Source organism: Anolis sagrei, chromosome 1 (assembly GCF_037176765.1).
Source record: "Anolis sagrei isolate rAnoSag1 chromosome 1, rAnoSag1.mat, whole genome shotgun sequence".
Taxonomy (NCBI): domain Eukaryota; kingdom Metazoa; phylum Chordata; class Lepidosauria; order Squamata; family Dactyloidae; genus Anolis; species Anolis sagrei.
Window position 1 is genome coordinate 123268696 of NC_090021.1, and position 72089 is coordinate 123340784.

Sequence of the window (72089 nt, forward strand, 5' to 3'; positions counted from 1 at the left end):
CTTCATTTTGTAAAGGGTCTAGGGACTTGGGGGAGGGGGGAGGTAGGATCTCCACATGTTCTCTCAGGCTAGTCTCAGAAGGGGTGGGTATGGACAGACCCCCCAAAAAATCTGAGTTATTTTAATATGGATGCTTCTGGGAAAAGGACCTGTCTGGATCTGGCCTCAGAAGAGACTCCCAGAACATCCTTTCACGACAGCTCTGAAATAGATGGTCTTAATATGACATTATATACATCCTTCTTCAAAATCATTACCCTAATTCTATCATATTTCCAAACTGGTATATTTCCTTATTTCCATCTGGTATCATAACTACAGAAGGGGCAATTGTTCACAGTGACTTCTGTCTACCTCCTATACCATTGTTCTTTTAATATGAGAATTTGCTTAGGTAGATGTTAGTCTAGCCATACCATTGTTTTCTGAAAAGCTAAAGCAGGAATTAAAGTATTTATTTCTTCTTTTTTTAAAGTAATTGCTCTAGTAGAATCCAGTCTACAACTTCCTACATTCTGTCTATAAATCAATAGAACTACTAAGGGCGCTTCCAGACAGGTCCTATATCCCAGGATGTGATCCCAGGTTTTCTGCTTTAAACTGGATTATATGACTCCGCACTGCCAGATAATCTGGGATAAACAGAAAAACTGGGATCAGGAACTCTTATATAGGGCCTGTTTGGATACACCCTAAATCTATAGGTTTTTAAAAAAAAAATTTTTTTTTTAAAAAAAAAGATTATTATTTTTCTGTTGTGTTCTACTACAGCTGTGTGTTGGCAGTTCTGAAATTTTCAATCATAGCTTTTACCGCCTCCTTTTTCTGTTTACGTTGCACTTCAGGACAGGAAAAGCCCTCTGACTATAAACACCACACCATTGATTGGAAAACAATCCTTTTATTGAAATAATTAAAAAGCAGCAAGTAAAAGGCACTTTAAAGAAATAGGTAAATCCAATTAGGTAAGAAGATAAGCAGGAGCAAAAATAATCCAGGGTAAAGTTCAGCAAAGTCCATAAAACAAAGTCCACACTTATCTAATATAATTCAGGAAAACAGGAAACATTAATCCAAGGCATGAGTAGCATTCATACATTCCAAGAATCCAAACCATGAAACTTAAACCAGAATCTTCCAAGCAAAGCTTCCATGAAACAAGGACGAGAACACTTGATTCCAACTATGCTTCATCTGACTATATTTCCCATACTTGGAGCTTTTATCCCCTCGTTAAGCTATTCCACACACTCAGGAATTGGTTTCGCTTTACTTGAGATCCCCTTATCCTTTTCTGTCGGAGCTCGGCATAATGCCGAAGGCACTGTTTGACCTATCTGTTTTGATTCATTTCCTCTCACCTATCTATTTGCTCATTAAGTCTCGCACCTGGGCCAGGTGCCCAGTTGTTTTCAAGCCCCAAATCCTGGGAACTTTCTGGTAGCAATTCAGAGAGTACATTATCATCCCCACACCCTTCAGGGACATTCTCATGGGAAACTACACTTTGCTCAGGGGTCTCCCGGTCCTTCTCTGCATCAGCATCATTGACCAAACAATTGCCATCTTAAAATTAATTGGCATCACTTCCCACATCCAAACCAAAGCACCCTGATCCTGAAACACAATCACAGGCTGAAGTCCAACAGTTTATTTATATGCTGCTTTCCCTCTTAATAGATACTCACAGATGCAAACAGCTCTCAAAACAATGCATTATACATGTTAAGCCTAAAGACTATAAACACTTTAATAAAATTCAAAGAAACACATTTTAAAAAAATAAACAGAACCATTACAATCATCGGGTTTATACCAGGAGATACAAATTGCCAAATAGCCTGGACCTGAGCTGTGTAGGTCTTTAAAGATCATAACCAGAAACAAACTGGCAGCCAGTGGAGCTGTTGCAACAGATGAGTTATGCAATCCCTATAAACAACCCCAGTTAGCAACCTGACCACAGCTCTTTGGGCCACCTGAAGTTTCTGAACACTTTTCACGGGCAGCCCCACATACAGGGCATTTCAGTAATCCAAACGAGATATAACAAAGGCATGTACCATCATGGCCAGATCTGGCAGGATCCATCTTAGAAATGTGAACAGTACATCTGAATGCAGACAATGTTTATAGCGTGCAAAACAATGTTTTGATGAATGATTGAGCCAAGGATTTGTTAATATTTACTCACTTTAATGAGCAATTATGTGATAAAGCAATCATGGACTTGTAGAATGTGTTAATAGATTAGGGAATTAGCTAATGTTTGTGAACAGATACACAGGCAATAACAAACTATTAACTACTCAACTGCTAATTAAAGCATAAATAATATGGTCTCTTATATGTTAATCAATAAAATCATTTAGACAAGAGGAGCAGGGATTTATTTACTCTTGTATAGCATAATTAAACGTAAACATAGAAACAGAAAGTTGAGCACACATGGCATATTTCTTTTTTAAAAAATGAGTAGAAGTTGGATGTTTTCAACAGCCAGTTTGAACCAACTTTCCTACTTCAACATTAATATTAAATTGAATGTTAAAAACTCCCATCTGATCACATTTACCTTGGGATGGGTAAGTGATTACCTCCACTGCTAATTGTCACCTCCCCTCTCTCTCTTTCTCTTGCTTGTTATGCTTACAGTGTTGGTGCATATATTGGCTACAGTGTTGGTGCATATATTGGCTACAGTGTTGGTGCATATATTGGCGGGGGATCTTCATTTTTTGGTGGTGGGTATTGCAGATTCCCAAGCTAGTTTGAGGCCACCTTCTGGAGTTAACATAATCATCTCCCTGGTCTCAAACGTGTTCTTGTCATGTCAATCTAATCATCCATTTAGCAAAACCAGCTTCTCCAAAACCAGTTCCAAATTAATCTATGTGGTCAGTATAGATGTGCCCAGAGGTAGAGTGGACATGTATCATAAAATAATGTCTTGCAACAAAGGATAAAATATCATAATTATTGATTTTTGTATAAAACAGATTGAAAGTATGCACAGATAAATAGAGAACTTCAGAAAACTAGAAAGATGCAGGAATCTTTTATTTGTGATTTAGACTGCAATCACATACACCAGCTCTAGGAATTATGTCACTTTTTATTTTAACATGTATTTTATAGAAATACATTTTAATATATATTTCTTATTGAAATTCATTTTAATATGTGTATTTGTGGTATTTTTTACAATGTTTATGTGTTTCATTATTCTGTAACCTGCCACAAGGAGAGTTGGGTAAGAAATATTAATATTATTATTATTATTATTGACACAAAAGCGCAGTACGTCACAGCAAACGAGATCTATATGCTGGATTTCGTATCACAAAATCACAAGTTGAACACTTCCCAAGAGTCTAGGACTGTGTGATGTATTTTTGAATGATGCGTGCAGATCCAAGTAAGGTGGCCTTCTGCAGTTGACAGATCATGATTTTGTCAATGTTTATTGTTTCCAAATGCCGACTGAGACCTTTTGGCATGGCACCTAGTGCCAATGACCACTGGGACCACCTGTACTGGTTTACGCCAGATGCTTTGCAGTTCAATTTTGAGGTCTTGATAGTGGCTGAGATTTTTCTGTTGTTTTTCCTCAATGCAGCTGTCACCTGGTATGGCAACATCAATAATCCAGACTTTTTTCTTTTCCACAATCGTGACGTCTGGTGTATTGTGTTCCAAAACTTTGTCAGTCTGGATTCGAAAGTTCCACAGGACTTTTGCATGTTCATTTTCCATGACCTTTATGGGTTTATGATCCCATAAATTCTTTATTGCTGGCAGGTGGTACTTGTGGTATAAGTTCCAGTGAATCGTCTGGGCCACAGAGTTGTGCCTCTGTTTGTAGTCAGTCTGTGTGATTTTCTTGCAACAACTGAGGATATGGTCCATGGTTTCATCAACTTCCTTGCACAGTTTGCATTTTGGGTCACCGGCTGATGACCCATAATAATAATAATAATAATAATAATAATAAGTTGTTGTTGTTGTTGTTGTTGTTGTTGTTGTTGTTGTTGTTGTTGGAGTGCAAGTCCCAGCAAACCTCTCCAACTTAACCAATGCTGAAACATGCTGAAAGTTGCAATACAACAGCCTTTAGAAGACAACATGATATCAGCTTTGACATATTGCCTTGCGTGGGTGTGCCATGTGTCATTTGTGGACTTATGGCAACCCATAAATTGTATAGAGTTTTCTTATGCAAGGAATACTCAAACATGGTTTTCCAGTTCTTTTTTCTGACACTTCCCATCCAAATTCATAGTTTCCAAGATCAGATGGGATTTGGTGATTTTAGGGTCACTAACGAAGTATAGAATTTAACTATTACATTTTTTTCAGGTGAGCTGGGGATCTGATTAATTTCTGCAAAATCAGAGATCATTTATTTAACCACCACTAAGAGAAAACATCCATTCAAATGCATGTACATTAGAAAGGGGTGGAGAAAATTAACTTACATTTATTTGAAGTCATTATGAACCCCTGCGATCACTCCTTTCTTTAGCTTACAAATTCCCATGTGGTTCCTAACAAAACTACCAGGTTTTAGTGCTTCAAAACTTAGTTTCCTGGAACAAATGGGGAACCTCTGGGTAATGTTCAATGCAGAAATTAGAAAGATCACATGAATAAGAGATTTTTATATTGTCGGCTAAACCTTGCAATACTTGCATTTTAAAGAGGTATGGGAACCCTGCAAAACTATAAAGATCAAGATGTGAAGAACCTTATGAAGAATAAAATTTGTTGCCTTTTAGTGCTGTTATTTTATATAATTAATAACTTCATCCTGGTATTAAGTTCATGCTGAAATGGCAACTTAAATCGATTACCTTATGTATATTCAATTAAATCATCACTGTTTTTCTAAAAATAGAATGTCCATCTTAACTGATAATGTTGTTTGCTTCATTTCTCTGCTCAGAACTACAAACCATGTTCCCCAGCGTATAGTGAGATGTCTCTAGCTTGTCTGCAAATGAATATCTTTTCATCAAAATGAAGAATTGGCAAAGCAGTAATGGGTGAATACACCCTACAGTCACGACAGTTATGTGGCAGGCAGTTTATGAGTCCAGGGGTCTCAGGAAAAAACTAACAATATCAATGTGCTGTCCCAGAGCAGAATCAAAAGAGCTGCCCCTGCAATGCAGCATATAAATCCGCTCTCTTTATCAATGTCATTTCCTACATTTAAGTCGTATTTTAGATATTTACAGTTTTTCAGTTCTATTACACATAATATTCCACCTGACCAAGAAAGGAAAGGACAAAAACAAAACTGCATCATTGAAATATGTTACCAGGAGTTCAAAAATGTAACTAGAATTACATGCCATGTTTGAATAAAACTGTGGCTATTTTTAAAAGTTCCAGATTAAAGTGTAAATGAGCAAAACAAGTTTTGACTGAAGTTATACCAGGTGGAGAGGGCATTTATTTTAGAGCTCAACTCTAAATTAATTGCAGTTCATATGTAATTCATGAAGCTTTTCTTTTTTTCAGTGCCAAGCATTCTAGCAAAAAGTCACATTTCAGTTGCAAAGATTTAGCAGTGTGGGTGGAGGGCACTTTCTACTGTGTGCGGAAATAATTGAGTCAATAGATTAAAGGACAAATCCATGAACAATAGTGTAGCTCTAGATATTAACCTCTTAATCTACTTTGACCTTGGAGTTGAGAAGTTAAAATAAGTTAAAATCAAGATAGAAGAGTGGGAATCTGACTCATGATAGTATTGCAAAAGTAAAAAAATTATTGGGTTTTATTTCTTCATCCCTATATATTGGTGTTTCTGTAACAGATTTGGTCTAATCTGTTAGGGTTTGGTCTAATTCCTTCCTTCCTTCCTTCCTTCCTTCCTTCCTTCCTTCCTTCCTTCCTTCCTTCCTTCCTTCCTTCCATGTTTCTCAGAATACAGTACACTTTAGAATTCTCAAAATATATTTCTGGGATTGCATTTCATTTCACAGATTAATGCCAGCACAAACATGTGCAGTTGGCATAGGTACACTTTAAAACTAATGACAAAATGTGCATATTTCTATGTGGTATGGTATACAAATATATTCAATGAGTGCAAACATCCAAAAATCTATGCACTGAAAATAATGCACACAAAGAATATGTGCATTAAGGAGGAGGGATGCAAACACCAAAGAGTAGAGATATATCTAAAAAGTCAAAAGTACTAGATAGAGTTGATGCAGAATGGAAATGGTGGAAGATTGTATTCTCTTGTGAGGCAACAGGCTATTCTAACATCAGACAATCTTAAACCCCTTTGCCGGCAGGACTGAAGACTGACAGGTTGCAGGTTCAAATCCAGGGAGAGCGCGGATGAGCTCCCTCTATCAGCTCCAGCTCCTCATGTGGAGACGTGAGAGAAGCCTCCCACAAGGATGTTAAAACATCACAATATCCGGGCGTCCCCTGTGCAACATCCTTCCAGATAGCCAATTCTCTCACACTAGAAGCGACTTGCAGTTTCTCAAGTTGCTCCTGACACAACCAAAAAATAATAATCTTCGCCAAAAGGACATTCAACTGTTTAGATCCTCAGAGGTGACAGGAAAGTCTGGAGCTGCACAACACATAATATAGAAACATGGAATGTGATACCAATGAATTTGGGAAACTAAACATTGTAAACCATGAAATTGAGTGTATCAACATTGCAGTACTTGTGGTCAGTGAGTACTTGTGGTCAGTGAGATAAAGTGGCCATGAACGAGGAGTTTTTGGTCAGATAATTACACAGTGTTTCACAGGTCATAAACATCTAAGAGTAACGTTTATAGTGTGGAGAGATGATGTAAAAGCATGTGAAATCAACTAAAAAAGTAATTTTACATAAATGGTCATTGTTTTGCCATATGTAATAAACTAAGAGGCTAGAGTAATAGAAACTCACATCTTGTCCAGATTTCCACATGCATGCACCTGGTTCATGCAAGTGCATGTAGTGGAAAATTGCAAGGATTTCCTTGCCATGGATTTACTCCTATATCTGTAAAAAGTGCCTTGCTAGTTAGTGAAAATCAGCTTTTGTATGCACACTCGCAGGTGTGCAGGCCATATCACATTTTCACAAGAGCTTTTGAAATCGGGTTCTCAAACCAGATCAATGCGGAGGAGAGAAAGCATTATTCATCTTACCACCCCCTGGGCTCAGTCATCTGTACTATCTCCCATGTTTCTGTGTTCATTACACCATGTTAAAAGAAATACACTCATAGATTTTCATTTCATAGATTTTCATTTCATTTCATGTTGGCTATGTATTCACTGAGTAGAGAGCAGCCATACAAATAATGGGATAACATCCCAATGCATTTACACATGGAGAGATGTACTTAAAAAAACCATTGCTGTTTCTTGTGATACACTACTTCTACATGAATAGATTAATCTGGTAAGGAGCAAACAGAACACCTTTTCTAGAAACCATGTGTAGTGCCCCAGATCCTGCCAAATCAGATGGCCTTCCTCAAAGTTAGCCATTGTAGGTGATTTGTCTTTCCTTGTGCTCTTTAATTCCAAATATGACTTCATCCCACTGAACAAGCCAAGTGATTGGGAGAGTGGTTTACCATTCAGCTTAGGCATACTCTGTTTTCAAATTAAATGGCTGATTTTCCTACTGTCATCACATACTTTTCAATCTGTCCATTTTACTCAGGAGTCTTCCGTTGATTTTCAATCACACAGTTGAGATTTGTCCCTAACCACTGTCCCTCCCTCATTTTCTTTGTGGGAAAAAAACCTGAAGAAAATTTCTTACAGCAAAGATAGGGTTATGGTTGGGGTTGGGGTTAGGGTAGATAGCTGCTATTATGGAAAGTTATGTGCCATTACAAATATTTTAAATCCATCAGTCTCTAGTATCAATATACTTACCCGCCCTGGTTCCCCAAACTAAATAAACAGCCAAGAGCTTAGCAACAGAAATCGGTTGTACTAGTGATCCTGTTAGTTAACCAGACAATCATTTGTAAGAAATGACTAGGACCCACAGGAATCAGAACCAGAATCACCAGCAGAACAGATCTCTTTCACCCAGTGCAGCTCCTGGCAGTTAAAGTGGACATGAAGAAGAAGGAAGCCTAAAGCTTTGAAACATTTACAAGAGTTTAATTAAAGTTCAGTTTACTCTCCAGAGTGCCCTTCTTGGGAAAGAGGGGTCTGCCTAGGAAAGGAGCCCACTCCCCAATTATCTCCAGTCTAGTGGCAGCTGTTCCCAGGAATTCTTTCTTTACCAAGGAACTCTGTCCTTACCAAGCTTTTGTTCGACCCACCTCTTACCTTCTCTCATTAGATGTACACTGGCTCCATTCCTGTTCTGAATTCAACTCCTGAAGCTCCTTTCAAACCTCAGCTCTTTCTCTGTATAGCAACCAAAGCTCACAGATGCAACACAATGACAATGGAAAGGCTTGAGAGAAGTAGTGTGTATATTTTTAAAAGAAAGCACAAGAGAATGCTTAGAAAGGCACTGTTGTGGCATCCAGTCAAGTAGAGGGTGTGAGAAGGAATAAAAAGATGAAAGAAGGGATGGAGGAGGGAAAGAAGGGGTAGAAGGAAGAAGGAAAGGTATCTCTCTCTTCTTGAGCAAAAGGTAATGGCAGAGCTTTTTCTCAGAAGAGCATTTCAGCTCCTCCCACAAATTATGTAACTGTTTCATTTTAAAGTGGAAAACGGGATATTCATCATATGACAGAATTGGCCATTTTGCCCATCTCTATGTAGATTTTTTTTTTAAAAAAGTCACTTGCCAACTAGCTTAGAAAGCATCTGAAAAGATAACCCTTTAAAAATGCCAGGGTATCTCTATCCTACATTTGAAGCCTATGCCATGTGATGAACACAGTAGGTTGCCATTTCTTAAGTAGGTGGCACAGTAGAATTCAATGAATGTGATGAAGTGGCTAGTCTCTCATTTACCAAGTACCATATTACAAATAGTACTTAGTGAAGAAGACAACAGCAAATCCCATCAGAACATATCCCATGATAGGTTTTCCTTAGGATCACCCTGTCAAAAACAATTTGACGGACCACAGCAGCAACAATATTTTGGTTAAAATCTGGCAGGGCTCTTGGAAACTTACTTTTCTCCTCTTAAAGGAAATATGAGAAAATATGAAATTTCAAATCACATATTCAAATATTATCTGTTCAAGAAGGATATACAATTAGGGTTGACCTCAGCCAAAATCAAGTATGCTACATTCGGATTGAATTTAATGGAAGCGAGTAATGCAGGTATTCCCCTGCTGAGATCAAATGGGGTTTATTAGTATGGATATTTGACACAATGTAATTTTTAAAGCAGTGAGACACACGCACACACACACTTTAAACTCAAGCATCTTCTGATTTTAGGGGAGAGGTGAAGAAAAGTCGTTAGATTCTGAATAAAGCATCTGAAAACTAACAAAGCAATCCTTGACCTGTTAGTTATACCATCAATGCCATATCTGTTGTGATTGATATTGTTGTTTAAAACCTTTTGACCCTCATGTTTATGTCCAGGATTCTTATTTTATTGTATATTTTATATTCAAACTACTTTATTGCTGCTGATTAATTTTTATGTTTCACTTAGTTCAAAAAAAGATGCATCACATCCTATAGGGACGGAACTTAGTTGCACTAAATAAATTATTAAAGCTGCAATATAAAAAGGAAGGTGACTTATTTTCAGCGTTATTGTCAGAGAAATCAATCACTGTGACATCTTATTTATAACAAAATACTTTAATTTTCATTTTATATGCAGTGTGAAATAGAACATTTATTATTGACAACAATAATAATAGCACAAGATTGGAAGATGGCATACAGAACATTGTCCAGCACAGAGGAGGAGGTAATCTTGTGCAACTCATTTTGTACTACAATTCCCACAGTTCCTGACCATTGGCCTTGTCTGACATTAACAGAAGTGGTCATCTAAAAGAACGAAAGGGCCCTACTTCTTTAGTGTATGAACTAAATGTAAGGAGAGATACGTTCAGATTCTAAATATTGTTCCACCTCTACTGCCTCTGTTCCAAAATGAAATAAACGAATAGTTGCATTAATTGGACAGCATAAAATATATCCCCGATCTACACAGATTTCTCTGGGTGATAGGTAATGTACACTGAGAGGATGATCCAGCTAAAGTAAGGTGTTTTTCAATCCTCTTGAATTTAATGGTGGGGTGGAGAGATGAAATCATCTGTGTTGCAGTGGATCAAACTGCTGAACTCCTCAGCTTGTTGACTGAAAGGTTGCAGGTTCAAATCCGAGGAATGGCGTGAGCTTCCTCTGTCAGCCCCAGCTTCTGCCAACCTAGCAGATTGAAAACATACAAATATGAGTAGATGAATAAGTACCGCTCTGGCAAGAAGGTAATGGCATTCCATGTAGTCATGCTGGCCACATGACCTTGGAGGTGTCCACTGACAATGCCAGTTCTTTGACTTAGAAATTGAGATGAGCACCAACGCCCAGAGTCAGACTGAACTTAATGTCAGGGGAAAACCTTTACCTTTACTATGCACTCATGACTTCCATAGCATTGAGCCACAACAATTAAAGTGATATCAGACTGCATTAATTCTATAGTGAAGATGTACCCCCTACGTCTACCTGTCATGCCAAAATAAGTATGTGGAAAAAATAAAATACCTGAGTAATAATAATAATAATAATAATAATAATAATAATAGTTTATTTATTACCTGCCTTTTATGTCGGCTTGAGGTGGGGGACAACTTATATTTAAGATATCATTTATTAAAGCATAGTTAAAGTGCAACCATAAAAGTATTTCCTGCAATTACTTGACTCTTTCAGTGCTTTTATGTTAACATTTAAATTTACCCAATTATCCACTGTCCACACATTTAACTGTAAGGATTGTCATTAGCAAGAGATGCCTTGATTTGTATTTTCTATGTATTAGAATTTCAGTATGTAGCTTGACTTATGGCTAGCATTTACTGCTCAACTGGAGGAGGTCTTAATAATGGCAAAAAAAGCAAGTCACCTAAGGGAAATATTAGGCAAAATGTGTGCATTTTCTGAAACACATCTCAGGAGGATATAAGCATTGTTTTTCTCCAGACCAAAAAATCCAGTGAAATTCCTTATTCCGACTTCTTTTACTATCCTTCTCATTCAACTACAAAAATAATGAACAGGCATGGTGACTTTTACAAACTACCTCATCAGACGAGCTACTTGGCCCATTGTGCACCACTTGCTCTCCCCTTTTAGGATGGAGCCCATTACATGATGCACATGTACTTCCGGCTGGGCTCCATCCAGAAAATGGAGCGCAAGTGGCGCATGCCGCCGCCATGACAGCATAGCAGCCTTCTCATGTTGCCTTACCAGCAATGGGGGGAAAGACAGGTGGTGATGCTTCCCTCCATGGAATGTGGGCAAAGGCAAGACACACAATGCAGAGCATGGAGCAACAGATTGTCCACACACCCTGCCAGGAGCCCATGGATTCACCATCATGCATGGTGAATCCATGGGCCCTTGTGGTGATGTCTGAAGTGTTATGTATGTACTTTCTGATTAATAATATTTTCTTGCTTAGAGATGGGTAATATTTTTTCCAATAGTTTCCTGATGGAAGTACTTATCAATAGATGCTTGCTTTTTCCTTCTTATGACAGCTGTGATTTTTAACATTCATGTTATTATGGAGCCTCAATTGCAAATAGGAGTAGCAATGGTATTGGCAGTATGGAAACAATTTTGGACTTTTCCTCATACCGTGAGCCTAGCTTCATTCCAGGGCATTTTGGAATGGTAAACATTATTAAAAAAAAGTGAGAATATTCAACACTGTGGCTTTCTTCTTTTTCTAGCATGCTGTGAAAAAAAATGAGAACTTCCCTTAAGTTTTTCTTTAATGCCTGTTTGGAAAAGTTAGCTCAGCTCTTATTTTTCTCTTTCCAAACAAGCTAAGCAATCATTATGAGGTCAAAAAGCTGTTTTTGTCAAAATGAGGAAAAGGCATTTTTGTAGCATAAAATAGTCAATTTTATTTGTCAACAAAGTGGCTGTGGAAAGCTTTCCGGAAATGAAACTAAAAATAATGCAGCACATTTATTGTTCTTTCAAGTCGGATGAATAATGGAGAGATAATCTTTCTTTAAGTATTTTCAAGATGAAGTGTAGCTTCAAGTTTTAGGTAATGTACTGGCCTTTCAGGAAGCTTTTGCTTAGAATTGCAACAAATGACAGAATTACCAATCTGTCTTGTTTTGATTTCACAATCTATAAAAGCATTGAAAAACAATAACTTTCATGAGTCTGAGAAGATTATATGAATCCATTGTGCATGCGAACCAAAATCCACATAAAATATAGTGGCCTAGAATCACTACTTGCGTAGACCACAAGATGTTATTAAATGAGGGCTCTGTTGTTAGGAAAAATGCAAAAAACACATTTAGTTATGCACTGCAATATTTAAATTGTGGGGAAATGTGCCATTAACGTTTCATAGAACAAATGTGGATAAAGCTGTCCTTGTTTTTACTGGACCGCTTCACATGCTTCTGTTGAAAGGGGTTATGAATGTATGGCTTTAATGCTGATTCTAAATGAAAATGTCATTTTAATACACTGTTAGCCAAAGTTCTTACTATGCCAGCGGGTTTCGTATCTGTATTGTCAAGGGACTGAAACAATAATGCAAGTGTCATGTGTACTAACAAATGCAGTAACAATTTCATAGCACGGATATTTGTAGTGAATACCTATAAGGCTTTTTTTTTAAAAAAAAAAAAGAAAGAATAACAACATTGTTGGGAACATATTAATGAGCAGGTTTTGCAATCTGGCTATAAACCTTCCATGGGTACAAAAAAGTGGAGACTTTGCTAAATAAATTATTTGTTATATATTATTTATTCCTTTAAAGTTCACTTGTTTTATTGGCCAGAAGGTTTGTTTTACAGTTATTATTTTATTGAGGCCTGAAACATATGGTATGAATAATTTTAATGGCTGCTGCTAACTCTCTGATTGCTCCTGTATATACACATAAAGGCTTTCACCGGAGGATTGGTATACTTGGCATACCATGCAGGCAGTATGCCCATTATGAATTGAGGTGCATGGTGTGCTAAACATGCTGTTAGAGGAACCACATTTATCATCACATGGAGTCAATGGATAGGGATGTAAACTTTCATTAATTTCAGTCTTTTACAAAAGAATGGATTATTTTTCCCAATATATTTTTGTAGTTTCGAAGGTACCTGGAACCACTACTGCTGCCTTGTAGCTTCAGTCTCAAAATCAACTGTGCTTCTTTACCTTCTCTCTTGATTGTGTTTCACCTCTTTGTTGCTTTTCTCCGGCCCATTCACCATTGTCAGACTGGCCTTTCTTCACCATCAATCCTTCCCCAATCCCCTTCTTGATGTTGGTTACATTCTTCTTTTCCTTGCTCACTCTGTCTTTCTTTCTGTTGCTTGTCTTTTCAAGTGAACCATTTTCGCTTTCCTGCTGATCTTTCTCCCTTGGTCTTTCTCAACTCACTTTCTTTGGATGATTGCTCCAGACTGTTCCCAGATTAAGCCACCAAACATTCTGATTCTCTCCAGATCTGTATTTTATAGTGTGTCTGAATAGCCATGCTATTGTTTGGGTTCAAACTATTCCTTCTACAATGTGTTGATGTATAGTAAAGGTAAAGGTTTTCCCTTGACATTGATCTAGTCGAGTCCGATTCTGGGGGGTAGTGCTCATCTCAATTTCTAAGCCGAAGAGCCAGTGTTGTCCATAGACACCTCCGTGGTCATGTAGCCAGCATGACTGCATGGAGCGCCATTATCTTCCTGCCAAAGCAGTAACTATTTATCTACTCACATTTGTATGTTTTCGAACTGCTGGGGCTAATGATGGGAGCTCACCCCGCTCCCCCAATTTGAACCGCCAACCTTCTGGTCAGCAAGTTCAGCAGCACAGTGCCTTAACCCACTGCACCACTGAAGGCCATGTTGTATAGGCACAATCCAATGACCACCTTAGTCATATGCCATTTTATTTTTAAAACAATCTGCTATGGTTTATTATTCCATCTTATGCATGTAGATTTTGTGATGAAAAGGATTCACATTTAATTCTGTCTATGCCCCTCACTGCTCATCATAGCATTTCCTTCTGTCATGATGGGATTGTGTACCCCTGTGAAACTAGTGGCTATACATACTGATGGCAGCAGTGCTGCTAGGGAGGGTCTCCCATGTCCGTTACCTCCTTCCCATCCCATCCCCATCTCTATTTTTGATTTATGACAGACTTTGATTTATGACGGACAGATCTTCTTTCCTTGCAAGATGAAAGTCATCAATTCCCACCCCCACCCCACCCCTGTGCATTTTTTATGCATTTTAAAATTGTATATACTGTTTGCATGAATTCTCTCCACTCACTAAAGCATAGTAGTACTGGAATACATTTGAAATGGTTTTTTTCCCTATGCACTTTGCAAATGTATGTTGTTTTCCCCCAGTGGGATTTGCAGCCCTCTGCAAATGTGTGATTCTTGAGTTTACAATGCATCTAGCTGGCAAGAAGGTAGGTGTGAAACTGTTACAGAGAAAAGAGGAAAACGGGGTGGGGGGGGGTCTTTGCAAATAAGCTTCCGAGTTGAGGTTGAATAGGTGGATATTAAGGAACACTGAAAAATAACAGAAAGTAGCCTTTCCAGAATACCAAATGTTATCACAGGAGAGAAGGACCTCTATGGGAGAGATTATAATTTTTTAATGGCTTTGGACATGGGGAGTCAGTTGGCAAAAGTCAATTGGGCATAGAGCTACAGTAGGGCAATGGGCTAAACCCTTGTGCTGGCTGAACTGCTGACCTGAATGTCGGCGGTTTGAATCTGCGAGATGGGGTGAGCTACCATGTGTCAACTCCAGCTTCCCATGTGGGGACATGAGAGAAGCCTCCCACAGGCATCCCCTGGGCAACGTCTCTGCAGACAGCCAATTGTCTCATGCCAGAAGCGACTTGCAGTTTCTCAAGTCTCTTCTGACATGATAAAAAAAAGTTGGGAGTGAATGGAGACTGGGTGATGTAGAGGGAATGAAGGAAAGTCAGATATTACTCAGCTTCTGTAATTTTGTTTGGAACTAGAAACTGGAACTTGTTAAAACTTTTGCAGTTCTGTCTAGTATAATAAATAGATAGTTTACCTTATTTATTTATTTATTTACAGTTCTTATATTCCGCCCTTCTCACCCCGCAGGGGACTCAGGGCGGATTACAGTCAACACATATATGGCAAACATTCAATGCCAGTTTGACAAACAACGTTTAACACACAAATACACCAAGGCTATTTAACTTTTTTCTGGCCGCCAGGGGAGCTGCTGCTTTTCATCGTCCATCAACGACACCGATGAAGTTCTTCCGCATTCCACATTCCCCGGAGTCTTTTTTCTTTATGGCCTCATAAATTAGTTAAATTTAGCCTCCCACACAGGGTGGTACCTTATTTTCCTACTTGACAGATGCAACTGTCTTTCGGGTTGCAAAGGTCGACAACGGGCTACACAATGGCTGGACACCCACTCCAGCCCGGGCTGGCTTCGAACTCATGACCTTTTGGTCAGAGTGATCTTAATGCAGCTGACACTCAGCCAGCTGTGCCACAATCCCGGTGCACCTTAGTAATCTAACAGTGCTCCATGCAGTCATGCCAGCCACATGACCTTGGAGGTGTATAAGGACAACACCGGCTCTACAGCTTAGAAATGGAGATGCACAACAGACACGACTGGACTTAATGTCAGGGGAAAATCTTTACCTTTCCTTAATCCTCTAAAACTAACAATCTTTCATAATCTTGAATCAAAGGATGGGCCACACTTAACATCAAGGAAACAAATTTTGAAAGCAAACTAATTCACACCTGAAGACCCAGGACCCCAATACAAGTGAACCATGGGGTCAAGGTGAGAGGGACAGGCTTCCACAGCTAGGAATTGGATTACAGGTTGGAAAATAGACCTGCCATAGATGGGACTATCATAAATACAGTATGGAAAATGAAAAGTTAATCAGAAACAACATGGCTAATGGTCAGATATCAGTTGGGAGTGTTTAGTGCAGGATACATAGCAATACATCCCACCATTATCTTAGTTAAAGCTATAGCCAAAATCTTCATAATCACATAATAGCTATTTTGTTGTAGAATATAGATATATTATCTCAGATACACAGTAGCCACAGGAGGCTCATGGGTGCAGCTCAGTCCCTTCAGTCCCTGATGAGCACATGCATGTTCTGGCTGTCCTTGTGTCTCTTGGGAAGAAAGAACACTTACTTTGGGAGAAGAGGCTGCAAAGAAAGCAGTAATGAACCCAAATCAGGTAGGATGGAAGTTAAAAAAGGAGTTCCTGTCCATTCAAAGGCGATGTAAACATTCTGGCTGCCTGAGGCTGGCACCCCACAAGCATATACAAGGGATTTGGGACTAGATTGTGTAGGCATTCTACTACACAGCAGGGCATGAAAGAGGATACATAAATAGCATACAAGTAGATACTGAAGAGAGCATGCCCATTAATGTAAATATTGAAGAGAATCGGTTAACCAACTTAATATACTGGAAAGGGCAAACTCCAAAGAAAATATGCATTCATAAGAAGCAGCAGCTCTAACTGATTCTTCACCACAGTGAAGTGAAATTCCTGTAATTCATCTGCACAGTGGTAGTGAAAGATTTTGAAGTTGATGGCATATGTGCACAATGTAATGGTTGGGGGGAGTCAATTTTGTCACAAACTGCCAAGGCGTTTCTCACCAGTTAAGTTGCAAAGAAGAAAGCACCACGGCTATCCCTAAGAAATAAATAGCCATTATCAGCATACATTTCTATCATCTTCAAAGGGATGTAAATCATAAAAAGTGAATGTGATCCGACACCTTGCTGCTAACACCTATTTTATCCCCTCCCACTGCTAGAGCTGCCGCTATTTCTGTCTGAGCACAAACCAAGAGACTGACTTTCCCAGTGGCACAATCAATATCATAGCAGGCTGTATTATCAGAGGTAAAAAAACAATGACACAGAGAAATAAGGCAAAGCTGTGTTCAGAAGTTTCTGAAAAGTAAGACTAAAAAGAAAAAAGAAACCAAGAGACAAAGGAACAGGGGAATCATAGAGAACTTGTGTAACATTGGTTAGAGGAAAATAAGACACATGGCAAGGTGAGGCTTTCTGATATTACACAGGCACCTAAAATGTTCAGCCAGCTATAGCCAACTATGCTTTATCATCGTAAAGAAGTGCAAAGAGGGGAAAATATTTTTATTATATCAAAGAAGCGTGAAGTGAAAACTTCAGTTAGCTTTTCTAAAGCAAACTTCAAAGCAGCTGTTGAGGTCCCTCTTTGGATGACAGCTCCAAGTCCTTTTCAAGAGGAAGAGGGGAGGGAAAGGGGTTCTGAGAAGACTTGGGAGCTTTCTACGGGTTTCTAAATCGGATGTGCAAAACAAAATAATTTATGCATAGGGCGGATGAACACCTGTTTTTCCCAGTAGCAAGCAATGTGAGACAGCTCAGAAACAAAACAAAACAAAACAATGGGTGCCATTGCTGAGCAGACGTGGAAGTTTCCATGCCAGTGACCTAGTGAATCTGATTTAGGTTTTATTTCAGACATAAAAGGAGCTGACCTCTGACTCCAAAACCATGTGTAATGAAGCCCAAGAGGAAATTAACTGTATCAGTAATATGGAAGCTTCTAGCCACTCTTTTGCTAGAAATCTTAGACTGTAGCCTTGTGGGTCTATGGACTAGAATCGCCTCTCTAAACATAGTGGACTTCCTTCTTTGGGAGCCTGCACAAAAGCATACTGAGAAGCATCTAACAGCAAATTACTGTGAAGAAACAGTATTTAATAAAATACATGTTTCTTCATAATGCCATGTACATCAATATTTTATGACACAAACAAAAGAACTGTTCTATTTTGAGTTGTTGTTAATTTGTGACAAGCTGACTTCTTCTCCTAAAGCACAGCTGCCTATGTGAAACAGTTTTGAAAAATGAATGTGCCAGCTAAGGTGTCTTATTCTACCATTTGGGGCAGGTGGTGGAGGTAGGGAGAAGTCCACTTTTAAAAATTATGTTGCTATTTTATTGACGATTGGCATTTCGCTTCAAATCATCTGTGATTCTCTAGAAACAGAGAAATGTCATTATTTTCCTGCTCTCTCAGAAAGACTACATCTTGGAGATATATATATATATCTGAAGCATGTTGTGGCCAAATTAGACTTTGACCTTCATATGACTTATCTTCATATGGCCGTGACACTGTTTACTTGAAGAAAAGCAGAATTTCAAAATGAAGAACCTACAAATGACAAGGATATATTCTCCAGCTTCAGATTATCCAGCTTCAGATTTCCAAGGTACCACCACATGGAATTAATAATGTCTCGACCAGTAGTGATTTGTATGAATGTAATGCATACGTGTCACATGTGAATATTATCTTGACTATGGTTGCCATCTTTGAGGCTTGGAAATATGTTACATAATGTAATGTAATTTCTAAAATATAGTACAGAGCTCACAAGACATAATATTTTGTATTTAAACGTGTATGTATTAGGGTTGTACAATCAGTGAAAATAATGATTCAAAACTCAAAATAATTTTTAAAAATCACTAACGATACTTTAGGAAACACTTTAGAACTGAAATGCCAGCACCCCTTAATTTTGTAATGAGTTTTGAACATCCCTAATAATAAGTATATAGTCTTCTCTTCTCTATTGGTACTGCTAATAATTATTGCATACCAAGATCATCTTTTATTGTGAAATTTAATATGTTGATATGAATATTTTAACTAGGTAGTTTGTCCTAATTACCTACTGTTAATACAAAGTGATAATGTCTGAAGAAAGAAAAGTCATTTTAATTTTTCTTTCTCTTTTTTCTCATCTATTCATTATAAGAAATAACCTTGTTCCCAATCAAAATCCATACTGCTAAATGCACCAAATCTTGTTCTCTACTGCATATTTATTTTCCCCACAAAATGTGCCCATCTGCATGTTAGAATGATATTCAACCTGAAGTTATTTATTTTTTCATTATGTAGGAAACATTTTCAGTTGGTGTGAACAAGAAATTAATTGTGCATTGTTGGGTAAGTTTCAAACTCAGCAGGTATGAAAAAAATTCTGCCTTAACAAAAGATAATACTGAAATTCATCTGACTGCATCTTCTTTAGAAGAAGAAGTTTGATTAAGTATGATCTTTTCACTGAGCACTCACTTGATTGAATTTGATGAGGTCATGAGAGACTTCTAGGTATGGGCTGTTTGATCACTCTATGTTATCTTGTTATTCTTTTCCACTCTTACTTTATGAAATGCCCTTCTTATGAATGCATGTCTAACTAATCTAGTTGCTGAGCACTACAGGTTTTGTTTTGCATCTTTGATTACTTGATGTTGTTGATCAAGAAAAGCCAAAGGAAAATCAAGGAAGGGTGAAATGGGTAAAAATACTTCAGAGATACAAGCACAATTATTCTGATTGTTGCATACATCTTGTACTAAACACATACATATATTCTCTCAAAAACTGCAAAGCAGTGCATCATTGATGCTATCTACGATTAAAATAATTGAAGAAAGACATTAATAATAAGCCCACCTAGCATACTGTCTCCAATAATGACCACACATATACTTCAGAGAAAAACACAAGCAGAGCACAACAGCAATTTTTGCTGCTGTTGTATCTAAAAGCTCCTACAATTCAGAGTTACATTGCTCTCAACAGGGAGGTTCTAATAGCTATTCCCATTCAGGTTTGTTTATATTTATATCCCGCCTTTCCTTCAGTGACCTCAAGACAGTCTACCTGGATCTTGTTTTCAACATTTTTATTTATAGTAACTGTGTGAGTTAGAGCAAGCTGAGAGAAAGGGTGATTGGCTCAAGCTCACAGAAGAGTCCATAACTTGAACCTGGATGAACCAGGTTCCAGTCCAGTTTACCACCACACCATGGCTCATTGCCATTGCTGAGATTTTTCTGAGTAACCATGGAACAACAAAGCCAAACACAGAGAAATGGACTGAATAAGAATAAAACTATTGTCTTTCCAGTTCTATTTTATGGCTGTGTAACATGGGCAATTTACAAATGCCACTCTCGACTTCTAGAAAGATTCCATCAGCATTGCCTTCAAAAAAAAAATCTCTTAGGAAGACAGTTACTTTATTCTCAGCTCAAGAATGAAAAATGCAATGTCAGATTTTAAAATGGGCTTAAATCTAACCTTATAAAATGTGGCACTGAGAACTGGGAACCCTAGCCTTGGAGTGTTCTGACTTAAGATCAACTCTTCTCAACAGTGCTGTGGATTTTGAAGAGGCATGAATAGAGGGTGAAAGGGAGAAACATGCCAAAAGTAAAGCATATCAAGCAAACCATTGTCATGACCGCCTTCCACCTGGAAATCTATGTCATCATTGTGAAAGACCTTGTGGGTCCAGATTAGGTTTCCACAGTCACTTACGGACCCACTGCCAAGACTCTATCCTAACCTGATAAATCTAACAAGTGGTCTACTGGACCTATCAGGCCTGTTATGAAGACTTAGGAAGTTCTACCCAGACAAAGGAGAAACATCATAATAGGGGTCAGAGTAAGTTGACCCTTCTTATGTCACAGAGGGGTCAGAGTACGTTGACAGAGAGGGAGGATCCTTCAGGTCACTCAAACTATCTAACACTATTTCTACTGTCCATTGTGAGATACACTTTTTTTTTGCTAAGCATTATTGCATAACCATCACAAGGGGTCTTCCAAGTACCAAATATAAGCCTTTCCATTCCCACCAAATACTTGCTGCAAGTGTCCCTCTGCCATAAATATGCTCAAATGCAGTGACTGCTTTCACTGCAGAAACACTACATTGCTGTTTCTGTCATCACTGTGTTGTTGCTCTCTGCCACTGCTCTGCCCCATTGTCTCCTACTGACCTGTTGTGTGATTCAATGTTATCCAGAGAAGGGATGGGAAGGACAGAAATTATAAAAATCTTTAGCTCTGCCCATGAATACCTGGTTTCATAGCACACTGCATTTGATGCCATCAGTACTGGTTTCTCTCCCAGTTGAGACCAGGAAAAATAGACACATACACTGCAGTATTTCAAGACCCACAATTCTTTTGAATTTATTAGTTTTTGAAAAAAAAGAATAAAAACAAATGCCATTCACTATGCTGGGAGAGTTCTGGTGATGTACGTTGCAAATCACTATGAGGAAAAATACACCTAGAAAAAGTAATTTCTCTGTGGGGGTGTGCACAATATTGGTGTATTGGATTCAGAGGATTTGGGTGATCCAACTCCTTAATCTCTGAAAACGGGTCTTGCGGGAGGCAGCTGAAGTTTTAGCTGATACAGATCACGGTGATCATTCAAGTAATGGGGATAATGGGGACTAATAGGCCTGAGCAGCACTCTACCTGAGGCGAAGATAGCATGTGGGTTGCCTTGCAAATCAGACAAGTGTGGGTACCTGGTGGCTGTGGCTCCTTCTTTTCTTTCTTCCCTGGCAGCTTCCTCCAACCTTTCCCAAAGCCCCCCCACAGGCAAATGTGAACCAGTTTTCCCAGCACTGTGTATGGCATGAACATTGAAGGAGCCTCTCCGCTGCCTCCTGAGTCATGATGGAAGTTGAGGTTTTTCTCTGTGTGTGTTTCTCACTTTCTTTCTCAGCCAATCAGAGGCCTGGTTGACTGTGTCCATTCCCCTCCTCTCTTGTGGCATGTGCTTGGAAATTCAATTCCCAGAAGTCCCTCTTGTGTGTTTTTTTCATTGTTGTAGTAAAAACTTTTTTAAAATTCTCAAAAATCAGTGGATTGGTTAAACATAATAAAACATGGCAGGTTTGCAGTTTTAAATGTGGCATACAAGTGAGGCAAGTTTCATGATGATAAGCCTAAACATGATGAAGAATCAAGCCTCAAAAGTTTCCCTATCGGCACCAATGAACTGAATCTTACCAGCACAAAAATTGAATGCCTCCTGGCTTTGAGAAATTTTTGGGTAAACAAGGGTGAGGGGGAACCAGAAATGGGACCAAAAACTGCATATTTTTGCAGAGTCACATACCCCTATTTCTCAGTTTACAGATAATGGTTTGTCATGGCCACACCATTATCACAAGATTTGCACCAGAAAAACTATACTGGAAGAGACGAAGCCTGTTCAGGTGCTGGGGAAATGCATATTTCTGTCAATCTGAATTTCATAGTAGATTTGTTGATTCACATCAAGGTCCTTTTCTTGATGCAGATGCCTACATAAGTGAGTATTGTATATGTGAGCAATTCATGGTGTTGTTTGACACATTATGGTATTTTCGTGTCATGAACAGATGACTGGGGGTGACATTATGATTTCTTCCTATTGAAATACTGTTCTTTTTCTCAGAGGGATATCAATCACATGGGAAAGAATAATTTAATTGTCCTTGCCTACATGATGGCTGTATTCACAAATATACTTCATAGGCATTCAATTGCATTACCATGAAGTGACTTCCATATGGCTGGCTTTCTGTGTGAAGAACTCCTTTTTGTCCCTTCTGACACAAACTTAATGTGTAGAACCAAGCTCCAAATTGCCTTTACTTGTACAATACTAATATGCTTACTCACTATCTGGACTTTGGTGACTCCACAGAGGATCAAGGTTTGTGGGGCTTGTCTCATTACAATAAAACAATTAATTCTGTGGACATTAAATCAAAGTTCTTGCCAAATATGCAAATATTTCTCAAGCAATTAGCAAAATCCACTGTAAAACAATGTACAGCGGACAACAAGCAGAGCAAGATTTTTCTCCCTTCAAGTTATATTTTGATTGCTTTTCTGTTTTTACATTGTATGCTATTTTCCTCCACCTTGTAGTTTTAGCAATAAATGAATCATGTAATGATTTTATGCAACAATGCAATTTTCTTCTATTATTCCTCATTTTGCCTCTACACTTCCCCCAATTTCTTGTAAAAAATATAAATTTTATAATGGGGAAATCTTGGGGGAGTTTTGTAGGAAGGTCTGTGTTTTGCTTCCATCTGAGCTTCAGTGAGCACTCGGTGATTTTATTATCAGCAGATGGGAAGAAGGATATGATACTTGATGTGCTCACAGTCATGGAAGGTAAAGTTTGTGGGTAGAGAAAACTGTGGAATACTGGTAAGCATCATCAGCAATGTTAGCAAAAAATCTTGCCAACACGGGGAAATTCCTCACTCCAAGTTCCCTGTAATAAGTGAGCTTATGGTCCAAGTCCTACTTCTTTTGTGATATAGCTTTTATAAGGTTATATCTACTCTGTAAGCAAATTGATACCATTTTTACTGCCATGACTCAATGCTATGGAATATAGGAGCTGTAGTCGGGTGAGGTACTTAGCATTCTTTAGCAGAGAAGGATAAATGCCATAAAACAACAACTCCCGTAATTCCATCACATTGTGTCATGGCAGGTCAATTGGTGTCAAACCACACTAATTCTACAGCGTAGATGCACCCAGTGAAGTCTGATAGAAAAGTATCAGAGGAACTATAAATAACTAATAATAATAACCACCTCCATCTCCCCGAAGGGACTTGGAGCAGCTTACATGGGGACAAGCCTGACCAGATATAGATTGAAAACACAACACAATCAAATTTATAAAAACAACATAATAATAACATAAAACAAGATCATAAAACAACCAGTAGCCTGAACAGTAATAAATACTGAACTCGGAGGGCAGGAGTTTGTGCAATAGAGTTTCAAGACAGGGGCTGCTGAAAAAAGTGCAAGAGCAGATAATAAATTAGGGCTGGAAGGGCAATGTCATTCAGAATGCCAGAACTGAAGGGCAGGGGACAGTGATAAAGTGGAGGAACTGATAGTAAATTATAGTTGATATCTTAAATTGCCCTGCACATTGAAGCCTCACATATCCAGGATCAGTTCCAAGAGTATTCTTCTCATAAAAAGAGAATAAATGTAAATCTATTGCTTTACTGTAATTGCAGAAAAGGCCCCAACTTGGGATTTAGATCTGTACCATCACTGTAGAGAGTTTACTCCCAAGCAGTCTCCATGGCCCACTTCTAGTTTTCCCAAAGCAGTTCTTCTGTCCTGCTCCATACCAGACAAAGCACTTCTTCCTAACAGTTCGTGCCTGACAGAAGCTGGCATTAACTGGAGCTGCTAAATGTCTAGTTGTGAGTTTTCCAAGGCACTGTGCGAGGGAATTGTTTGGGAAATCACTTGTGCGTTTTCAGCCTTTGTCAGAAAGTGTATACCCAATAGTCTTCTCTCCCACTAGCAGCAACATTTAAGTGTAGCAGGAAACCAACTTTAGTTCCTGGCAGTAATCAACATCACTGTTCTTCTGCATGCACAAGAAGGTCTTGGATACTTCCCTGCAGGAGTGGCAAACTTTAAAAACACTTGTCTGATGGCCCATTCCGTTACTGCTTTGATGCTATTTTTAATTCTTGGACAATACTTATTAACAGCCATCTTAGATAACAAATGTATCTCCATACTAAAGTAGAATGAAGCTTGCTCTTAAATAGTGAAAAGTATTGCAAATCAGATTTATGATGAAGTTATTGGGTCCATTTGTCATGTCATGTGACTCCTGGGAGAGGTTGTTTTGTTTCCTCAAATTGTATTTTGATTGCACTGCTCCTATCTACATCATTCTCTAAGTATCTGTATCTCATAATTTTAGCATTACATGACTCACACAGTGCTTTATTCCATCATTTTTCCTATGGTTCCTTTTTTTTTGTTTAAAAGTATAGATTTTATGACTTGTAATGTTGAATAAAGAGGAGCTGTAGCAGCATCTTCTTACTAAGAGAGAAATTAGAATCTTAGAAACATAGAGTTAGAAAACACACAAAGGGCCATCCAGTCCAACCTCCTGCCATGCAGAAAAATATAATAAAAACACTCCCAACAGATGGCCATCTAACCTCTGCTTAAAACCTCCAGAAAAGGAGCCTCCTCCACACTCCAATGCAGCTCCTGCTGTCAGGAAGTTCTTGATGTTTAGCTGGAATCTTTTCTTCATGTAATTTGAATCCATTGCTCCACATCCCAGTCTCCAGAGAAGCTAAAAAACAAACTTGCCACGTCCTCAATGTGATCCTTTCAAATATTTAAACATGACTGTCTCAGGCCCCCTCTCAGGCCCTCTCTCAGGCCCTTTCTATAATGCCAAAGAAAATTCAGATTATCTGCTTGGAACTGGATTATATGGCAGTGTAGACTCATATAATGCAGTTCAAAGCAGATTATGTGCAATGACTATCGGAATGACCTGAACTATGATTGCAGATTGCATGATTTATAATGATAATAGTGTTTTATAATGTTTTAATGTATTTAATGTTGATTTTTAATTTTAACTTGAATGTATTTTAATTGTATATTGTGGTTAAGGCATTGAATTTTTGCCTATCTGTAGGCTACCTTGAGTCCCCTTTGGGGTAGAGAAAGGCAGGATATAAATATCGTAAATAAATAAAAATAATAACGTGGATTATTTGATTAGATAATCTGGATTATATGAATCCAGTAGAAGGGGCCTCAGCCTTTCTCCAAGATAAACATACCCAGCTCCTTCATAGGGCTTGGTTTCCAAACTGTTAATCATTTTGCTTGCCTTTCTTTGGACACTATCTAGCTTGTCAGTATCCTTCTTGAATTGTGATGCCCACAATTGGTAACAGGGTGAAGTCTAACCAAAGCAGAAGAGAGGATGCTACTATTAGTTTCATCAATAATTGGTTTATTCAGCTGCTGCATCACACTGTTGACTCATGTTCAGTTTGTAGTCTACTAAGACTCCTAGATTCGTTTCACATGTTGCATCCTTCAAATACATCATACCTTAACACCTACTGAAATTGTAGTGGCACAAAGCATCTAGGGAGCCACACTGATGCATCACTGTCATAAGACTCCAAGGAGAGTAGAGTACTTCAGCATAAACATTAAATGTTTACTCAGGTCTTCTTTTAAAAAGAATTACACTTTCTTGCCATAACAACAAATGTATCAGTGGTTGCAACAACAGACAAGATCAGTTGGAGGCCTTAGATATGGGCAGGGGGCATGCACACCTTTCCCTATTATAAACATACTATAGATCTTAGTGATCTGTAAGTGAGTTTGTTCAGATGTCCTTGTGCTATAATCCAGCCAATGTAAAGTACCAACAGCAGTAATACAGTTGGTCAATTATGACAAATAGTTATTATGTTTCAAACCAGATTAGGTCCAACATATATCAATTTAGTTAAACTATATTGAAGTCACCATTCAGATTCACTAACTGATTTCCCTCCTGCAAGCAAAAATAATTTGATGATCATGCATACAATGGAAATAAGGTAACACCTTCCCAACATACTCTTCACAAAGCTCCCCAATTCTCACGTATATTCTACAGGAAACCAACTTCTGCTATGTGTGCAACTGAAAATATCCAGGAAAAATATTATTATTATGTGGTTTAATCCATTCCCGAAGCTATATATTTTTCTTTCAAAGGAAACCATCAAATTTCCTGGAATCTCTTGCATCTGCAGTGGCTGAAGTCCTTTCATATGTCTTCAAACATGTAATTCAAACATGATGAATACCCAAGCAAAATCCTTTTAACAACTGGGTAATTAGATAACTTACTTTGACATAGCTGTCAGTTCTTCTCACAGGGAGTAACGTCTTATGGTTTCTACAGTTCTTAAGAATACTTTTTATAAAATGACTGCTAATTAGGTCTCTACCAGAAACGCATACCTGTCCAACTTTTAAATTGGGTTTGCTGATAAAGAGCAGCCCAAGTTTTGACAGATGCCAACTGACTCACTGAATTCTTCTGCTGTCTTCAATCAACAATGGTGAGGAAATTGCATTATATGGAAATTTCTCAATGGAGAAGAAGAAGGATTTGTGATAAAGATTATATTTCTTAATGGAATTTCACATTTGGCATCTTGTCTATGTCTATATCTAGATTTTACTTGTTTAAATGTTGTAAGTAGATTTGAGTCAATTCTAAGAGAAAGGGTGAAATACAGCACAATAAGTGATAGATGATAGAGGTAGATAGAAAGATGATACATATATTGGGAAAATGGATCTAGTACTTGTTTATAAATATTTTATGTCCATCCATCTTGCATACCAGGACAAAGAAATGGATTTTGTCTAGCATATAGTCTTCATCTATAGGAGGCCTGCACAACAAGTGGCCCACGGGCCAGATGCAAAAGGCTCTTCTATGGTCTGCGAAAGGAGGCAGGGGAAGGGCTGATCAGCAAGGGGAGGCTCAGACCCTTTGTCAGCCTTGCACCATTCCCATGGGAACAGCTTGAGGCTATCGAAAGAGTGAAGGGGCTCAGCTTTCCCTATGCTGGTCAGTCCTTTTGCTGCCCGTCTAATCAGGCTGGCAGGAGAAAGGCCAACCAGCAAGAGGAAGCCCAGCCCCTTATACAAGCCTCAAGCCATTCCTAAGGCTGGCGAAAGGGTGAAGGAGAGAGGCTTCCCCTTATCTCTCATTCTTTACCTGAAAAGTGAGGTGCTAAAAACCTATCTGTGACCCAAAGAGGCTTTGCCTATTTCAATTTCAGCCCCTTACTACTAAGAACTTGTGCAAGCCCAATGAATCAATTTTTCTTATGTAAAAATATGTGTGTTTTTATGTACTACAAATGCAGGGCATCTTGAAATAAAATAAAAAACATTATTTTGAAGTATAATATGAAGCTATTGTATATATTAAATGCCACCTCCCACCATTACTATCATCAAAGAAAAGAAAGGAAGTAGTACAATTTAGGGCATATTTATCTTAGGCCATGTATACTGTAAGCAGGTTACTCAGATGTAATCTGACCTGGAGTATCCCTAGATCCAACACATACATGTTGAAACTAAGACTAGTGTCCAGATGAGCTGGGATGGCATCAAGCCCACTGGGTCGTCACTTTCTCCTCTGTGACACTACCCTTGCTCCTTGCTGATCATGAAACTCTCTCTGAGTAGCTGGCCATTGTCTGTTATATCTGCTGATGTCAGAATGGAGTGTCCCACTGTCCTCCTTCTTGCTGTCCACATAGTTGCCATGTTCTGATTACCAGCATACATGGCTATGGTGACCAGACACTTGGACGTGTCTCCGTGGTGTGAAAGTGTAGCAATGACACAGGGATGAGCCATCTCTTCCCCTGGGATGATCAGTGGTATCTGCCTGAACAGTAGATAAATCCAAAAGAGATCTTATCCAACTATTCAGACTTCCATGAAACCCCACGATCCTGCAGTTTCCCCAACCTTTACCTAAAGTGGGACAAAGTCAGATTAACTCCCTCCAAAAGAAATCTGAGTACTTACTAACCAGTGCTGTGCATCATAGAGAGAGACAGTGTAGCATTTATTGGAAATTTGGGGGGGGGGCGGGGGCAGTGTAGACAAGCCTAAAGTTCAGTTCTTGTGGGTTTTTTCGGGCTATATGGCCATGTTCTAGAGGCATTTCTCCTGACATTTCGCCTGCATCTATGGCAAGCTTCCTCAGGGGGTGAGGTCTGCTGGAGCTGGGAAAAAAGGGGGTTTATATATCTGTGGAATGACCAGGGTGAGACAAAAGGCTTTTGTAAGTTGGGCTAGGTTTGAATCTTTTCAACTGACCACCTTGATTAGCATACAATGGGCTGACTGTGCCTGGAGCAAACTCTTCTTGAAAGGTGATTAGATGTCCCTGCCTGTTTTTCTCTCTGCTGTTTTAATTTTAGAATTTTTTAATACTGGTAGCCAGACTTTGTTCATTTTCATGGTTTCTTCCTTTCTGTTGAAATTGTCCACATGTTTGTGGATTTCAATGGCTTCTCTGTGTAGTCTGACATGGTGGTCGTGAGAGTGGTCCAGCATTTTTGTGTTCTCAAATAAAATGCTGTGTCCAGGTTGGTTCATCAGGTGCTCTGCTATGGCTGATTTCTCTGGTTGGAGTAGTCTGCAGTGCCTTTCATGTTCCTGGATTCTTGTTTGGGCGCTGCGTTTGGTGGTCCCTATGTAGACTTGTCCACAGCTGCATGGTATACGGTAGACTCCTGCAGAAGTGAGAGGATCCCTCTTGTCCTTTGCTGAACGTAGCATTTGTTGGATTTTCTTGGTGGGTTTGTAGATTGTTTGTATGTTGTGTTTCCTCATCAGCTTCCCTATGCGATCAGTGGTTCCCTTGATGTATGGCAGGAACACTTTTCCTCTGGGTGGATCTTCATCTTTACTCTTGTGGCTTGTTCTTGGTCTTGCAGCTCTTCTGATGTCTGAGGTGGAGTATCCATTGGCCTGTAGAGCCCAGTTGAGGTGGTTCAGTTCATCTTGGAGGAGGTGGGGTTCACAGATTCTTTTTGCACGGTCTGCCAAGGCTTTAATGGTGCTTCTTTTTTGACTTGGGTGATGGTTGGAGTTTTTATGTAGATATCTATCTGTGTGTGTGGGTTTTCTGTAAACGGTGTGACCCAATTGTTGATCTGGTTTGCGGATGACTAGGACATCTAGAAAAGGTAGTCTTCCTTCCTTTTCTTTTTCCATAGTGAACTGGATGTTAGGGTGGATGCTGTTAAGATGTTCCAGGAACCTGTTGAGTTCTTCTTCTCCATGGCTCCAAATGGTGAAAGTGTCCAAATGGTGAAAGCCTAAAGTTTCTGTTTCTGAATATCATTGGGTTGGCCTTCACTGGAGAGAGAGAGAAAAAAAACAAGATTCATTGCAAATTCACTGCTGTCTGTCTCCATGATGCAGAGTGATCTCTAATATTGTGTTTTTCTGGGTTTAATCTGCTTTTGGCACATTTATGCAGAGTTATAAGATACTAAGAAGTTTGCTGGAAATTATACTGCGGATTTGTAGCAGCCTAGACATTGGGTCCATTTTGGCCTGATCCCCTGTCCAGATGAACACCACTGCCATCACCCTTTTCCTGCACTAATCCCTATCAGCTATGAACTATTGTTTTTTTGCACCTGCTGTTATTGGAGCTGGGTGTGAATGGATTCCCTCCTTTTTGTGATTATGCAGCAAAATGGAGGATAAGGTGATAGCACACCAATCCTTATGCAGCCTGTCTGGTACCAGCCCCTGGCATCCTGTTCTGGGGCAGATTTACACCAGAGTAACCTGTGGTGGCACAGAGGAGGAAGTGACTACCCAGTGGGCTTGATGCCATCCCAGCTCATCTGGCCACCAGGCTTGGTTTCAACATATATGTGTTGGATCTGGTGATGCTCCGGGCCAGATTACACCTGAATAACCTGCTTACGGTACACATGGCCTAAGATAAATGTTATGATTTGGACAAAGGGACTGCTTCCAATCCATGTGATACAACAGTATATATACACAGGTTCACTTTTACACTAAACTTATGAGAGAGTGCAATTCTTTGCATAGAGCTTCTATTTTTGCATGGAGAGAATTTGCCCTGTCTTGAGGATATTAGATTCTCACATGCCTTGAAATCACAATACATGCAGAAAATCACGGGGTTTTATGCTTTAAAGAAACATCACAGAAAAAGCAAGGTGCTGCTGTAGTATGCTGAGAAAGGTATTCTCAGTCATTTGAGAACTAAACACTGTTTCAGTGTGTTTATAGCTGAAACAGATTTTCTTCGTCTTTCCCCCATTGTACTTCTTCACTAAATTATATACATCCTTAATATTGAAATTTGTTTGATAACTATTCAAATAGAATTTAACACAGAGAATTTTAGGAATGTCTGCCAGGATGGATATTCAGATCCTATGCCATGAATTTTAAGCAGATTGTATATGAATTTCTAGATGAAAGACTTTTCTGAGGATCTTAGAAATATAAATAGCAGGAAAAGAAAGACTTGAGTTAATCCAATTTCGAGTAGAGATAAAAGGTACCACAGGGGTTGAAAGACTAGTTTTCATCAAATGTGTTGTTGCAATGATTCTTTAACTTGTTCTAGTAAAAGAACACTTGCACTGATCCTTGGAGAAATAAAGCCTTCATGGCAACCGTTTTCTTCCCCACAGCTCACTTGTATACTTTTTATTTCAAAATCAACAAGAAAAGTAAAATATTGTATATGTTCTGTTTCATGGGCTCCAGAGGAATGTTCAACATAAAACATAAATGAAGTCCTAATGAACACTAGGTGGGGTATGACATATTTTGAATCTGGATGGTAGTTTGAAAAAAGGAAGGAGAAAGAGTGAAACGGAGTAAATGGCTCCAGGAGGATTATATTCACTTACCACCTCATCACATGAGCCGATTTGACCATCATATGCCATTTGCCTCCACTTTCATCATAGAGCCCTTCCCATGATGCACAGCTTCTTCTGGCCAGGTCCTGTGCCAAAAGAAGAGAGGAAGCGGTGCACACCACATCAGCAGCAACACGGAAGCCTTCCCATGTTGCTTTCCCAGCAATAGGGAAAAGCCTAGCAGTGGTGCTCCTCCCCATGGGATGGGGTTATGATACGGCAGGTGATGCGGGGTGTGGAGCAATGGGTTCTCCACACACCTCACTGGACACCCATGGATTCTCCACAATGTGGGGTGAATTCATGACCCTCTATGATGAGGTCCTTAGTATCATTCACTTAAGTAGCATCACCTGGTAATATACTAGCTGGCATTGCAAGGAGAAGTCTTGGTAATCTTTGGATGGTCAGATCTGATGAGAAATTCTCTCTCAGCGATTTCAAATGTGCCATCCTATATGGAAACATACTGTGTTTCTGTTTATGCTGAACCCTTCCAGCAATGACTGTTCACTGCACCATTAAAAAGCGCTAGATTTTTCAGACAAAGTTTCAGGACAGAGACAGATGTCTGGGCTGCTCCATACATACCAAACCTTTACTAAGTCCTCCACGATGGCTAGAAGTGGATGCTGAGTCATTTTGGCCTTGTTGATACTCTGGCTTCTGGGTCAATGGGTTACACCTTTGTCTTCACTGAAGTCCCAGAAAAATAGGCATAATGTCTTTCTCATTTTGGCAATCAACCTTAAGATTGTCAGCAGGATCAGTTCTATTTTTAGGTGGGTTAATGTAGCTGACTCAGGCAATAAATTTTGAGGAAGTAGAAAAAGTACTGAAAAGTGCATATACAGCCAGGAAACAAAAAATAAGCATTCCATAAGCCAATAGATGGTCAACTGATTATTCCTTTAGAAAAATTCAACACATTTCAGCCCATATAAGGAAAGGCCCTCTTCAGGTCACTCAACAAAAAATCTCTGCAATTGTAGGTAAGACTTTCCAAAAGGTTGAATCATTAAGAATTATTCTCTTAATACTTGTCTGTAACTACAGTGATAAACCTAAAGATGGCCTGTTATGCTTTTCAAAGGAAGAAACAATTGTATCATTAAATGAATCTTATTTCCATTTTGTATCCTGGAAATTTTTGGCAATCATTAAAGGGCCAAAAATGTCCACTGCTGTCATTCTGTTGTCCTGAAGAGGGCAAGATACTGATGGGTGTGTGTGTGTGTGTGTGTGTGTGTATACACACACACACACACCCATACCAAAACATACCCATATATATACATACCCATACCACACATGCCAACAATAACATGAGGGTGTAGAGAAAAGCCATGCTGGATCAAATCAATGTCCTATTTGTCCAACATGTGATTTCCCCTGTGACCAGTAAAATGCTTGCAAAAATTCCACATGGAAGATATGAGGTCAACAGCATTTTCTCACTTGAGTTTACCAATGTTGGTAAACTCGATTTATTTATGATACTAAGGTAACCAGAATACTTGTGTCTTCCATAAGTTTGTCTAACATGACTCTATAAAGACTATCCAACTGCTGATTACATTTACATCTTGTAATAGCAGGTTACAAAAAAGTGCACCAGATTTCTGATGGGTGAGTAGCTACACACAATACTGGACTTGATAGGAAAAGGGGAAGTCTTCTTGGCCTAAATCCTTTTGGTTGGTTTCAACCAGAGTATATCCATTACTCAGTCATTGAACAATGACTCAACATTTAGGAAAAAACCTATTGATTCATTGGCTGTGTTCAAGTTGGATTATCTTCTTATGAGTTTAACTATGTGTTGAATGAAGTACTTCTTTCATTTATCTGATTATGTCTGATACACAGCTCCACTTCAAGAGACAATAACCATTTGGCTAACTTTGTTATGATGCCACGAACATTAATCAGAATTAATTACAAACTAAAACTCACATGAATTTATTGTCTGACAAACAAATGTGAGGGAGTACTAATTGTGTGACAAGTCTGGTGTTACCTAATTCACTTGATTGTCTGTAATGAACACAGCTTATATGAAATTGATTAATTAATGCCTGTACAGTGATTATTGGAAGTTGTCTTCTATAAATTGTGCACAGTAAGGACAAATTACATGACATTTCCATCCTTACTCTATGTGAATGCACAGGAGACAATGACAAAATCAGTTGTCATGTTTATTTTAAATTCACAATATAGGTAGAACCCACAGTAGGTTGTAGGATGATTAATTATATTGTTCACTTAAAATATTTTGAGGTCACTCATAGATAAGGAAAGTGCTTTTCTCATAGGTCAGCTGGTAGCTCAGTGCAAGAGCATTGGAGGCAAAATACTGAACCTGTTCCATTTTCATTTATAGGACTAGAAACAGCAGGTGTGGAAAGCCTTTGCATAGGGCAAAGGGTGCTGTAGAATCAATGTAGCTGGACAATGTGGACACCACTTTACCTGCCATGGCTCACTGTTAATGGAATCATAGAAGTTATCATTTGATGAGGCACAAGCATGATTTGTCTTGAGCTACAATTCCCATGATTCAAAAGTATTGAGCCACAACCATTAAAGTAGTGTTTTACTGCATTAATTCTATAGTGTAGACTCACCTGGAAATGGGGAACCTCGGGTTCTCTTCACGTCAAACTTGCCCTTTGGAGTTCCCCAGAGAGCCATTTTCTTCCTCAAAACATCATTTGTGAATTTACCAACTTATGTATGATTTCCCCTCTGCCTACTGTTGAAATGTCTTATCTAGTATTTAGTTACTGGTAGTAATTTATGATGATAAGTACTAATATGTTTTTGTTTATATCCTGGTCTTTCTCAGTAGCTTTTATATGTGTGAATTTTTCCAGCAACAATTTATTGTGAACTATCCTTTATGTGATGGAAAGTTTTTGAGCGTAAAATCATCCTTAGCCTCCATCTATGTGGATGGATACAACTGCCTATGGGTTCTTCCACACAGCCCTATAACCCAGAATATCAAGGCCGAAATTCCCACAATATCTGCTTTCAGAAATGGGTCCGCATTCAGATAATGTGGGATTTTCTAACTTTGATATTCTGGAATATAGGGCTGTGTGGAAGGGCCCTGTGTCTTTGGATTATGCTTGTCATAGGATCATGCAGACTGTCATAGTTAGTGCCAACACTTCAAACTGTAAGACTAAACCACAGAGGAAAATATATATTGTGTAATCACAAGCATTTCAGAACTGTAATATTTTAACTATGAGTATATTCCAAGCAATTTCTGAAAGGGGAAAATATCTAGACTGGAGTTGTAAATGCTGTATGGGCACTAGGTCTTTAATCAACCTGTTAAACCTTTGGTAAACTCGGAACACCGAAGTAAACAGGTTTTCATTCTAATTATTTTGACATGATTATTTTAGGTATTTGAGAGAAAATGAAGCCAAGACATTAGATTCATAATGGAGATTCCTTGGTATTTCTGCAGTTAAGTTCATCCTGCTCTTATTAACCAGTGGAGCTGCGAGTTGGAGCTCAGGGGCAATTTTGACTGTATTTATCAGTCAGACAGATAGCACAAGGCAGTGGCATTACACAGCCTGACCTCAAAGGTCATTCTCATGAAACTTCATGGGGGTACTGCCACTTTATTGTACGCATTCAGGCCCATTCCAATCAATTTCTTCTCCGATTGCAGAAGGTTTCCTTCCAGGTATACTCATTAGAGTGAGAATATCAGGAGTTTTGACCTTTCCTTGGCCCTTGTCAGTGCATATTTTTTTCTGACTACGTTGTCTCTTGGCTTTGCTCCCTAGAAGAACTGACAGCGTTTCAGGGATGCTATCGTCTTTGGAAATGTCCGTCATCTTTCTCCCAACGGGGAAGAGATTTGAAAAAGAGAAAGTAGAAGTGAACAGGATAGAGAAGAGGCCATAATTTTCCCCTCTAGCCAGACCACTGGTGACTTTAGCCGTCTTAAGTAAGGGAGGGGGAATTTCTTCCTCCTTTCTTGTTGCTTTCTCCTTTCATTTTTTTAAAAAATCATAGTTATCCTCTTTGTCTAAGAAATGCATCTTGTGCATTTCCAGCACCAAGAAGGGGGTAGGCATAATAAATAACCCCCCTTAACTAGACTGGTATTAATGCCATGGTTGGAGAGGTCCTCAAGCATTTTCTTCTTTCATCTGTGTTCCCTTTCCAGAAAGGTTAATTGCTGTCTTTCCTAGAGAGGATCTCCTGACCCCAGGTCTAGTCTGTGGTCAAGGTATGTGTTAGATGGACAAAAGGCTTAATAACAGATAACAGTGCAACGAGGATATAAAATGTCATGATCGTGTGCAGCAAGAGAGAGATGTAATGTGGTTTGTTTATAACAAATATGGAAGAGAGAGGTTCAAAGTCAATCAACAATTAGAGGACATGATTTGGTATTGTCCCATGAGGATAGACAATAAATGATATTTACAAACCCAACATGTTGCAGCTAATCATCCTACAATACTCCCTGTTCCCCAGTTATACTATGATAGTTTTAAGTTATGATTACAGCAGAGGTGGGATTAATGCATGCAGCCCCATGACCATGTCTTTCAAACCAACCAGATGGAGATCAAAGCTTTCAAAGGGTCCAATTTTATGTTCTAATATAATGTGTCATTATAGGGTTGTTGTAGGTTTTTTTGGGCTATATGGCCATGTTCTAGAGGCATTTTCTCCTGACGTTTTGCCTGCATCTATGGCAAGCATCCTCAGACGTAATGAGGATGCTTGCCATAGATGCAGGCAAAACGTCATGAGAGAATGCCTCTAGAACATGGCCATATAGCCTGAAAAAACCTACAACAACCCAGTGATTCCGGCCATGAAAGCCTTCGACAATATATTGTGTCATTATATTTTGTTTTAACTGACAATTTCTGGGGTGCTTTTTTAGATTAACAGTTAAGAAGGAAAAGGCGAAGGAAGAAGAGGAGGAAGACCTGAATTGATATTTTGGTCATCTCATCGCATGCTGCCGGGACACTGCCTCCTCAGAGCCCACTGGACGCCATCGCATGACGTACGGCAATTTCCGGCAGGGCCCCATGAAGGAGGCATCTTGACAGCATGGTAAGAAGCTTCCCTTGAAACACAGGAGGCTTCATGTGTTCTGTTGACAACAATAGGGCCATCGCGGGGGAGAGGATAGCCTTGCAGCGATGCTTCCCAATGTGTGATGGGGAAGCATCGCAGCAGGTGAGGCAGGGTGGGGGGGGGGGGTGATGGCGTTGCCCTGCTGCCCTGCTGATTTGCCATGGAGGCAGGTGAATCGCCCCGTGCGCCCTCAACAATGTGATGAGGTCCCAAGGATGCCTCTACACTATAACATTAATGTAGTTTCACACCACTTTGACTGCCAAGGTTCAATGCTATGGAATCATGGGAGTTGTAGTATGGCAAGGCACCAGTGCTCTGACAGAGAAAGCTAAAGACCTTGCAAAACTGCAACTCCCATGATTCCCATTGAGCCATGGGAGTTAAAGTGATGTCAAACTGCATTAATTCCACCACGTAGGTGCAACCTATGTCACAGGAATCAAATATACAGTCATCATAGTTCCGGTGCAGTATTAGAGCCTGCACTATAGATATAGTTCAATGCAATATTTGTTGGAAATGTTGTGTCAAAACTCTCAATTTCTTTCTAAAGCATACTTTTCTCATTGGGCCTAAGACTTGCATCTCTGACAGTCTCTTTTGGACATGTCAGGGCTCAGCAACCCAGATCTCCGTTGTATGAGACCTAATTCATGTGAGAGTTCTCCCTCTGTTCTCCATGCAACCCTCCCTCACTCTTGACCAGGATACTGCTCCCGATTCCTCTTCCTCCTCCTCGTTTCTCTTCTCCTTCACCTCAGACTGTCTGAGTTTCCTTTAACAGATAGTAATTCTTTCAAGCTGTTGCTTGGCAACTCCATGGAAGGGGGGATGAAATATTCTGAAGAGAGCAAATGACAGCCTGCTTCACTGACCTCTTCTCTAATAGGATTGCATTCTCTCAATACAATTTTCATTTCATTTTTTACCATTAAAATATCTTAGTCAAATAAGTGGCTTATGTCAGGCACACTCTAAGCCAGGGATGTCTTTCCAAAACATTCTGCATTCCCACTGAAGTGAACAGCCTTAAAGATAGACCCAAGGAGTCACTCAAAGGTGGATGTTGGGATAGTTTAGCAACATCATTTGGCCAGGGGGCTATATTCAGTTTCAAATTAGTAGTATCCTAGGAGTAGATTTGAGGCTAAGATCCTAGATCAGTTACTAAGGGCTCATCTACAATGACTGATTAAGTCAGTGTGGAGCTGGATCAGTTGTGCAGTGTTAATTGTGGCTGGCAAGGACTCCCTGCCACCTTTTAAGCAGTTCAGGGAGTCTCTACCTGACTGTGATGGAAGCCTGAACTGGTATCTTGGACACCAGATCAACCCACATTAATGGTCAGTGTAGAAAGGCCCTTAGTTAAGTTCTTAATTAAATACAGTACATCTCCTGTCCTGATCCTCTCTGAGGCCCCTTTTATACTGATTTTATAATGTGATTTGGAGCCAGTTTGAGATGTTTGGTTTCACTGTATGGATAATCAGAATGCCATACCTGGAACCAGTTCAAGGCAAGGGATCTTGTCACACGGCCCAGCTGGACCATTCCGTCTTTGCTGACTTTCGCCGGAGAAAGGTAAAGCAAACAGGGTGACTCATGGCACCTTGTGCACCCTCCCTCCTCCCCTCATCATATGGAGGGGATGGGACAGGGTGACACCCTTTCCTACTCCCATCACATGGCAGAAAGTGTGGCAACGCACATTGCCCTGTCACCCTTTCTACCATCACACGGACTTTTGGGGCCAAAAGTGGTTCCATTGGAGCTACCTGCACAGTGCTTTCCTCCCTTTGGAAGGAAAGTGGGCGGGGCCTGCTGTGCATTGTATGATGGCACACATCAGGCTCTGTCAAAGCCATGCATGAAGGCAGCAAAACTGGGCATTTTTGCCCATGTGAAGAGGTTCCAGGAAGGTGATTACATTGAACAAAGATCCTGGTCTCAAATCATGTTGCAGGGTTCCCCCCTTGGCAGCCCCTGCTCCGTATTTTTTTACTGGACTTCAGCAGGAAAAAGTGCTTACAATGTTCTCCACATTTTTCAGAGTTGATTTTGCCCAGGTATCCACTAGAGACCATATTTTTGGTTGACATAGAACTTTCTTGTGACTTTTTAAATAGACTGCTTCCCGTTTAATTAGTGCTGCAGAGCACATTTGTGGTGTGCATTCTCTGCCCACCAAGAACATGAAGTTGGATTATACGGTCAATGAATATGGACCCTGTGTCCTTCTTTAGCCGACAGTTACTTCACACAACAAAAATCTATTCTCCTATATATTGAGTTGCTGTGGACTGATATTTACACCACCTCCCCCCAGAAATCTTCAGTGCAACAATCAGAAGTAGGAATCCTGTTACAATCCTTTCTTGCACCGAAGATCACTGGCAGAAGGGGGTGATGGAGAAATTATTCTACTGCTTCCAATCAACAGACTGCTACACAGTCAACAGACCATAACTTGCCGCAGTTGATGCCTGATCGGGTAGGATTGAGGACCTTCTATTGCGATGGCAATAGTGATAAAGTTATTAATACATTCATGTTGTACATATTAATCACTCAGATCCATATCTCTAAATCAGTTGTTTCCAAAACTTAGTCTTCCATGTGCTTTGGAGTTCAACTCCAAAGCAGTCATGTCCATAGGTAAATTAAATTTCCTCTAGAGGTCTACTATGTTTCATTCATTCCGTCTAAAAGGGATCATTCACAAATCATTTTTGATATTTCTTCCACAAATTCACAATGGCAGCAGGTTGCTGGTCTAGAGAAACCAAACAAGCTACAAAAACCCTTTCCCCTTTCTTCCTTATTACCTGGGAATGTATGTATGTAATTTCGATGGTCTTGATCTCAGTATAGAAGGTAAGCAGGGAACACTCAATTTGCCTAATCCTATCACACTGAGACAGAGGCAGAAAGGGGAAGCACTCTAGGTATCACATCATACTAAACCCATTAACAAAAGACCTCTTCTCATTGATCTGTTGCAGAGGGATTTTCCGGCTTCACATGAAGATAAAGGTCAGCACTGTGTCTATCACAATTCCTCATTTGTGTGCATTCAACCTGAATTGTTTAGCCAACCAGGGGCTCATTTACATGTTTGCCAGCCACATTCCTGGGGCCTGCACATCTTTTTGGGGACGGAATCAGAAACAGACTCAAACCATCAAACCTACGAATGACAGCTGTTAATTTTTCCTGTCAGAGGGAATCACCAACCACAGATGATGTCAAGAGGGTTCCACAGCAAATAGGAGTCCAGATCAAAGCCTGTCTCCCAGTTCTGCTCACAGAATAAATTCTGTCAGTGGGACAGTTTTTTTTTTTTTTGGATCCACCAAATCCTCTCACTCACAAATGGCTCAGTGTAAAAAAACAAACAAACAGATATTGTATTGTCAGACTTTGACAGCCAGAATCAATGGACTGTTGTGTGGTGTCCAGGCTATATGGCCATGTTCTAGCAGCATTTTCTCCTGATGTTTTGTTTGCATTTGTGGTTTCGGATCTGAAACCACACTACACTCCAAAACAGTTATTGCTTGTATCATCTCATTCTGCGAACATTTTCTGAATTGCCTGATATTTTGATACCATCAGCATTTGTGTGTCACTTGAGTAGTTAAGTAACAGTTGCACAGGATCAGGATGTTAGTCTTGCTAAAGTTACAAAATGAAAAACAGATTCCTACATAGGCATGTCTGTGATTATTTTTGTGCCTCCATTGATGAAATAGGACACATATATCTCATTTTTGAAACTGCTGTAGAGGCCCAACTCCCTTAATTCTGTCTTGAATTTAACCCCAGAATTCTGTGCCGTAATCTTTATTACTGTTTAGTGCAGTATCTTGCTTGGAAATGTAGTGTCTTGACCCAAGATCAATGCTTACTGACATATCAAATATCTGTTCCATAACTCAGACTGTCTGGTTCATGATGGCAATGATTTTGCTGCTGGATTAGAAGAAAAGATGGGGTAACATCACTGTATAGTTACACATCCCATGTCAGCATAAAGAGGGCAGAGTTGAGAGTCACAACCACCTTTAGCCCTTTTGCAAGGCTCTTTATATATGATAGATCATTTCCCTCCTTTATGATCTATGTAGTATCAGTTAGTGTCTTATTGAGACCTCAGCAAAATCTGTGCATATTTTCATCTTCTTTCAGAATTGTCCTTTAGTAAGTTCACTACACTCATATCAAGTTTGGTGGTGAAGGTGGCGGTTCTTAGATTTTATAATATTACTTTTGGGTCTTGGTTGCTAGCACTTGATTGTTTTCAAATACCCTCATGAATGGCACAAATGGTACTTGTAAAATTAAATTGGAAAATGGTTTTGTAGAAACATCTAAATCCCTTCAGAAAAGCATTCTCAGGCACGGTTCTCTAAGTCATGAATGTGGTTGCCATGGAAGTTTGAAGCCATTTATTCATTTTTAACTCATTCTGCAGGCCTCCAAACATTTACAAATATTGTTGCAGCCTCTATGGGCAATTGCTTGCCTTCTATATATTTTATTACCTCAACAATTAAATAGCCCCAGCCTTAAATCAGCATCTGAGCAGAGTTGTGGTGGTGGTGAATTTTTCAATTCCAAATGTTCTCCTTTTCCTCAGGAAAGGAATGTCCTTTCGTAGTTAAAGGATCCAAACCATTTTAGAGCCCTTCAGCAACCCTTCTCTGGTGTTTTCCTAGTGTGTTAAATAATCTTGTATTAACCCTTTTCCAGTCCAAGGAAATCAGCAATGCAGTAGTTAAATTAGAGTTGGTAAAAGATTTTCACATTGTCCTATTCTTATCCAAATATTCCTGCTCTGTATGCATTTACTACGTGATAGACTGCAGTATATGCTTCAGAGCTTCATTTAATATCTTCATACATTTTCAGTCCTTTTTATTGTAGCTCTGGAGAGCAGTTGCTTCTTAATTGATGGGTAAGGAGCTTTTTTTCCCATCACTCCAGCCTCTTTTGTAAGCGAAGTTCACTTATGGAGAACTATAGCTCAGTGGGAAGTGGTAGAGAGGTTACTTGAGATTTATATACCTACCTGATTTACATATGTGAGACGCCAATGGTTTTTAAAGCATTACTGACATTTTCCATCATTATCACCGAGACAAGGGAAAATGTGCCATCCTTTCAAGTCAAATGCAATCATTTGCCAAGAGAAATAATTGAAGTTTATTATTATGAATCCCTCAGTTCTTCCAAGGGACTCCAGACAGCTAACAACTTATCTTTCTCAACATGCTATCATCATAACATCTCCGTGAGGCAATTTAGGCTGAGAGATGATACTGCCAAGGTCAGCCAATGTGCTTCATGGATTAAAAGGGAAATTGCATATTTCTGTTATATTAGTCCAAGTCCAAGTCTGGAACTCTCTCCTGGAGTAGTAATCTTACCATAGTTTCATGGCTTCTACAGCTGAAAGCACTAAGCTTTTGGTAACAACTTGAGTACCTTAAAAAGGAGGTTGCGCTATAGTATGTCAGGATAATTTATAACTAGTAGAAATATAAACCTCTTGTTTTAATTTTGCTCCGCAGAATTCATCTTTTCCCAGGTTCAAAAGTCATTACAAAACTGGGGGCACTGGCATTTCATTTGTAAAGTATAGTTAGTGGAAAATTCATTACTATAATGAGAGAAAAATTGTTACTATTGCATTAAAGTAATTGCACATACATTACCATAACTGGGGAAACTTCAGGGCTCCTTTCTCCCTCCTTTTTAAAGCTATTGGAGTGAAACTTGCTATGGTGAAAGAACACAATTACCACCATCAGCCACAAAATTTCAGAATGTTTCACTTATTCACAGAATTTTGGAATATTTTTCAATTTTTTATAAACAACATTTTAAAAAGAAAACTACAAGAGCTATCTACTTGAATTTTATAGACAATACACAAGATAACTAGGACATCAATCCCCAGAAGATTCAGAAAGATTTGCACATCTACAGATTTTTGGAGATTTTAAAAAGTTTAGACCAAAACAATTTATTACCCTCAAAACACAACAACAGCAATCCACTTGAATGTCTGTCTGTCTTTAAGACACACAACTACATGACTTCAGCTTAGCACAGATTTATACTATTACTTACTTATTTTAGTACTCTTTGCAGATTCAATAATTTTATTATTATTAGAGTGACTCTAAATGACTGGTGCCATTGGGGATTTCTGATGCTGAGCAATGTATTCTGGGGAGTGTAGTTTAGGGCAAGGCATTTTGCATTCTCTGCTACAGGAGGCCTTGCCTTGCCAAACTACATTTCTAAGAATGCGGTGTTCTCAGTCTTCTGCCCAAGTTTGCTAGTTCTGCCCCCAGTGCCTTCCATTTGGCAATCGAGACAAAAAAAAGGGGGGGGGGATTGGGTTTTAAAACACTTTATGTTCTCTTGGCTTTGCCAAAGTTGCTAAATGCTTTGCTGAAAATTAAACTCATCTTGGGAGGCATCCGACTGTTACAGAATCTTAACTAAAATGTTTGGAGTATTTCAATTCTTAAAGTACTCCCCATCTTTCCTGTATGTTTCTAATATCTATTAGGGAGCCCCCGGTGGTACAGTGGGTTAAACCGCCGAGCTGCTAAACTTGTTGACCGAAAAGGTCACAGGTTCAAATCTGGAGAGCGGTGTGAGCTTCTGCTGTCAGCTCCAGCTTCTACCAACCTAGTAGTTCGAAAACATGCAAATGTGAGTAGATCAATAGGTACCGCTCTGGCAGGAAGGTAACGTTGCTCCATGCAGTCATGCTGGCCACATGACCTTGAAGGTGTCTATGGACAATGCCAGCTCTTTGTCTTAGAAATGGAGATGAGCACCAACCCCCAGAGTAGGACACGACAGGACTTAATGTCAGGGGAAAACCTTTACCTTTACCTATGCATGCATTTAACTAATTTGGTATGAAATACAATACTTTTGCATAGCCCTATTAGTTACCCTTGATATTCCATTGCAGCAATAGCTATGCATGCAAAACGATACCAATAAGGAGTTTCATCCAGATACCACTACAACTGCAACCTAAGGCAATAATGTATATTGCAACATGATGGTGATAAAATAGATGCCATGTGTGCTTCAAATATACACACCTAATCATACCCCCATATTCCTCTTTTGCTGTTTTACAGCCCTTGTTAATTTGAAGAGAATTCCCTTTAAGTGACATTTCATCATTTCTGGTTTGTACATTCGCTTTGCTGATTTATCCTATTTCATTATAGACTATGATCCTTCCAGAAGCAGATCCTGACCAAAGAGAAAATGCAATCAGTTCAGTTTTTGTTTATATAACCTAAAAGAATAAACATCTCTTTGCTGATATTTTTCTTTCATGGAATCATTGAAACCCTGAATAACTTATAACAAGTTATATACAAACATAGCAGGCAGGGCAGGGAAATGATTTTTCATCTCAATAATTTGTGTGAAAACTATTAGAAGAGGAAGAGCAAGGCAGTAGTAAGAGGGAAGTGGAAGATATGAATACTATAGCCATCACCAAGACAAAAGGAATATTGGAGAAAATGGCAAGAATCCTGCTGGAGGCTTATATTTTCATACATGGATTTATGTCTCTGGGAGTTAGAATCAGGCTATTTCATAACATTCATATTCTTTTAGGGACTGCTATTACATTACTACATGAGATGCTGTCAAAGTAACCAATGCACATCAGCATCTGATGCACATTTGGGCCAGCTAGGGTGTGCTGATGCTAATCAATACAGCTTAATGCACATCTGGACATTTTTCCTATTTCCCTGTTGCATAGTGGGTAGATCTACATTGGCAAAGTAACGCCATTTGACACCAGTTCAATGGCCATGGATCAATGTTATGGAATCGTGGAGTTATAACTTTACAAAGTCTTTAGCCTCTGCCAAAAAGTCCTGGTGCCTCACCAAACTACAAATCCCATTATTCCATAGTATTGAGTTATGGCAGTTAAAAGTCCTTCAGCATGCCAGAAGTCTGCCATAGAATTGTGCTTAGGGAAGTATTCTATTTGGGGATCTCTAGATGTTCTATGGTCAAGTTCCAGCAGAAATTGCACTGGGGACCTAGAGATTCCTAGAAAGAACGTGCTAATCAAATCAGTGAATAATCAAATCTGAACAATTCAAACTAACAAATCTGGAGGGCCATGTGTACTTCTCTTGCTTTCTGGAAGCACAATCACCTCTGCAGTTGCAATGTCTCCACTTCCAAGAGTTAAAAACAATTATTCCCCAAGATGCTCTGAATGCTTCTGTGAATAGAAAGAACTTCCCTTGTTTCCAGGAAGTAAGGAATGTATAAACTTGCTGAATTACCCACATAATTGGTGATGCTTCCAGGCCCCTTGGCCCATCAACTGGACTTCTGAAAAGATCCTCCTCCAAAGTATCAACAACAGTAAGAAATGCTGAATTGGACTCTCGGGGTGCAGTAAAGTAATTAAAGTTCTGTTATTAAATTACTGTGCCTCTATAGCCTACAGACTGGGGTTTAATGTAACAACAATTATTCCCATAAAAGGGAGAGAATTCAAAAGATTCAAAAATTATCAGTGTTTTGCTTGTGATATCTACTTTAATTAATATGTTACTCAAGCGTCTCTCTGCGCCTGCCTCATTTCACACAGGTCCTTTGCAGTAATCTCCAGTCTCAGTATATTCCCTTCTCCTTTCAAACCTTGCCTTTGAAAAAAAATCGTGTTCTGTATTTGATCTTGTATCCCTGATTCATTCAAGCAGGGTTATTAAATATTTTAATATACTAGAGAGATATAGGAGACTCCACAGGACCTGTATGATTCTCAAAGCTATGTTTCTTGTTCTGACTTCTGCAAGCACACAGCTGGTGTGTGAGCTTGCATACAAGATGAGGCAGTCTCTAAAACCTGTTTCTTTATTACAGTAGATATTTCTGTCTTTCCACACACTGGTATCATATTTTCAGGTCATTTATTTCCAAAAGCAGGATAGATCAAAATCATTGGAAACCTCATTTGAGTAATTTCATCTGCAAATGCAATTAGCTTAATAGTACACCTTAGGTGAGTCACTACAAGCAAGAAAATCCAGATTCACTCTAAATTGATTGCTGGTTGTCCTCACAACATTCAAATACATCCAGTAAGCATTGTGGACTTCAGACAATGTTGGGGAGGGGGGGGGTGCTCTGAAAAATCCAGAGTATCACATGGCTTTGTGGCCATCTGGTCAGCTGAATTGATCTTACTTAAGATCAGTCAATTTTCCAGATGTGATACCAGCATCAGCATTCTTTTGGTACATTCATCAGCACAGAGAAAAGAGCGTGGATTGTGCCCATGTCAACTCTGCCACAGTTCCCAGCTGGCCACAGAGTTCCAGATGAGTTCTTAGCCCTCATAAGCACCCCATTCAGGTATCAGCAGGGGTGTCCATGCATTCAAGGAGGAGGATGAGTGATCAGACTGCTCCTTCACTCCTTCCTAGCTGTGTGGATTCCTCAGTTAATCTGTGACAACCAGGAGCTGAGTTGGATGCCTGCAACAACAAGGTTTCATGTGGAGCTCTGTGGCTAGCCAAGAGCAACACCAGTGACATGGAAGGTAAGATAATGCAGTCTGGGCTTGTCTGGACCACATGGACACCAACATGGTACTGCAACACATTTCGCAGCATACATGTGGTTATGTGCAGAATATTCTTGTTCCTAACTGGCTGTATACTTAATGGCCAATGTAGACTTGCCCTATGTCCCATGATAAACCAGTCTCGCTCTCACATTATGCAGACTGAGAGAATTGCTTCAGCTAACAAATGCCCGAGGGATACTAATTGCAGCCTGGCTATTCCCCTTGCTTAGAGAGGAAATCTGTATATGCCACAAAACCACCCCTTACTTCCCATCTCAAATATTTGTGGTGAGCACACAAGTAATGGAGGAGGGAGGAGGGAGCAAGCTTGTTTTCTGCTGCCCTGGAGATGAGGGTGCAGAACAATGGCTTCAAACTACAAGATAGGAGATTCCATCTGAACATTAGGAAGAACTTCCCGACTGTGAGAGCCGTTCAGCAGTGGAACTCTCTGCCCCAGAGTGTGGTGGAGGCTCCTTCTTTGGAAGCTTTTAAACAGAGGCAGGATGGCCATCTGTCAGGGATTCTTTGAATGCAATTTTCCTGCTTCTTGGCAAGGAGTTGGACTGGATGGCCAATGAGGTCTCTTCCAACTCTATGATTCTATGATGGAGATCCGTTTTTCCATTTCTGATTTTGAAATAAATTTCAATTGTCAGTCTAGTTTATGGACCAGAAAAAACACCATGTATTCATTTACCTCTAACAGCAAAATCCCTTAGGTCACTTCTGAGCACATAACACTTCTGCTTGCAAATCCATTGTCTTTCACAGATTTTATAAAGTATTCTGAAACCTGTTGCCCCACTTGGGACACTTATGTGCAAGAATTAATACACAGATTTAATACCAGGAGGGGAAAAAAACCTACAATTGAGTGAAGTGCTGCTGTTTTGTGTACGATGAGAATAAAATGTGATGCCTTCAAATATGATGTGGCAGAAGAAGAAAAAGTCACAGCATCTTAGTTAAGTCAGAACCAGAGACAGTTTAACAACAAGCTGGATGAAGGAGTCAAGAAGCGATGATGCGCAAAAGAAGGCATGCTGCAGTGCAAATGAAGAACACACTGTGAGGTCAGTCAAGTGAACCCAGAACTAGGATTAGACTTCAGTGAAGCCTAAAAGATTACAAACTGCTGCTCTTTCTTACATCGGATCCTCATTTGTTGTTCTTGATTTGGATGCTCTCCTTTCCATGTAATATATGCTTCAGCTTCTTAATCCCTTTACCACCAAAACAGGCACAGAGAGAAGGGCTGGGATTTTCAGTGATTCAAACACACATTTACTGAATATTTGGGACCCATTTTATTATTCTATTATGATGGCATGGATCAAAATAAAAAGTTTGAAACAAAGGATTGCTTGAACATCTAAAATGTCATCAAAAGGGGATATACTGATTCAGTAGAAAAGGCAGAACTTTAAGATAAAACAGGGTTACTTTCCCATCCGCTTAAATGCTGTTTGAAACCATATTGTATGGTTAGTGTCAACTCACATAATGCAGTTAAACTGCGGTGAACTGCATTATCCTCCCCCTATATAGCCTCAGCACTGCTCCACAAAGCACTCCCTCGTTGGCCACCCAGTCACACCGCACTGCCAATGGGTGCACACATGGAAGGCTTTTGTTGCTCTGTGTGCAAGGCACCATCTGCATGACTTCTGGAGAAAGGAGAGCAGGATTGGGGCCTCTGCTCCTGGAAGCATGCCTGAGCCATTGGCTGAGGTGAGGGAGAGTGGGTGGAGACAGGGACAAGGCTGGCTGGCTGGCTGGCTGGCTGGCTGCAGTGGAGTAGTGCTAGCCATGCCTCACTACTACATTATATGAGACCACACTAACCATATAATATGGTTTCAAACTGCATTATATGGCTCTATTGATGGAATAAAAGTGGCAACTCGAAAACAAATGATTGTGGTAGTGGAAACCGTGGGGGAAGGACCTAGTTGGATGCTACTGGATACTGACTAATTGTACTACAATTACACAACTTTTATTCTCTTCTAGACAACTTAAAAGTATTTTGTGGATATTTTAAACTATACATCGTCTCTGAAGAGCATGTAGAGTTGTGTTAATATTTCCCTCAATCTAGATATTTTTCTTCTATTGATGCAGACTAGAAACATATTTCTTAGTTGTTGCATCACACAATTGCCTGCTGTTCAGCTTGTGGCCTTTTAAACCACCTAGATCTCTTAAACATGTACTGTTGTCTAGCAAGGTGTCACCCAACCTAGATACATTTCATCACATTCTGGTAACTTCAAGGTTAGACTTCAGTAATGACTTTATATTGGGCTACTTCTGTACCAAGTTCCAAAACTTCAATTTGTTCCAAACTCAGCAGCCAAATTGGTCACAGGAACACCCAGGAGTGAGCATATCACAGCTATACTAAAATCACACAATTTATTGCCAATTAGTTCCTGGGCAATGTACAAAGTGTTGGTTTTGGGCTTTAAAGCCCTGCATGGTTTGGGTCCAAGTTACCTACAGAATCACCTTCTCCCACACAATCTGCTCCACAAACTTAGGTCCTCTGGGGGTGGCTACTCCAGCTTGCTAGAACCCAACTGACAACCAGAGGACGTTTTCATCAGCTGCTCCAACTCTATGGAATGACCTGCTGGAAGAAATTTATTAGCTAGATCAGCTGCCAGAATTGAAGACACAATTGAAGACCCATCTCTTCCAGCAAGCCAACCCAGTTAATTTTAAGCTGTATTTTATTAGGACATTTCAATTTGTATTTTAAATCTGGGCGCAGTGGGTTAAACCCCTGTGCCGGCAGGACTGAAGACTGACAGGTCACAGGTTCAAATCCAGGGAGAGGTGGATGAGCTCCCTCTATCAGCTCCAGCTCCTCATGTGGGGACATGAGAGAAGCCTCCCACAAGGATGATAAAAACATCAAATCATCCAGGCGTACCCTGGGCAACGACCTTGCAGATGGCCAATTCTCTCACACCAGAAGCGACTTGCAGTTTCACAAGTCGCTCCTGACACGACAAAAAAAAAATCTGGGTATCTTGAGGTATGTGTTTTAAAAATGTTTTGTCTCTTGTTTTAATCATGTTGTATCCCACATTGAGGCACAGGGAGAGGTAAATTATTATTATTATTATTATTATTATTATTATTATTATTATTATTATAATTCTCCTTAAGTGCAATACCTTACATTACCTTACCAGACTGTTGAAATCATTTTGTATCCTAATCCTGTCCCCTGAAATATTTGCTCCCCTACCTCATTTGATGCCATTTGCAAATTTGATAAGCATGCCCTCTGTTCCATCTTCCAAGTCATTTGTAAAGATGTTGAATAGCACAGGGCTGAGGACAGAACCCTGTGGCAACTCACTGGTCACTTCAAAGCTAGTAGTCTGGGTGGTTTCTTCTTGTTTGCTTGCTATAGTTTGTATAACTATTTTGTTGATGTCCCCAGCCAGGATCTCTTGCTCAACAGCACAGACAGGTTTAGGTGTGTGCCATTGAATGTGCCATTGAATCTAATGCGCACCTCAATTTTAGCAATGTATTTTAGTCAAAAAGGTGAGCATTAGACTTTTGTAAATATGGTGCTACTTGTAGTTAAGCTTCACAATTGTAGGCAAAGTATGAACTTTGCTTTAGGGGGTTTGTATCTCTCTGTGTATGCTTATATTTCTGGTGTTTATTTGCTTCTCTGGGATATTTGTATGAGGGAAGGGAGGGCAGATACACAATATGGAAAGAAAAATGCTAAAGAAAATCAGCTGCTATCCTTTGCGCTACAGAACTTGTATGAGCGAGTGCTATTGGACTCATAAAACAGCAGAACTACCCTCTTGATTTATTTGATCTTTCTTGAGCACTGAGACTTAACATCCTGTTTGCTTTCCTAAAAGGCTCCATACACATTGAATTGGAGGCTTTAGGGATTTCTTTTCTTGTCTTGTGCAAATTTTCACAGCAAGGTCATGTGGAGCACAACTTTTTCATTTTGAACTCCACCACTCTTCAGCTTACCACATTTATGCACACAGACTGGAGTTTTCGTCTTACCATTTATTTCCTCGGGTCTTTATGAACTAAAGTGTGCTCACCACCAAAACACTACTACTACTATTACTACTACTACTACTAGATAATCAGCCATTAGGTCTCAAGACCTCAATCCTTCTCAAATAATGAAGATGTGGTTGGTTGTTCAAAAATGAGAATGGAGACATCCATCACATTCAAAGCACTGTGGACTGCTCTTATTTAGATTCATGTTGAGGTGCAACTCGGAGGAGAATCTTAATTCAATACCCTGATATGCAGGGACACACAATTATAAAATGTACATCCAACCTTTCCTTAAGAACCCACAAAGATAGAGAGTGCACCACATTCCAAGGTAATCTATTCGACTGTGGAACACCTCTTATAATAAAAATGTTCATTCTAAGTGGAATATTATTTTTCTTGTATTCTGAATATAGTGTTTTCTGTTCTAGTCTCTGGAATGGTAGAAAACAAATAGGTCCCATGGCATTCCTTCAGGTATTTAAAGATTACTATAAGGTCACTTATCAGTGCTTTTTTTCTATGGACTAAAACATACACAGCTTTCTAGTTTCAAATCCCAGGCCTTTGATTACCTTTGATCATCACTATCCAGGCAAAGATATAGCTATGCTGTCAAAAAATGATAAACTGCTACATTGTTTTCCATGTCAGGATCTCTGGCTACAATCTTATATAGGTTTTATATATGTGTGAGCATTGTAGCTATGGTTCTATACAGTACATACCAACAGATCCCTTCTCCAACCCCCATGTAATACTGGTTGCTACCCAGTAAATCTTTTTCCTATGATATATATAATTTTATCACACACATGCATGTGTGTGTATCTGTGTGTGTGTGTGTGTGTGTGTGTGTGTGACATACACAAACACATACACATACACACACTTTAGGTGCATAATAAATACAATTATATTATGATGGTAGTGGTGGTGGTGTCCCCATCACTCAGGAAACAGGTGATTGACTTTCATCTCCCCTCCTCTGAGCAATCTCCAGTACAATCACACAAACCAGCACAGTCTCTGTCACAATTTACCTTTGCACCAAAGATCACTCATGGCAGTGGAGCTGAGGAAGCCAGACAACTGATTCATGAGTGATGGGGATCTTTGTAGTCCCATGTAGCTCAGAGACTATGTAGGGATTGTGAATGTATAATAGTCATAAGCATGCATTTATAATCATATTCATATTGGATTCTGGCCACTTACCCAGACCCTGAAGGTCCCTCTCTGCAAAATGTTTTTCCCTGGTGCACACATTATTATTAATTTTAATGTCATCCCAATCTTCTATTTATTCATGGTACAGCTGTTCCGTGTTTCTGGCTATCATTGGTTAGTGAATTGTGAAGATGTGTATACCTTGCATACATATTTCTCAATTCCAAAAGATAACCAAAATTAAGAAACCCACTATTAAAAGCCTAACTTCTCCAGAACACATGGTTTGGGTTTATAGACAATACCTGTCAAAATATTGACATCAGTCATCGAATTTTGAACTTTTATACGTGAGGTATTTTACACCAACATTGGCATAGATTACTAACATTAGCACAGTTGTCTCCTGCATTGCCAGATTTCTGATCAATTTGCTAATTGTCAGGTTTCAGATCATTTTGTTTTCTATGTTTCATCCATAAAATGTACTTCTGCTACAAGCTTTTGGTTATAATTCTGGAATGTTGTTCACTTTACCCATTATCGGTGTAGGTCTGCAGTTATAGTCCTACCATGATTTATTATCATATGAATTATGTATCGTGATCTATTAAAAATCCATATGTTTGTGCAGAGAGAGGGGAAGGCATTTTAGAACATTCATTTTGTTGACTGTAGGCCACCAGTATTTTAAAAAAATCCCAATTAGAGAAGATACACAAACACAAACACGCACATAACACTTTCACAATATCTAAACATGAAAAGATTGAGGTGTCATATTGTAATTAATGAAAAGGCATTTACTAATTATCAACAAAATCAAGGAGTCTTCAATTAATGAAATATGATGCTCTGTAATGTAATTATATCCATAATGAAAAGAGAATGCATGATATTAGGAAACCTCTGTGAAGGATAATCAATTTCTTTTATCACCCTAGGAAATGTATTGCGATATAGGATATATAAATCATTCAGCAAACGTGTACACATGTTTCAGGACATTATGAATTGGGGACATTGTATTAATGTTACAAATGTGGCTCACTAATTGCATTATGCAGTGACCAAGAAGAGTCACCTGGCTATGCAACCTTCACAATCACATTAGCCTCAGAACAAAATGAAAGGACAAACCCTCTTCTATCCACCCATCCATCACTCATCCATGTGGCTGTCATATCTTCTTCCTCTTCTCTTGTTCTTTGCTATGGTGGGAAGTGCCTTTGTACATTGTATTTTGAGCAGATCTGACAGCTTCACAGCACTTGGATATAAACTTTGAATCATTTATGTGTCCTTTGAAAATGACACATCATAATCAGAGGTGCCATACCCTATCATGAAAGAAAAGAATAAATTGTTGCAGTGCTACTTTTCAAATGAGAAAGCAAATTGTGGTGTGCAGGGAGTGGAAGAAACATCAGCTAAGTTTGATGCCTTGAGAATGAGTTCACTAATGAGTTTCAGGAAAATTAAAATAACATTCCAATAGTTAAACTACATTATCGTCACTTTAAGAGTTAGATTTTAAAAACAGATAACTGATTCAGGAGCCGGAAATTATTTTTTGTAGAGTGGAGGCAAATAATGGCAAGTTATTTTCTCCCTCCAATAATCACCTGTCACTCCAAATTTAGGTGTTTTTGCCACCCTCCCAGCCACCTTGCAAATGATTACATGATTTTCAACTAGTTACATGCAGAAGGAGGAACATCAAAATGCAGTGATCAAAGGAAGGTGAACCCCCAGAAGTACTGCGGAAGCCGAAATCCATATGCTGTTGCCCTGCAGTTTTTCTACTGAAGGCAGTGTTGCAGAGTAAGTGCTCTGAAGAGCAAAGTGTTCTAAAAAAGGCAGTGTTGAAAGAGATTATGAAATTCAGATTGAAGATCTCGTGTTATGGAAACCCTTGAATTGCTCTAGGTGATGGAAATGTAAAACTGAGAAACTCTACACCATTGTGGCTTTAAGTCTTCATGGTCATGAAAATGGGGTAGATGAATGAGGAAGGGCACTTTCTTTTATTATAAGAGCATTAATACCAAAAATACTATGGTTCGAATACATAGGCACTAAAAATAATGTCTCATTTCTCAGTTTTGCAGGAGATAGAGGCACGGCAAAGGTAGGAATAAATATGAATAGTTCTGCTGGTTGGGGGCGGGGAATAGGGTACTACCACTGCAGTCCCCAAGGCGGGGGAAAAGGAGCCAATTCCACATATCACTTCACATGCCATGCAAACCTTGGATCCTCCCCCCCCTCCTCCTCCTTCTTCTGTGATGTGTGCCTCTCTTTTACCCCAGCAAAGGAAGGAAGAAGGAACTAGTAACACAGCAAACTGGAAAAGGAGGAGGAACCGGAACCCTGCAGATCTGATTCCTTCACTAGGAAAGTAAGGGCAGATCCAGACAGGCCTTTATACCAGGAGAATCTGGGTTTTAAAAACACGGATTTTCCTGGGGGCCTGTGCACACCCACCCCAGAAAGCACACGCTTTCTGGGATGGGTATCCAGATGCTCTCGTGGGACTGGCCCGCAAGAACATCTGGAGACCCTACCCCAAAGCCCTCAGATCCCTTAGAAAAGTAATGAAAACTTACCCGGACTCCATTACAGGCTTCGAGCAGGTCTCCCAGCGTGTAGAAATGACACACCAGGATTCTCCTCCCCGCCCCTTCCACTCTCCTGGGATATCATTTCTAAGTTTTCATTACTTTTCTAAGTAGTTTGGGGGCTTCGTGGAAGAGGGGTATTCCCACAGTTTACTGGGCTTATTTAGACCAGTAAACTGTGGGAATACCCCCCTTCCACGAAGCCCAGTAAACTATGGGAATTGTGTCTGGACTGTAATCCAGACACCGGAAGTAATGGGTTTATCCTGCGTCTTCCAACTATCAAATTAATTCGCTACAAACCAGGGTTTTCCTGGTTTGCAGTGAATTAATTTGGTACTGTCCAGAACGTTGTCTGGATAGCCCCTCCTTTATTGCGGTAGATAGTGCAATAAAGGTACTATCTGGACGGGCCCTAAGGGAGATACCAAATGGAATAGAAACTCATGGCAAAGAGGATGAAAAGAAGGAACCAGCTCTACCCATGTTCCTGCCTTCATTTACCTTGTGGATCTGTCTCCTCCTCTTTCTGTATATCAAATTTTCCTGTTCTATCGATACTCCTCTTCATTTGCCCAGACAAATGGGATAAGTGAATTGGCATGATGTTGGCTCCTCGTCTTGTCTGTGTCTCATGAATCTCCTTTGTGCTGCACATTCCTGCTCCCCCAGTACTCCCTTTGTTCAGGTGAAACAAAGATTCACCAAATACAGGCAGAGGGGCCAGTTCTGCCTCTTATTCTACACTGTATGCCAGAAGTCTCTGTTCTCAACATGGGTTTTCATTTTGGAGGCTTTTAAAGACAAATTCATTAGGATAAAACCTTTGTTTTATCATCATTCCTGAATGTGAGAATAACATTGGCAAAGATTTATCTCTTTATATTTTGATTGCTTAGAATTTAACATCTTACCAAATGTTCATTTCCCAAATCAACAAGTCAGTTTTCACAACAAGCCACAAAACCTCAAAAGTGCACTAAATTCTCATAAAATAAACTAGCAGTGTTTAGCACTTTGAAACTATTCATTTCTACATATGAAAATGAAGTAAGCAATTATTTATATCCCTACTCTTTAGAGTTTTTTAAGATTTGCCTTTAATTTGGACTTTTCATTTTCATTTCCCCAATCAATAAGCAAATACAGTATCAATACTTATCAGAATGTTGCGATGCAGTTTCCACCACAGAGAACAGTGACAAACTGTATGTATTGTGCAAAATTTTGCACAAAGTGGTTGCAAAATAATAAGAAAAATATGCATATTTCATGTTGATCATTCCTTTCTGCAAAGTCATTCAGATGCAGAAGAAGTTGGCAAATTGAAAAGTTTTCCTTGAGTTTTCTTTTTAAAGTTTGTTTAAATGAAATTGTCAACAGTAGCACATTCTACATAATAGAAATTTGTCTAGCTTTGAATATTACTTGGAGTTCTCAATGGGTTACATGAAAAGTCAGCCCTTGTGTCTTCTGGTGAGAATCATTCTTCAAAATAATTTCACCTGGTACACGGTATAATGATACACTTTCAATAGGTGTAAATGGGCTTTCAGCATTAATCCTGCTATGAACACAATAACACTTATCTCAGCTGGTGCACGGAGGTCCTATTAATGTTAATAGGGAAAACTGACCTCCATAGTTTTGTAATTAGTGGTCACAGAATGTTCCAGTTACCCCAGTTTGTTTTGGTTGGCTGATTTTATACGGAAAATAACGCATAAAGCTCAGAATTAAAACAGTGGGATAATTTTGAAAATGTTTTAAGTTTCAAGACGAGGCTGTGGTTAACAAGAACTCCTTAATGTTAAAACACTAGTATATCATTTTTTGTTCCAAAGTTAAAGTTTGTTAAAACAATAAAAGACAGGCCAGAGCTGTGATGAAACAATAAGGTTCTTCCTTTGTTATATTCATGATAGGCAGGTTTTATTTATTTATTTATTTATTATGTCAGAAGCAAATTGAGAATACAATTATAATATATTTTAAAAACCACAAGCAAAGTGAAAAACTTGGCATTATGCTAAATTTCCTTTGACCAGAAGCTGGCCATTAGTGTTGCTGTATGACATTGTGCTTGTGGCAGGGCTCAGACTGCATTGTAGTAAGTGGTCTGTGATTTGGGTTGTTGTAGGTTTTGACCTCACAAACCTCCGAGGATGCCTGCCATAGATGCAGGTGAAACATCAGGAGAGAATGCTTCTAGAACATGGCCATATAGCCCGAAAAATCTACAACAACCCAATGATTCTGGCCATGAAAGCCTTCGACAATACATTGGTCTGTGATTTGCTCTTCTCCACACTTGCACGTTGCAGACTCCACTTAGTAGCCATGATAGGCAGATGCTGCATATATAAAGACAAATAGTTCATCTTTACACATATAGATTTTGTCATATGTGACATAAAATACATGTAGAGTATTTCAGTACTGATCTGTATCGTGATACAATTTTGCACATGCAATATAGTGTGTGTGTGAGAGTGAGAGTGAGAATGTACACACATTCCTATAGGGTTTTGCAGGCTTACACTTTTCCAGTATTCTATCTTCAGTAGAAATTAGACATTTAGGAATCATGTATAAATTATTTTTTTAATTATGCACTTAATAATGTACAGCTGCTACTGTACAAGTTGTGGCATGTTGCTTGGGTTTTAGATAAGACTGTTGTCTAAAATCCACTAGTTATACTGCAAAAGATATAAATACAGACAATTTCATTGTGTAGAGTGGAGTTTTTTTTCTGTTATCTGCACACCAGAAATACTGTTATAAAATGTTAAAACTGATTAAAATTTTGAATGAAAGTCAAAACTACTTGCTGAATAGAATTGATTTATTCATAAGGGGCAATGAGGAGGAAAAAGCAATAGGAACAATTGAGATAACCATTGTATATCAAACAAAACAAAGAAATAGGCAGAATGGATTCTAATAAGTCAGATATTTACTAAAGTCACCGGTGGCAGCTAACTTTAGTAATAGGATGAAATGCAATTCTGGTTTGCACTGACCTCCAAAAGTCCTGGTGGGTGAAGAGAACACTGGCTGCATTCGTTGCTATTTTATGTTCCATTGTTTTGTCTGGTTGGTGATTTTAACTCCTTTCTTTGAGCTTCTTCTTCTTCCTGGGCTTCGCTCAGTCCTTTTGGTCCTTCAGATTCTCCACTATTTGTCACACACCCTTCCAGAGATTCCCATTGTCTTTTAACTGCTATAAACTTGAGTCCCAAATCATGGAAAAGGCAGGATGCATTATTATCATTATCATTATTACTATTTTTACCACCACCACCCCTCCTCACAGCTTGAGGTGGGTTACAATATTGCTAAAATACATAATCAAAACACATAATAATTTTAAAATACTATGCAAAATGCATATATTAAAGCATATATAATGATGATGACCAGAATTTGGTAAAATATAACCGATCTTTCCAAGCATTTCATGTTAGTGATAAATTTGTAAACATTCATCATTTTGTGATACAGTAATTCCGTTTTAATAGAAAACCAGAGGTTAAACCAACCCCTTATAAGAGATATTGACACATACATACTAGGCATGTGTGATCGATAAACAATGTTTAAAAAATCATTACAAAATTAGGGGGCAATGGCATTTTGTTTCTGAAATATAACTATTGAAAATCTTATTACTATAATGAGAATAATTAGATACTTTTTTGTTATAGTAATTGTACATGATTACTATAATTGGAGAAACATCAGGGGCTCCTTTCTCCCTTATTTTTTACAACTATTGGGGTGAAACTGCTACAAGGGTAGAACACCTCTACCATGGTAAGCCCATCCAGTTTCAGAATACTGTCAAAGTTTTATAAACATTAAAAAACTACAAGAGCTATCTCCTTGAATTTTGTATACAATGACACAATATAACAGGGGACAATTCCACCTTTCAGAAATATTCATACATCTACTGATTTAGGGATTTTTAAAAAGGTTTTGACAAAAATGACTTTTTTAAAAGCCACAACATTGAATGTCTCTCATATTAATCAACAGAAACCAATATTAACCAATTCTACATTTTCATAGAATTCTAAAGTTGGAAGGGACCCCCAAGGGCCATCTAGTCCAATACCCCTCTTTCAGGCAGAAGGGCACCACCAACTCTCCAGATAGATGGCAATCCAGCCTCTAAACTAATTAATATGCTTCCCCTATTGAGTTGGAAGAGACCTCCAAGGGCCATCCATTTAGGGATTTCTTCCCAGCCCAACACAGAGATTTACTTAGAAGTATCAGTCAGTCCTCTTTAAAGATTCAACCATTCATTGGAACTCTGGCTGACTGCTGCTAAGGAGGGACAAATCTCTCCCCTATTTATTTATTTATCTGCAGTATTTGTATACCACCCTTCTCAACCCTGAAGGGGACTCAGGGCAGTTCACAGTGTTGGCAACAATTCAATGCCATAGATAAAAATAGTATAAAACATCAAAATTGACCCTCCCCTGATAAAACATTAAACCTTATTAAACACATCACACAAAATAACATCACATGATTGGGGCTTTATGATGCAAGCAGAATTCTGGGAAATGTAGTTTAGGGCAGGGCATTTTGAATTCTCTAGCAAAGGACTCCTTGCCTTCCCAAACTACATTTCCCAGAGTTCTGTGCTTTCTTTCCCAGCGAATTCTCTTCCCTGCTTTCCCTCTCCTAATGGCAAGTGGCCATTAATCTAAACAGGAAAGGCAACCTTTTTGACTTGGCTTTTCTTCCTTGTGCTGAAAATAAAACTGACTTTGGGAGGCTTCTGAGATTTACAAAATGCAAGTCAAAAAGTATTGAGTAAGTTTACATTATTAAGTTTTTGGCATGAGCCATGCCTACGCATTGGACATTGCCTCGTAAGTATGAATTTAACAAATTTGATACGATTTTCAAGTACTAACAAAAAATTGCACACTTCTAGTACACAAATTAGTTACTTCTAGTAACTAAATGCATCTTATATCTTATGAAAAACTTTGTTTATTTAAAATGATTTATTGCTTATTTCACATAGACTCAGAATTTTCTCATTACATTAGAACTACTCACCTACACACTGCAGCCGACATACTATTGTGTTGCGACACACAATTTGGAAAACTCTGGTTTATAACATTATTAAATTGTACATGTGCGAACACAAATACTGTGTAACAAGTGAAACTCCTATTGAGATTTTTCTTTCCATATTTTCCTGCAAAACACCAATATCAGCTGAATATCTTTCTAGAGGTAACCTTTCCACAGTCTTAAATTTTTACACTGCTCTGTAAGCTGTCTTTATAAATCTTTTTTATCATTGTATGAGTAAGAGATAATCAAAGTCAGTGGGCTTGGCTGGGCTAATACTTTCTTTCAATGACAGACTAAAATATCAGTTATAAGCATACTGAGGCAGACTTCTTTTGTCTCTGGTGTGATATAAAACAAGATGAATTAAGTGCACCTTTGACAAGGAAATAAAAAAGAAGTCCCACAATATCTTTGGGATGTTCACTTGCATTTACCTCCAAGGAAAACAAACAGAAGACTATTTTGCTCAAGGTCAGATGCAGAACAACTGAGTGATAGCATAGGAAAAAGATAACATTCCCCGGAAAGTAGCGTTTTGACAGTTCTTTGTTGTGGAAAGAGTTCATAACTTCCCACTGGGGATGGCTGACTTTGCCCAAACCCAATGAAACGCTGTTGATATGGAAGGAGATTTTGTTTCTTCTCCCTTTCTATCTTTTGTCTTTGAAACATGTTCAAGGGGAGGGATGGAGTGGAGTGGTAAAGGTGGGGAACCACGAGTCTCTTCCCAATGTATTAATTCAAAGGAATAGTAACAAGGTGGTAAGTCTTCATTTGAAATGTTCCAAATTATGAGGTCGCTATAAATAAAAACAACAACATGAAGTACAGTATCTCATGCTGGAAAATGGTGCTATAAGCATTATATAATGTGTCAGCAGTTGAAGAAAAGACCAGTCCTTTTGAAATACATGCCTTTTGATTACTTGTAGTTATGACCGAATGAAATCTGTGGCTGATGCCTCATCTACAGTGCCATATAATGTAGTTTCATAATGCAGTTCATAATGTACTGAACAGGATTATATGAATATGCAGTTCAATGGAGTTAAACTGCATTCTGAAACTCCATTATATGGCACTGTAGATGGGGCTCCACTCTACATACTAGGGCAGAAGCTCAAAGAAAATTTAACAGTTTGAATGAAGTTGTAAAGAGAAAGATATCTCTTTTTTCTTTCTGGTTGGTAAGAAGAAATTTTGGGAAGCAGCAAGAGGTCTGTTGTATTAGTCTGGAGAAGTGCTATAAAGAATTACTGCTGTTTGGGTGACTTTTTCAGTCCCCTAGTCAACTTGTTTATTTGCAAATAAACATATTACAAGAAGCAGAGACATACATCTCTAGTCCCCAGCTACTCATAAAGAAACTGACCCTGTAAAAATTGTCACAGAATCGACTACTCTTTGGAGGAATAAGGATCATGAGTGTTTAAGACACTTGGATGAACTACAACTTGACTATAGCTAGCTACAGTATCCCATTTGAGACATTATATAAGGTAGCAACTTTTGTTAAATTATCCATGACTAAATGGCATCTTAATTGCACTTAATCTAAGACAGACAACTAAGGATGTTCTGGACTATTAACTAGTTCATATTTTTAGATTCTCAGTTAATTAGACATTTCTTAAACTAATGAAGTGTGTATGGATGTGTGTGTGTGTGCGCGCGCGTTATGTATCTGGGTAAATATATAACATTGTTCTTATGGAATATTTTACCTAGTGTTGCCCTCTAATTGATTTCTTATGAACTTCTAAACAAGGTATACACTACACATGGGAAGACCTTGGAAAAGATGCCAACAGAATTATGCTGGGATTTGCTTTTAGGGACCTAATCATATGTGCTGCTGGAATCACCACAGATTGTGGTGAATTTGGCAATCTCATCACACTGCCTTATATTCCATTTCTGAGCCCCTTTGCATGTGACTGCCAATAGGTCCCATCATATGATGTTTGTTCCCTTTTGTCAGCAACCCATTGGAAACAGTCTCCAAAAGGTCTCCGAGTAATTGATCATGGAATTGAAATTGTGCAGCTTCTTCTATGCGATTTTACATCCCGTATTCATCCCATCAGCTGTGCTGTGACATCTCCTTGTGGGGTGGGAGTGGATTCTTTGTGACAAAAGCAGCCATCATTTCTCATTCAGTCATTACCAGGGAAAGACCTCCAGAAAGTCTGTTTACTAATTAAAGATTCCCTTTTATGCATTTTAAAATTTTAGTACTAAATATGCACAATTTCAGGGATCTCTAGTATTATATAGGTGCAAGATCTTCCAAAATCTCATGTTAATGATAATGCTAATTTGAGACTTCCAGGCTATGTAACAGTGCAATATTGTAGTAGTAGTACAGTGTAGTAATGGTGAGTCCACAAACCATATTTTCATTCTTGGGGACCACTGGTGGTCCATGGACCACAGGTTGGGAACCAGTGGTATAGAGTATGCATCAATCCCTTATAAGCAATAGGATGCATACAGTTTTGCATTTCTCAGTGTGAATGTGATGAGGTCCTAGATAATATTGCATTAGAACCTGGTACCCAAGAAGTACATGTTAGACCTTCTCTTCCTTGTGTCCTTTTCCTTCATGGACAAAAGGAGGGATGGAAAGCAGATGACTGAATGCCAGAAGGATGATTTAAAAAGTGGCATTTGTCTCCACCATTGGCACAAACTATGTTTGTATTTGTGTGATACAACAAAAGCACTACATGGTTCCTTTTTAGAAATGATTTCTGACATATTCAACATGTTTCCATTTACATCATACATATAGACGTATAGTCTTTTAGTCAGTAATGTTGGAGGTGGCCATGTCACTAATTAAATATATAGAGGAAATGAGATTAATAATTATTATTTTACTGACACAAATACACAGTATCTCACAGCAAATTAGATATATATGCTGGATTTCGTATCACAAAATCACAAGTCGAACACTTCCCAAGCGTCAAGTACTGTGTGATGTATTTTCAAATGATGTGCGCAGATCCAAGTAAGGTGGCCTTTTGCAGTTGACAGATCATGATTTTGTCAATGTTTATTGTTTCCAAATGTTGGCTGAGATCTTTTGGCATGGCACCCAGTGTGCCCATTACCACTGGGACCACCTGTACTGGTTTATGCCAGAGCATTTGCAGTTTGATTTGGAAGTCTTGATAATGGCTGAGTTTTTCCTGTTGTTTTTCCTCAATGTGACTGTCACCCGGTATGGCGGCATCAATAATCCAAACTTTTTTTCTTTTCCACAATCGTGATATCTGGTGTATTGTGTTCCAAAACTTCATCAGTATTATTATTATTGAGGGAGGAGTGACATGGCAATAAAAATGGAACATCAAAGATCACACTATGTAACAACATTTGAAAAACTTTCTGCTTCTGGTTTGAAAGTGTTATTCCCATTTAATTGTGTAGTACTTCCTTTGGAACTTAAACTCGAGTATATATAGTAATGGCTATACTCCAGAAACTTCATTTTTGTAGCTGCCACAAACTATGTTGAATTGGTTGAGACTCAATGAGATATTCATTGAAAAACTATAGCAAAATGTATTGGGGGACATCCCACAAAAACAACATTTTGCAGTGTGATAAACTTTTTCCATTTTATGTTATGATAGAATGTGATTTTCCTGCTTTGAATGTGATTTTCTTGCTTCTTGGCAGGGGATTGGATTGGGTGGCCAACAAGGTCTCTTCCAAATCTATGATTCTATGAATCAATTGGGAAATTACAGAGTGTAATAGAAATGAGTGACATAGTGGAAAAAAAGATCTAAGAAAACGTGACTAGTTTCGAAAGAATTATCTCAACTGACATCTTTCAGAAAAATATACTTAGTTTTACGCAGTGTGAATATCAAATGAATCGACACTTTCCTTTGACATTTATTTACAACTATTCTCTCAGATACACATCTTAGGAAGGATTATTCCTATATGACATCTTAACTTGACACTGATGTACAAAAATGTCAGATGACAATAGTCCCTGGCATTTATAACTATATACAGACATTATTGCATATCCTTGACATTTGACAGTCTTGATTTCATATAAAATCAACTTGTCTGGAATCATTATCTAGATTTATTATTCCATAGCTGATTATTTTCCAGACTGGTCCCAGAGCAAACAAGAGGGTGGCCAGATGCATCCGGCCAAACTTGCTGCAGCACCAGAAGCCAATCAAGTCAGACCGAAGACTACACAGGGCCCTTCTGGGCTGTCACCTTGTCCTCTGTGTCACAGCCATGATGCTCCCGGATCCAGAGAACTCCATGCAAGTGCTTAGCCATAGCCACTATCTGTCATGTTTGCTGATGTTATAATGAGGTGCCCATGTGACTTGTAAAAGAGTGGATAAAGCTATCACCTCTTTCTTATTGGTCACAGCAGCAACATACTCTGACATCAGCAAATGTGGCATGCAACGGCCAGACATTCTCAGCAAGTTTCATGATAGGTGGGGAGTGGTGACTGGAAACTGCTAATTCGCAGTTAATTTTATATTTGGCTGTGTTTTGTTCTTCAGAGTTAAAATTGTGAAATTACTTTAAAACAAAAATAAGACAATTGTGGAGCAGTGGGGCTGTGGGAAAGTAGGGTTATGAAGGTATGCAGAAGTGAGATAGCAGGGCCTCAAATTTCCAAATTAGCTCAGTTGTACCAATAAAGGCAAGTGCACTATGGAAGGTGCTCAACTTTTCTATGCCACAATACAAATAATCTACAAGGGACTGCCATGTATCTATCAATGATAGTGCAATTGCAGTGGGATAGAGGATTGATATGATAAAGTCCTAATTATAGGGGGAAATGATTCCACTTCGATATTAATAAGAGCTTACTGATGGTAAGAGCTGTTTACCAGCAGAATCTGCTTCCTTGAAGTGTGGTGGAGTTACTTTCCCTTGAGATTTTTTTATCTGTCTGGCAGGGATGCTTTGATTGTGTGTTTGTGTTTGGCAGAGTTTGACTGGATAGCCCTTGAAGTCTCTTCCAACTCTTGGAGTCTATGATGCAAAGTAATATCTCCTGATCTGCACCTTCCACAGACCCAATTCAAGAGCCCACTGCTGAATTGGGTGAAGGCAGTACATTCAGCATCTGAACAAAGTGCAAGGAAAATTGTGTTTTCTGTGTCCCACCAATGAGTGAAGCTGTAACAAGAAATTGTGATAGAAATCCTGATTCTGGTTGTTGCATGCTTGTCTGCAAGTGGAAAGGAAGATGTAAACATTAGTTTTCTAGTACCTAGATTAGAAACCAAATAGACATTCATCCAGTCTGGCTGATGGCTCTTAAAGTGGGTTGAAGTGATATTTCTTTAATTCAGTAAAACTACAAAGTTTTACTGACTACAAAGCCATTATGGAGACAGGTTTTACTGAATGTAGTTTTTCTCAGTATGGTTCTCAGGTTGCATTGCAGTAGGTGGTCTGTGGTTTGCTCTGCTCCACACTCGCATGTTGTGGATTCCACTTTGTGGCCCCATTTCTTAAGATTGGCACTGCATCTTGTGGTGCCAGAGCGCAGTATGTTCAGCACCTTTCAAGTCGCCCAGTTTTCTGTGTGCCCAGGAGGGAGTCTCTCATTTGGTATCAGCCATTGATTGAGGTTCTGGGTTTTAGCATGCCACTTTTGGACTCTTGCTTACTGAGGTGTTCCAGCGAGTGTCTTTGTAGATCTTAGAAAATGATACCTATTGATCTACTCACATTTGCATGTTCCTGAACTGCTAGGTTGGCAGAAGCTGGGGCTAATAGCGGAAGCTCACCCCGGTCCCTGGATTTGAACCTGTGACCTTTAAATCAACAAGTTCAGCAGCTCAGCGGTTTAACCCACATACAAAGTCAAAAAGTCCCAATATGACGAAGTGCCTAGAGAGACTAACTTCAAAGTAACTGGCTATAGGATTGCAGTTTCTTTTAGGGATGGGCAAAGCTATCCATTATATTTCCCTAGCAAAAGAATTTTGTGAATTTTGGTAAATCTGTCTTGGAATGAGCCAAAAATAGAATCCCCCCTCAACTTAAGCTACTTGGAAGCTAGATCTACTGCTTTTCTTTGCAGCAGTGAAATAGTAAAATGATATTCACACATGCCCTTCATACCCAATGAAGCATATTCATGGGTTTTGACTACATTGTGATATTGATTCTGGTGACCTTTACAACTTGTTCTTCTAATTCTTATTTGTTCCAACTTGATGGCAGTTTGTGCTGGAAACAGAGATGATCCTGAAAATAGTATCACTGTGGTCAATCTTTCATAGTCCTTTGCATCTGGACAAGATACATCACTGCTAGACTGTGAGAGTGATTGGCATTTCTTTCTTTGTTTGCTTGCTTTGGGCTTACTAAATAGTTTGATTTAGAGAATGACACTATGACATAAGGTTTAATGCATTACCTTCACTGCAATCTGCATCTGGATTAATTTCCCCATATCTGCTATCTGCTTGAGGAGAAAGTGTCATCTGCAACCAGAACAATAAAAGAAAGCAATATTGCCACAGTTCTTTTTTCTAAGTGTTATTTTGGAAGATAAATTTGTAGAGGAATGACACAGGGAGACAGTTTTATTGAGGATCAATACCAAGGCTGAAATAGAAGGAGGTCCATCTACACTGACCATTTAATTCAAAGCTAGCATCAAAGTGAAATAGTCGAACAACAAATTCTCACAAAATGATGAACATCAGTACTCTGTGGTTTGTGTGTTCACCATCCAGTTCTCCAACTGTTTCTAGGACTTCCTATGTAATCGTTTGTGCAGCGAAACAACTTTCTTCAGTTATGATTTGAAACTGCATTGAATGGTCCATATAGATGGGACCATGCTTTTAATGTAAGGATATGAAGAACTCTTGTCTTTCATTGCCTTGTTCATTGACAAGTATTCACTAGCTCATATGAGAACTGAAAGGTCTAGTGGAAGAATGAGCTGAATATATTTGGGGTTTTAGTTTACACATTTTGTGCAAATGTTCTCCATGCAATATATGAGGCCATTTATCTTACTGTCAAAACTGACATTTTAAAAAATTCATATTCATGATCTCAACTTATTCACTTATTTAGGAAATACATAGAGAGTCCCTTAATCCTAACTTTCTGGGCAATAGCTACAGTGGTTGTTTGAGTTGCATTCCCTTGTCAATAGGAATACACCTGACTTCTGTTCCTTTTAAAAAAAATTATTGTGTAAAAAATTATTGTGTAAAGGTAATATACACAATATTTTCTCACTGAATGCTGGATCCTGTAGGTTTTCTTTTAAATAATTTTGTATTCCCCCCTCCTGCCCCCATTCCCATTCACCCATGGAAGAAATTTTGGTGTGAGGGGGAATTGTGACAGTGACCATGTCTCTGCCTGCCAATCCAGAGATCTGTCACAAGATGGCTTGGGAATTTCAATGGCTTTCCAACAGACAGAAGAGCAGAGCTTTGTTGAAAGCAGTGAAAGTCAAAACTGGGGTTCAAGACTAGCTTCTTCTAAGAAAATTCCAGCATCAGCAGAAGCAAGTATGTGCAGATGTTTCATATCAGCTAGCTAGTTAAGTGTACTACAGAATATATATTGTTATATATAATCTCTAAGTAATCTCTCCTGTTGGCCTCTTGCATGGACCCATTTTGGCCATTTTCCTTTGGCCAATCCAGCTTCTTCGGCTTGGCCCAGTGGCCATAATGGCAAGGGTCCAGTCATCACAGATCCCTACTCATAACGGGACCATGTGACAGCTGATCATAGCTCCTCCACCCCTATTCGGCATCACAGTTGCATCCTGGATTCAGTGTATTTTTTGGCCTGGCGTCTGGCTTGGCCTCTCTTTTGAATCTTTTTGATTTTCCTTTATTTTCTTGATTCTTTTTATTTAATGGGACTGACTGGAAGTTGGGAACGTGTGGGATGGGTGGGTGGGGTGCATGCACATGTTTGGGGGCTTGGAGAGTCACTTTTTAAGCTTCTTTTTCTCCTCCCCTCCTCTCCTCCAGAAAATATTTCTAAAACTAATAATTATTATTAATAGTAATCCCAGCAAACAAAAAGAAAAGCCTCATTCTCAGAAAACTACTTCCACCTAGTTACCTCTCCTCCAGAGTAGACAGTAAAACAGATTTAAGGAAGCACTTGAACAGAACTTGAAACAGAAAGGTATTGGGGGGGGGGAGGCACCACTTCAGTCAGGGTCTGCAGTGCAAATCAAGAGAAAAGAGAGGGCTTTTAAAAGAAAGCCCGGGGAAATACCTCTAAGTCAACTGCTCTTTCTTCCCTGGAAAGTGGGAAGCCTCCTTAAAATGAGAGAGCAGCACCTGTAGTGCCTGTAGTGACTGTCTCCTCCAGAGTACAAAGAAACAGCTTTAACGAAGAATTAAACCTGGTCTCCTCTACAGACAGAAGGGAAAAGATTGCAGAAAGAGTGGTATCTTAACTCTGATGCTTTTAATCCAGGTCTTAGGAGGATATGAGGACAAAAAAAAAATGCCTAAAATGATGGGAAGGAAGCCTGGGAAGTCCCCCCCCCCAAGGGCCGGATAGGGTGCTTCCTTAACCTTGTTGCTGAAACCCAGACTCCCTTGAAGGGAAAAAAGGACAAGGTCCCACGAACAGAAAGGTTAGCCTCCTAAGTTCCCCATTGCTGCCAGTGGGCTGGATCTAGCTGGATTTTTCAGGTGTTGACCAAAAAAGGCTACCTGGCTACCCGCCCATTTTTAGGATTCAAACAAAAATGCATACAAGGGTCTACCAGAATCTGGCCAGCAGAAATGGATCTAGGTTCAGCTGAAATGCACAAGCTACTCTCCTTGTCTGACCTACCCAAATCTGACACACACACACACACACACACACACACATATATTCTGATCACTGGCAGAATTGACCTTCTTCTCCCCATACACCTGATGCCTAGTAAAGTAGGCTGGGGCAGTTACAGTCATGGTGATAGTGTCACAATATCGACTAAGTAATTATTGTGAATAAGGAACATTTATGGTTGAATAAATCTAGGATCACAGTGGGTACTGAAGCCATAAAATCTAGCTACTGTTAACTAAGTAGCTAATAAAGAACACTAGTAATTGCTGTTATCATTTATTTATATAGTGGCATCAGTATACATGGAACTTTACAAGTAAAATTATTTAAAATAATAAGGAAAGACAGATAGCCCTGCCCAAAGTGCACAGTCTTATATACATATATCCACACATATATATCAGGGAGGAAGGATATAAATATAAAAAACATTCTTGTATTTATTAAGTACCATTATCAATATGTTTATCAGCAATTCTCTCTGGACTGGCAGAGCTTCATCCCATCTGATAAAGTTGAACTGACAGCTTTGTGGTGTGTACAATCGTATGTAAAATTAAAGAGCTGTGTTATAAATTAGAGCTATAATGCATCTTATCTGTCAGTCAAAGAAACAAAGGTACAGAACGTTTAACATGGATTCATGCTCTAGTTATGAAGAGAAGATCAAACATAAATCTCCCTTGTGTGATCCTGCTCTGGTACCCAAAGCTGTCAAGTCTTTGAAACAAGCCAATTTCCAGGACACCACAGAGGCATGAAAACAGGCAAATAAAGAACACATGTGACTATCAAATTAATTATATTCCAAGTATGAAACAAACATCACAAAAAAACAAGCAAACAGAAAAAGAAATGTCCCGCTATTTCCATAAACACTGGATTATATTATCGTTAATAGCTTTCATTTTCTTGACTTTTCTACAATCACTATGATCATTGAGGGTTTTTTAAAAATAAATAAATAAATAAATGATTTATATCAAATAGTCAAATTTGGATATGGCAAATTATCCTGAAAAAGAAATGATTTAGCAGTCATATACAGGAGAGTATACTGAATGTCAACATTTAAGAGCAAAGCTATGGAATTGTGAATTCCAAGACAAATAAATTGTCATGGACAGTTTTGACATGAAAGGTTCTCAAAATGTTATATTATTGCTGAATGCTTTTAGAGATATTTCCCCAACATACTCCAGGATATGTGCATTTTCTGATCAGGAATGCTATATATAGTATTAACTTTCAGAAAGAGAACATTCCCAGACTTGTGAAGGGCAGACCTCCTTGGTAGGGTGTGATTCATAGAAGTGAAAGGATGATTGTAGTTCATACAGAGACATGTACATATTGCATTTTATGTGATACTATAGGTGATGGATTGATATTAAAGAGAGAACATGTCTTTTCGAGGCTTGTGAAATTGGCCACAGGTTAGCTGCACCTTTAAAATTTTGAAAGGGATTATCTGGAGATAGTATTGCTATGTGATTCCATTGTAATGCTACAATATCATCTCAGGAAGAGATATGTAAGGAGATAGAACCAAATGGAAGCAAGCCAGGGCAGGAGCCCCCAACAAGCCATGACACTTCTTTGGGGACAGCCATGACCAGCCTAAAGAACTATGTAATTTGATGAGGGTCTTACAATCTTCTCTAGTCTGTTTTCCTGAATTCTGTAGTGCCTACTTACCCTACAGAATAAAACTGATAGATAAAATCCCAGTATTTTTCTTCTCAGGACATTGTGGCAACTTTAGTTCAAGAGAATGGGTTAGCGCTCTAGTGAAAAAACCGTATGTCCAAGAATTCCTTAGGATGGAAGATACAACTACAGTGATACCGTGACCTGAGAATTTAATGTATTCAATTTCTGGGTTCTTAAGTCAAAACATTCTTATCTCAAAGCGGATTTTCCTAATGGGAAAATTCATTTCCTAATTCATCCATTCTGGCCCACTGAAAACCACCCCAACCTTTTGCTATGTGTTTTAAAATAATAAAATGTATTTTATAAATAACAAATAATGTATAAAATGTTCAGAAATAGGCACTGCTTGGTTCCATCCAGCCACTGTGGCAAGGAAGCACGTTTGAGGCAACAAAATGTGTTGGTCATAGTCAGTGTACAGCAAGGCAAACCAGCATCATTTTTTATACTGTAATTTCAGACTCCATCCCTCCCTCATGCTCTCTCTTTCTCTCTCCTTGAAGCAAAACATACTGTACCAGTATGTGGACTGCAGGGTGGACTGCAATCTCTGGAGGGGAATCCCTGGACTGGACTTCTCCCAGAACATTCAGGGGAAGCAATAAAATAGAGCTGGAGTTTCTGTCTTGTAGGAAGAGTCAGAGCTGCTCGGGCTAGGAATCCGGTTCAGGTTTTGTTTCTCTCTGCCTTGCTGTTAGAACTGGTTTAGGGAGCAAGGAGGACTCTTTTACACTGTTTGTAGGTAAAAACAGCATTTGGATGTCAAAAGGTCACTCTAGGTCAAGTGAAGATTTGTAAGTTAAAGCATTCTTATTTTGGGACATTCTTATGTAGAGGTTCACCTGTAATAACTTCATGTGATGCTGGTTAATTTCCTGAAGTTTCTTTAAGAGAGAAGGGACAAGTCAGTGTTATTTTATAGGCCTCCCCACCACTTTGTTTTTCAAAAGCACAACATGCAGGAATCCAATCTCTTGTAAAATCACCAGCCTGAAAATACATTAATGCAGTTTTCTGTTTTTATTATAAACTCACTAGTGAAGAAATGACATTTTAAGCATATTAATATTTTGGTGAAGCAGTTCCAGTCATTGACTTCCTTTTTTTTTACATCCATACTGCACAAACAGGGGCATTAACTTTGCAGTTGTCAGGTCTCTCATTTGGATAGTCATTGCTTAACCTTTTCAAGAAATAACTGACACTCTGCAGATTTTCATTATGCTTTGCGCATGATAATTGCACACAAAGGGTACTGTCCCAAGGAACAATGTGTATTGAAAGAAAGTTGGGCAGCAGAAGATGACATGTATAAAGTAGGAGAAATTGAGAAACATGATTCTGGTAGTGATATGTCAGTTAAAACAGTATTTTTCCCCTACTACTGCTTGCTAACAGATTTCCCAGATTCTGCAAGGATCCAGTTGCCAAAGTTGCACTATAATAAACTCAGCTTCCTTCACTTCTCTTTCCTGCAGCTATGCTGAGATCCTGCATCATCTGACGTAACTATGGTGAAGGAGATCTGTCAACATAGCTACACCTGATGATGCCATCTTTCCCTGGACCAACATTTTCAACCAGGCAACAACTCAACTGAAGTGTTTCCAAAGGCATGATAGATTATGGGAAAGAGAAATGATGTCTACAATACTCTCTTATTCATGGGTAACATTGACAACAGGCAGCTGGAGAGAACCCCCAAGGTCCTGCTGCAATTATTTCTCTAAATGCACTACACCAGTGAAAAAATGCTGCAGGCACCATTTCTCAGACCCCCAATCTGCAGCTCCATGGAAACTCTTTGGTTGGGGTGCTTCCTGGCTGAATTGGTAAGTTTTGTTGGTCATGGTTGGTCTTTAAGATCCATAAATGAGAACTTCAAAAGTTGTAAGTGGTGAACACAATTACATAAGTAGTGAACATAATGACATAAGTAGTGAACATCTCATAAGTAGTGAACACAATGACATCCTATACCCGAAGAAAGAACTTGACCTGGAAGCTTTATGCTCTGGTTTATATTTCTATACACATTCAAGATTGAGTTCATCTCCCAGAATTCTCTTACCTGGAGGATGCAATCGTACAAAAGTTTGAATTTCCTTCTTTAGTCTGAAAAATTCAATATAATCCAGAATTACTGGAAAGATGAGACCAGCAGAACTGAGGAAGCTTTGACAAGAACTTCAGCCTTCTACTTGAATATAAGCTCGGATATTTGAATATCCAGAACAGAAAAAAAAACCCATGAAAATCTAAAACAATTACAGTGTTAATGTTGCTATGTTTGAAGAGTGGAAGAAGAGTTTCTTGCAGTTTTGCTTATTTCTTGGGATTAGCAGTTGTG